Below are 69352 nucleotides of genomic sequence, written 5' to 3'. Positions count from 1 at the left end.
TTTTGTAATTGTGAGATGGATGGAGGAGGAGGACTGTGTTGCATGTTCATTTCACTGAGACTTGGTGTGTGGTTGTGAGGGTGCTACTGCTTCTAGGTGTTAAGGGAAATCCTCAAGACAACTTTTCCCTATATCACCTTTTTTATGTTTTGTTTTATTTTTTCTTATGGAGAGGGCTCTGTAATGGTGTCTTGATTTTCTGCACTTTGTTCCATACCAGGCCAAGTAGATATTAAGGAAAACTGAGTGGTGCTTGCAAAGGAATTTCTTAATAACAAGCAGAAGCTGATGACATCAGAAACGGCTGTCGTTGGCACACTTTGTATACTTGACCAGGAATTTGCAGGTTCTCCATACTGTAAAGAGTGAGCTTTGAGCAATGTATCTTTTTTTTTTTTTTTCCCGATAAGCTGAAGTTAAACAACATTTCAGGATTGGCGAGCATGAAGTAGAATTAGTGCTGTTTGTAATGCTACAGTAAATCGGCTAAAGTGCTTCCAATAAACTTAAGGCACTGTGGAATATTTGGCGTCAAGAAGCTTTCTGTAGTTCTGTTTGTTTTTTTTTTTTTTTCCCCTAAACCAGTAAAACCCCCTCGGAACTCGGTCGGGTGAGGCTGCTGTGGCGAAGGTCCCTCGTCACAGCCAGGGCCGAGGAACGAGCCGCCCCCAGAGCGGCATTTGGGGACTAAGGCCGGGCTCGGCGGCAGCGCGGGCAGCGGGCGGCGGCGGGCGCAGTCCCGCCTTGGGCCGCAGGGTGGCGCTCCCGGCCAAGGCGGCGCCGAGCGGCTGCGGGCGGGGAGGCGGCCGAGCCCAGCCCGGCCCTGCCCAGCCCAGCCGAGTCGGGCAGCCGCGGCGGCGGCGAGCGGCGGCGAGCGGGGCCCCGGGCCAGGCGCTGCCGGGCCGCCGGCCGCACTGGGCGAGAGGGACGGACGGAAGGAGGGAGAAACAGACGGACGCACGGGCGCAGGGACGGACGGACGGAGAGAAGGCGGCTGCCCGCCGCCCCTCCGCGCCGCACTGCTGCCGGGCGCCGCTTTCCGCGGAGGACTGCGCGGGCGATCGGCGGGACGGAGGCTGTCCGGCGGCCCGGGATGGCGATCGCAAGGCAAGTGCTTTGTCTCTCTGCTTTGCTCTGCCTGCCGCACGCTCGCTGCGAGCCCATCCGCTACTCCGTAGCCGAGGAGGGGCCGAGCGGCTCCGTGGTCGCCAACGTGGCGGAGGACTTGGGGCTGGCCCCGGCGCAGCTGTCGGCTCGCCGCGCCCGCCTGGCCTCGGAGGACGGCCGGCAGCACTTTCGCTTGGAGCGCGGCACCGGCCGCCTCGTCGTGGCCGAGAGGCTGGACCGGGAGGAGCTGTGCGGGCGGGCCGCGACGTGCACGCTCCCCTTCGAGCTGCTGCTGGCAAAACCCCTGCAGTTCTTCCGGCTCGAGGTGGCCCTGGAGGACATCAATGACCATTCGCCCCTTTTCCCGGAGGAACGAGTCACCTTTAGAATCCCGCAAACGAGTGGGCTGGGCTCGCGTTTCCCGCTGGAGGGGGCTCGGGACCTGGATGTCGGCAGCAACAGCATCCAGGCATACAGCATCGCTCCCGACAATGAGTACTTTAGTGTCTCCTTTGGGAGTCGGGTTAAGGGCAAGGAGTATGTGGAACTGGTGTTGGAAAAGCAATTAGACAGAGAGGAGCAGGCAGAGGTGGATTTCAGTCTCATTGCGGTGGACGGGGGCTCTCCACCCAGGAGTGGGACCACCCAAATCCACATTGTCATTCTTGATGCAAATGACAATGCTCCGATCTTTACACAGGAGCTGTATGTTGGACAGGTTTTGGAAAATGCCCCAGAGGGCTCTGTGGTTCTCAGCGTGGTGGCAACCGATCGAGATGCGGGAGTTAATGGGGACATCTCCTATCAGTTCATCCAAGCATTGGGCCAGAGCCACTCGACATTTGCAATTGACCCAATGAGCGGTGAAATTAAACTCACAAAGCCCCTGGACTTTGAGGAAGCAGATAAATACGAGCTCAGTGTGAGGACCACAGATGGTGGGGGCCTCTCAGCAATCTGCAAGGTGTTGGTGGAGGTGGTGGATGTGAATGACAATGCACCAGAGCTGGTGGTCAGTTCCTTCAGCAGCCCCCTCCCTGAGAACGCGTTACCCGGGACAGTGGTCGCCCTCTTTACTGTCAGGGACCGGGATGCAGGTACCAACGGGAGGATCTCCTGCTCCCTTGAGGACCAGCTGTCATTCTCCCTGCGACTGGCCTATAAAAATTACTATGAGCTGGTGACCGTGAGCACGCTGGACCGGGAGGAGATTGCTCAGTACCACTTGACTGTCATAGCATCAGACGCGGGGTCCCCTCCTCTAACCAGCACCCACACCTTCACAGTGGATATTTCCGATGTCAACGACAATGCTCCTGTCTTCAACCAGACATCGTACACCCTGTACGTGCGTGAGAACAATGTCCCTACGGTGCTCGTTGGAGCCGTAAGTGCCGCAGATGCTGACCTGGGTCCCAATGCCAAGGTGACGTATTCCCTGGCACCAGCCCAGCCTGCAGAGCAGCCTCCCTGCTCCTGCATCTCGGTGAACTCTGAGAACGGGCAGGTGTTTGTGCTGCGGCCTCTGGACTACGAGCAGGTGAGGCAGATCGAGGTCCTGGTGAGCGCCTCCGATGCGGGGTCACCTCCCCTCAGTGCCAATGTCACCGTCCGCCTTGTCGTGGTGGATGAAAATGACAATGCGCCGCTGGTGCTGCACCCAGCCCAGGACAGCAGCCCACCGTCCAGCGAGCTGGTGCCCATGTCGGCTGAGGCGGGGTACCTTGTCACCAAAGTGGTGGCCATTGACGCCGACTCAGGACAGAACTCGTGGCTCTCGTACCAGCTACTGAGGGCCACGGAGCCTGGGCTGTTTGCGGTGGGTGCCCAAAGTGGGGAGGTGCGGCTGAGGAGGCCGGTGACGGAGAGAGACGCCGTGAAGCAGAAGCTCGTCGTCCTGGTGCGAGACAACGGGCAGCCACCGCTGTCGGCCACCGCGGCCCTGACCGCACTCCTGCTCCATGACTTCTCAGACATGCACCTACCACACAGCAGCCTGGCCACGGAGGATGAGGATGGCTCCCTGACAACCTATTTAATCATTTCCTTGGTCTTCATCTCCCTTGTCTTCCTCATCTTCACAGCAGCCTTCGTGACTCGCAAGGTGTGCAAGAGGAAGGAGCTGAAGGGTGGACACGTGCTTTACAGCGCTGACAACTTGCAGAGCAGCCTGGCTGATGCAGCCACCGTGGGGACCCTGCCCCACGCCTATTGCTATGAGATCAGCCTCACGACGGGCTCGGGCAACAGCGAGTTCAAGTTCCTGAAGCCCATCCTCCCCAGCCTGCCCCCACAGCACTGTGCCATGGGTGGGGGCACTGAGGAGGAACAAGATTTCCCCCGTGGCCCCATTGTCATGGAGTGTCGGAGTGCAGATCCTTGAAGAGACTGCACGAAGAAAATCCTGTGTAAATAAGGACTGGAGCTCTAAAGTTAGGCCTCAAGGGCTGAATGCCCTTGAAGTTAAGGATAAGAAAACTATGCAGTATGATAAGGGAGTAGTGTTTGCTTAGAGCAGAGCTTCGCTAGGCGGGTACCTGTTTGAAATAAGCTGTTAAATATGACAAGCATATGTATCATCCAATAATGGTGTGGAAAAGGTGTGGTCTCAGGATTATTGGCAAATACTGTCTATATAAGCAATAAGAACTGCGCAATAAACGAGACTTCCTGCAGCTAACTCATATTGAGTCGTCTCAGTACTTCTCCAAATCCCTTCTCCGCATTATGGCGCCCGAACAGGGACGGGAAAAAAATGAGCTGGACTCATCGTTTCACTCGGGACATTTATTACTTGTTTTGAACGAGTGTTATTTTAGCGGAGAAGGGACGGCGACCTCAGGCGGCCCATCGGGGAAAGCCGGGCGGATCTACCCAGGCGGCCTATACAGGAAAGCCGACGATCCGCAGGATCCATTAAGGCGGCCCATCGGGGAAAGCCGTGCAGATCTACATACAGGCGGCCTATAGGGGAAAGCCGGAAGATCTGTAGGATCCACTGTCGCGGTAAGACGATGGAACGGGACGTTGCATTGTCGTTGTTGGGAAGCTTCTTAGAGAAGCGTGGATTAAAACTTGGAAAAAGATATTGGCCCTCCCTGATTGCAGGGGGGTATGCAAATGATATTATCGTGAAACACGAAGAATTAGGAACCAAAGGAAAGAAGAAGTAAGCGACTGAAGAAAAAAAAAATAAGCGACAACTGCCTCAACAGGAGGAGGTAAGCGACTGGGAACAATGGAAAGCATGGCTTTAACAGAACATAAGTCTGCAGTTAAAGTGTTGACAAAGTGCTAGAGAAACCAGCACTATTAACAGTTCTGACTTGATAAAACTCCCGGTACTCCTGGTTTGGGTATCAGCCCATGTACCGGAGGCAAGCTCTTCAAATATATACATGACAAGGACTTGGGACACTATAGACGTTAAACTTTGGCGTGCAGCCACCTGTGGGGATGCTGCTGGCCTGGAAAAGTCATCATCGAATCTTTTGATCCAGGGCCCCGAACGAAAGACAGACTTATTGCTTTCCCCCCTCTTCCAACGAAGTCGGTACACCGGCACCCCCGCGCCGCGCCGCCCACCGCGCCCGGCGGCGCCCCGGGAACGCCGCTGCTGCTGCCGGCCGGGGCCGCGGGCGGCGTTTGCCTCGGCGCTGCCGCCCGTGCGCGGAGCGAGCCGCGGCTGGACGGGACGGAGACGCGCTGCGGGCCCCGCTGCGCCGGTTCGTTCGCGGCTGATGGTCCCTCGGCGGGAGGGGGCGGCGGCGGTTACGGAGCGCGAGCGGCCGGAGCTGCGGCAACAACAACAACAGCAACAACAAGGGGGGGGCCGGCACAGGGCCGCTGGGTCGGCATCGCCACCCTGCCCCCCCGCCCGGCTGAGGCGAGGGAGGGCTGACCACCCCCCCCCCCCCCCCCCACCCCCCGCCGCTGCTGCCCCCCCCACCCGTCGGCCGCGCCTGGCGAGCGGCCGCTTGGCCCCGCCCCCCCGCCCGGCCGCTGCCTGTGGCCCAGGTTGTACCGCGAGACAGCACATCGTAATTTGGATCGTCTCGATCGGCATCGCGGGAAATAACTAATCCTTTTCTGTTCCAGCAATTTGAACAGTTAATATCAGTGTTGCAAAACCGTAAACATGCACATTCCATTGTACATCTGCGAGCGCACACCACGCTGCCAGGGCCTATAGCAGAAGGGAGCAGGTGAGCTGAGCCTCTCACGAGTGCAGCTCTGGTACCAAACTCGCTCATGCAGGCAAACATCTTGCATGACTGCTACCATCAGACTGCTAATGCTATTAGGTGACAATTTGGTATAACAACAGAGCAAGCCCGCTCAATCGTACAATTGTGTAGTACCTGTCAAAATATGATCATGCCACCAGTGAATGGTGTTGATCTTCGTGGTTTACGCTCGCAGGAACTTTGGCATACACTTCGTATCAGACATATGTATTTTTGTCATCATAAGATATTGAGCATGTTACTGGTATTCTTTACAATCCTACTGGGCAACTGATCATAGAATACGCACATGGTACTTTGGAGAATATGCTTTCAAAACAGGAATGATGGGGAAATCTCGCAATGAAACAATAGCTAAAGTGTTATAGGTGTTAAATCTCTTAAATCGAGAGCTAAATATTTTCGGATGAATAAAATGTCACACATGTCAAAATCAGGCACAGGCAGGGTTACAGCAAGTGGCTTTCCAACAACTGACTGAATTGGCTAAGAGAGCATTAAGACGTGTCCCTGATTTTGGGGACAGGGGAGGCTTCCTCTGCTTCCATTCGGCAGGGAGCACAGGAACCTTATGAGCATTTTTTTTTTTTTTTTTCTTCTTTGATCAGCTACAAATGGCAGTTCAGAGATAAACAGAAAATCCGGCTACTGCAGATGTGTTGATATTCCAGTTAGCCATTGAAAATGCTAACACAGACTGCCAACAAGCTCTTGATCTTATCAGAAAGCGGGCAAAAACGATTGCAGATTTAGTAAAGGCGTGTCACAATGTGGGCTCGGAACACTATAAAGCAGAGATATTGGCAGCTAAATGTTTTGGTGAACAGTAATCACCGACACGTTGGTGCATTTAATTCCTACTGGTGTCTTTGGTCTTATATCACAAGGATTATGTGCACTATTGCTGGGACGATCATCCACCACAAAATTAGGATTGTTTGTACTCCCAAGGGTAATTGATTCTGGAAAAAAAAAAAAAAAAAAAAAAAAAAAAAAAAAAAAAAAAAAAGGCAAACAAACAAACAAAACACCAAAATGCTAGTAACTGCTTCTGCAGGGCTATAATAGAGCTTAGCAAGGTATTCCTTTGCATATAAGGGGAGATCCATGTACTATAGGCACTTTAAGAATGTATTTCCCTAACACCACCATGAACCTAAGTCATAGACACACCCAGAATAGCTGCAGCACGCATGCTTATGATAGCTAGTGCAATTCCAGAGCAGAATTTTGGGAACCAGCTAAAATCATTGCAGCTTCAATATTTGCACCAGGAGTTGGAGTGGCACAGGTGTTAACTATACTGAATAAGTTGGGCTGTTGGCTTGCAAAACAAACTAATGCTACAGCTTCTGCTTTATCAATGCTCTTAATTGACAGGATGGTTAAAATCTTTAGTAAAGCAGGCATTATATTGCTAGTAGTTCTTCTATGCATAGAAATAATCACCCCCTGCCTATTGTCACGCTCCCAGCGAACGGTACAGAGTACGGTTCATCAAGTAATGGTCATAGAAAAACAAAAAAGGGGAATTGTGGCATCATACACACAGTTACAGTTGGGGTTTGACCTTGATGATTTAAGCCTGTGCTCTTTTCTGAAGTTGGGAAACACCGATAAAGAGGATGAGAAAGAAAAGGGAGTGTGAACAGCTGGTGCAGGGAGTGTGAGAAGTTGACATGGGGAGTTTGGGAAGTTGATATAGAGTGTGTGAGAAAATGATGTTTACTTTAGCAAGTAAAAAATAGCTCCTTTTTAGGCATAGCCAATAGAAAAATTAAAATAGGTGCGTGCACTATTGTTTGTACCCAATCACAGCTGGGTGAGGGCCGCGTGGACACATCGTGGCCAGAGTAATAATCTATAAAAGCTGCCTATATAACTATAAAGGTCACTCTGCTATCACAAAAGAATTTTGGACACAGTCAGTCACAGCTGCACAGCCTCCTTTAACAGTAATCATTAATGGGAAGGCTTTTCTGGCCTAGTTTACACAGGGGCTGATGTATCTATAGTGAAAAATCCTGACTGGCCGCCCTCTCGGCCTCTGATACAAGCCCTGGCAGCTGTGATCAGAGTAGGTGGAACACAGATCCCACAGCAGAGTGCACAGACCTTGTTAGCAGTAGGCCCAGGTAACAAACAAGCTATTTTGAAACCATATGTTTTTGATGTCCCATATACATTATGAGGTCGGGCTTTGTTGAATCACTGGAATGTGAGGCTAACCTGAAATTTTTAGCACGTCACTGATGTCCAGCCCTGACTCAAGCTGGCAAGCCGGTCTGGGTCAATCAGTGGCCATTAAAAAGCGAGCGGCTGGAGTGAGCTCAAAAATTAGTCGACGAACAGCTCAAATTAGGACATATAATTCCCTCCACTAGCCCATAGAATACTCCTATATTTGTTATTCCAAAGAAATCAGGAAAATGGAGATTTATGTTAAAAGATTTAAGAGCTATTATGCAATCATTTCACCAATGGATGCATTACAACCGGGTGTACCAAATCCTACTATGATTCCAGAATGTTAGCATTTGATGGTGATTGATTTAAAAGATTGGGTTATTGCACCTTTTTACTTTTTTATTTATTTGCACCCTAACAATTGTCCTAGATTTGCCTTTTCAGTTCCAGTGCTTAACAATGAACGACCCACGCAACAATATCATTGGATTGTACTGCTTCAAGGAATGATGAATAGTCCTACAGTTTGTCAATTGGTGGTAGATGATGCTCTCTGTCAGGTCAGACAGCAGATCAGGCTCAGCAGATTGCAGGTGCCTGCCCTGACCGTCAACATATTGTGCCTTCAAATACTCCAGCAGGAGTAAATCCAACAGGTTTATGTGCCAATGAATTATGGCAATCTGATATTACTTATATTCCATCGTTTAATCGATCTAAATATGTGCATGTAACTGTTGAGATGTTCTCTGCCTTTGTTGTTGCTACTGCTCACACTGAAGAAAACCATGGGAGTACCAAAGAAAATTGGGACAGACAGTGATCCAGTAGGGTGCCTTCTTACAGGATTGGGGAGTGACTCACACTACCAGTATCCCTCATTCACCTATGGGACAAGTGGTTATTGAATGAATTCATTTAACATTAAAACAAATACCTAAAAAAAAAAAAGAAAAAAAAAAAAAAAAAAAAAAAAAAAAAAAAAAAAAAAAAAAGAAAAAAAGAAAAAAAAGAAAAAAAAAAAAAAAAAAAAAAAAGGGGCAGTCTTCCGTATATTTCCCCACAAGAGTTAAATTTATTAGGATCAAAATTTGCAGGTAGTGCCAGCAACAACCACGTTACACAAACATGTTGTTTTAATCTAAGTGACCATGGTGAGTCCATCCACGAACAATTGCAATGGCTTGGAGAGCATTTGGGGAGAATTGTGGTAGAGGATTGTATATTGATATGTAAACTGTTTTCATGTTTTCTTATTGTTTGGTATATTACGTGTGTGAAAGTTGCTTGTATATATGCTTTGTGTCTTTTCTCCGATCGGAAGGTGTGTGAATTCCACCCGTAGCTACTGGAAGGAAAACAATTAACTGGTACCAAATTAATGACAAAGAATTACTAACTGGACTTAGTTGTGAGCACGTAACTTTGAAAAGAGAAGCTAGGAGGATTGTTATTGAACAACATGTTGCGATTTGCAAAATCCGCTGTTGGCCAGCAGAGCACATACTGGGCAGCCTTGTCGCACGCACTGGCCACGCGTGCGGCAACGCCGTGTCAGTACCTTTTTCATAGACTCTGCTGAGGGTGTAAAAGGGATGGCTCAGAGCGGAGCGGAAGGAGGCTGCAGAGCACACTGTGTGGATAAACAGGGGACGCCCTGAAGGTGCCGTGCCTGCCTCTCTTCTCTGCGATGACCCTGCCGACTGACACCCTCCTGCTCAGCGGAATCTTGGATATAGCGGAAATAGTAAAGCCCTCGGAAAGGGAAGTAGTATGCTAGAAACTGCTTTTGCAAGGCTGTACCAAAACAACATGCTAGTAACTGGGGTTGACAGTCTCGTGCACAGGATTTTCTTCGTGCAAGAAAAGAAAGGGGGATTTGTCGGAGTGCAGATCCTTGAAGAGACTGCACGAAGAAAATCCTGTGTAAATAAGGACTGGAGCTCTAAAGTTAGGCCTCAAGGGCTGAATGCCCTTGAAGTTAAGGATAAGAAAACTATGCAGTATGATAAGGGAGTAGTGTTTGCTTAGAGCAGAGCTTCGCTAGGCGGGTACCTGTTTGAAATAAGCTGTTAAATATGACAAGCATATGTATCATCCAATAATGGTGTGGAAAAGGTGTGGTCTCAGGATTATTGGCAAATACTGTCTATATAAGCAATAAGAACTGCGCAATAAACGAGACTTCCTGCAGCTAACTCATATTGAGTCGTCTCAGTACTTCTCCAAATCCCTTCTCCGCAATGGAGGACGTGGCACCAGACAACCCTGGGATGCTCTCTGCGGAGCAGTTCAATAGTCTCTCCTTTAACTAGTATGGAGTCACCTTCCTGCCTCGCATAGGAAGAGGTCTGGGCTACAACGGGGGCCAGTGAGTAAATCTGCATTTGCCATGGGTGTCACTGATTTCTCTCAAATTCCTAAGGATGGTGGTGTCCCCCTCCAAAAAACCAAAAGCAACCAAAAGAAAGTAAAGGCTCCCTCAGTCTGGTAACAGTATGTTTCATGTTTATTAAGTCTGTTTCTGAAATGCTTTGATGGTGGGGTTAGGTCCAGGGCCCCCAGCTGAGCTCTTATCTCAGTTGCTGTGAGGCCAGACCGTGGACCTCTTCTTCTGTGATGTAACACGATGGCACGGTCGGGCAGAGAAATCACATCCTGGCTGAAATGCACGTAGCCCTCGTCCTGGGTCAGAAAAGCACGGAAGTTGTGAGCACTGTGTTACAGTGTGGTGCACACGGGGCTCTTTCTTCTCTGAGTCCTGGATGTCTTTCTCCCAGGTGTGTGGGCTCTGTGTGTTTTGCTTTCTGGTCACTCTGTCTGTCTGTACAGCTGTCATGTGTTTCCATGTGCTGCTGTAGGGCTGCCCAGTGAAGCAGGGAGTTGTTCACATCTAATTATTGTGATGTGCAAAATTCCAGCTCAGCAGGCAAGAAGGGAATTTGGACCCTTTGGGTACAGCAGTCTCACCTTCTCTAGGAGAGAGAGGCAAAATGAATGACAAGGGTTTCCTTGGGCCCGTACTGGGCATGGGTGGGCTGTGTCCTTGGGATTGCCTCGGAAATAGAGCAGCACAGATGTTGTTTGGATTGAATGGAATGTCATGGAATGGAACAGAATGGAACGGAAGGGAATGGATGTCACGATTAGACACAATGTTAGGTCAATAGAGGATAGAGAGGGGGACTAGCTTGAGCCCTTTTCAATTTGACCAGTCTACCAGTTTCCCAAGAAAGACGAGGCCCTTGTGCCTGACCCACCTGCCACACACCATTTAAGGAGAAGGGAGGTTACCTTGAACCATTTACAATTTGGCCGGTCTGTCAGGCTTATGCTGACAGCGTCACTGGGACAAATCCCTCTGGAGATTCCGCTAAGTCAGAGGGTGTTCGTGTGACCTGTTCAGGGACCCTCACAGGCAGTGCACCCGGCAAATCCCTTATATCCCCTGTAGCAGTTGTTGAAGTTTCCGGAAACTTATATTTATACGTGACAAATTTTATTACATGTGCTTGTGACAGGATACAGATTCAGAGACAGCCGGTGACAGGTACTGACTGCGAAAACAAAACTGATCCGGCATAATTCTAAGTAGCTGCAAGATGTTAGTAACTGAGCGTGCGTCACACAGAGCTCTTACCCAATAGGTAAGGGAGGAGAAGAGAGGTCCAGCCTGTTGGCTTATCCCAGACGTTCCGATGGAGGTCTTCCCCCAACACTGCCTTCTCTTAAGCCATTTTTATAATTTCCGGTGCAGATTGAGTGACTCCGGTCATGCATATCTTTGTCAGGATTGGTGTACGTTTTCCTCACTTCGATTTAAAGGTGTAGACTAGAAGAAATTCAGGGCACATGCTCAGTGAGGGGTGGTTGCAGCCTGGAGGCGGGTAGCTTTTGGGATGGAGGTGTGTTTTGGTGTTATAATGATATTATAATGAGCAAAGTTTGCCTAAGGGACAAGAATTTGCCAACTTGTTAGACATTAACATGGACAAATTGCCCAGGTAAATTCCTGGCTAGGTCTTGGTGTCCTAACTCTTGATGTCAAGACTGAACCTGCCCTCACATAGATTTGAAGCATTCGCCCAGATCCCTTTCTGCAGGGCTCCTCTGGAGAGCAGCTGCTCTCCCAATCTGTAATTGTGCTCAGCATTACTCCATCCCAGGTGCAGAATCCAGCATTAGAACTTGCTACATTTCATATCCTTGATGATTCCTCAATGCTCCAATCTATCTAGATCCCTCTGCAAGGCCTCTTGTCCCCCAAGACAGTCAACAGCACCTCCCAGTTTGGTATTGTCAGCAAAGTTGCTAATGGTGCCTTCAACTCCTGCATCCAGACCATTGATAAATGTATTGAACAGAACAGGCCCTAGAATTAAACCCTGAGGAACACAGCTGGTGAGTGGTCCCCAGCCAGATGTTCCCCATTCACTACAACCCCTTGAGCCCTGCCCTTCAGCCAGTTCTTCACCCAGTTCACCATGAACCTGCTTATCTCACGGCTGGACAATGTTTCCATTAAGACACTGTGAGGGACAGTATCAAAAGCCTCACTAAAATCCAAATAAACTGCGTCCACCAACTTCCCTTCATCCACAAGGTGGGTGGTCTTATAAAAGAATATCAAATTAGTTAAACAGGAGTTTCCCTTGGTGAACTCCTGTGACTGTGCCTGATGCATTGCTGTTGAAATGCCTTTCAGAGGTACCCAGTATGATCTTCTCCATGATTTTTCCAGGAGCTGAGGTGAAACTAACAGGTCTGTAGTTCCCTGGGCCTCTCCTCACTCCCTTCTTGTAAACAGGAAGAACATTGGCTAGCTTGCAGTCAGTGAGGACCTCCCCAGACTCCCAAGACCTTTGGTAGCTGATGAAGAGGGGTCCTGCAATAACATCCACCAGCTCCTTTAGTACTCTGAGATTAATTCCACAGTTGTTTTGGTTTTCCTCTTGAGCTCCGCGCGGAGTTCCCTGTTTGGCCCAGCTGTTCCTCTGCCCCGCTTGCTTGACTTTTGACACAGTGGAATTGCCTGTGAATAGACTGTAACTGCACAGAGATGTGACAACATGTTCATTGTCTTTGGAGCGTTGTAAGGAAACTCCACAAGTTGCTTCTAAGGACTTTGTCTGAAGGTAGAATCGAGATGAACTTGGAAAAGGGTGGTTGAGGTTGGTTGCATCATTGTTCTTGAATTCAGATGCTTTGTGGTGGGAGTGGAAAGCTGTCCCAATAGGATTTTGTGGGTTTGTGTTAGAGCATTTGCCTTCTCCTTTTTGCCCTTTCTCGTTCTCCTCTGTGAACTGTGTTTGAGCATTGTCTTGCCTGTTCCTCTGAGGAAGGATGGTCACCCCGCATATAATAAAGGGTTGTTTGAATGAAGGCCGTGTAGCACGGGATATTTGGAAACCCTCACTGTGTGTTGTGCTGCAGTTATGAAGTTGTGAACTGGATACCCTTGTGTAAAAGTGAAATAAAGAGAACACCTGAACACCTTGTGTGGAGACAGTCATCTTTGTGGAGATGTTGTTTGTGGGAAAGCTCTGTCCCTTGGCTGAGGTGAGGTTGAGCAGGTACATTTCTGCAGTTTGGGGATGAGTTCAGGAATATTGTGGGGAGCAGGGACTTGCTGTCAGGTGTCTATGGGTGTTCTGAGCACTGAGCTTCTGGCTGCACCAGGGCCCAGATAGATGTAGGTGAGAGGAAAATGGCCTCTACCGTTAAGAGGGGCCCTGGGTGTGCAAAGGCCTCTGCAAAGCAGTGAGGGGGGGAGTGACCTTTCCAACTCTCCCAACAGCTTCAAATGCAGATGGTGACTATGAGGTGTTTAAGCACAAAGTGTTTGTGACACCAAAGGTGTTGGAGTTTCAGCAGATGCATGGCGCAAAGACAGCATCCATGCTACTTTGGGGAAGTATTTGGGGGAGTCCCAGGAACTGGGCAATTGGTGAGCAAAAACTGCTACTGGGGAGAGGCTTTGCTCTTGGGAAATGCAGAGGGCTACAGCCGTCCTTTCCACAAGGCGCCGATAAAAAGGTAAGTCCTGAGGACAAGCTGATGTAGCAAAGACGATTGTACATCGAGGAGTGAACGAGCCACTGTTCAGTTAACCTGAGAAGAATCATGGAACTATTTGGCTTGGAAAAGATCCTTGAGACCATCAGTCCAATTGTTGACCTAACACTGCCATGTTCACCAGTAAACCATGTCCCTAAGGAGCCTCTTGTAGATACCTCCAGGAGTGATGACTCAACCACTTGCCAGGGCAGACTGTGCCAATGCTTGAAAATGCTTTGGTGAAGAAATGTCTGCTAATATTCAATCTAAACCTCCCCTTGGCACAGCTTGAGGCCATTTCCTCATTGAGAAAGCCACCGGCTAGCAAGTCTGCATGTGACCGTCTCTTACTGTGAGAGTAGAAACGATGAATAGAATTGCTTTCTTGCAAAGAAGTCCTCAAATGGCTTGAATGACTGAAATGGGGGCACTCTTTAGGAAGGACAAATTCTTAGGCCACGTAATAGGCAGCCCTACCAGATGGACTGTGATACTGGACCGGTACTTGGTCAGCAAGGCAAGCTGCTGATCAGAGACATCAAGATCAGAGGCAGCCAGGGCTGCAGTGATCACGCCTGGTGGATTTCACAGTCCTGAGGGATAGGGGTAAGGCAAAGAGTAAAGGCAGGACCTTGAATTGTAGGACAGCCAACTTCCAGCTGTTGAAGGAATAGTCAATGGAAACCCCTGGGAAAGAGCCCTCAGGGAAAGGGGAGTAGAACGGAGCTGGCTGGTATTAGGGATGCTTTCCACAGAGGGCAAGAGCTCTCGATCTCCACATATAAGAAATCAGGCAAAGAGGGCAAGAGACAGGCGTGGTGGAATCAAGACCTGCTGATGCAGCTAAGGGGCAAGAAGGAAATGCACAGGCATGGAAGCATGGAGAGATATCCTGGGAAGAATATATGGACGTTGCCCGGTCGTGTAGGTAGGGGTCAGGAAGGCTAAGGCACAGCTGGAGTATAACTTGGCAATGGGCACAAAGAATAATAAGAAGAAGATCTTCTACACGTATGTCAGCCAGAAAAGGAGAGTCAAAGAAAACGTACACCTCTGCCATGAACATGACTGATAAACTGGTAACAAGAGACAAGCAGAAGGCTGAGGTATTCAACAACTTTTTTGCCTCAGTCTTCCCTGGCAATCTCTCTTCGCACACCTCTCGAGTGGATGGACCACAGGATGAGGACTGGGGGAGCAAAGTTCCTCCCACTGTAAGAGAAGATCAAGATCGAAAGCACCTGAGGAACCTGAATATATGTAAGTCTATGGAACATAGTGAGATCCATCCCATAGTCCTAAGGGAATTGGCTGATGTAGTCGCCAAACCACTCTCCATGACATTTGAAAATTCATGGCAGTCAGGTGAAGTCCCTGGTGACTGCAAAAAAAGAGAAACATTGTACCCATTTTTCAAAAGGGGAGAGGCGGATCCTGAGAACTACCAACCTGTGATCCTCACCTCTGTGCCTGGGAAGACCCTGGAACAGATCCTCCTGGAAGTCATGTTAACATGGAGGACAGGGAGATAATTTGAGACAGCCAGCATGGCTTCACCAGGGCCAAGTCTTGCCTCACCAACCTAGTGGCCTTCTATGATGGAGTGATTACATGAGTGGATGACAGAAGAATTACTGAGGTCATCTATCTGGAATTCTGCAAGGCCTTGGACAAGATCCCCAACAACATGCTTCTCCCTAAATTGGAGACAGATGGAATTGATGGATGGACTATTCAGTGGATGAGGACTTGGCTGGGTGGTCTCATCCACAGAGAGGTGGTCAACGGCTCAATGTGCGGATGGAGATCAGTGATAAACAGTGTCCCTCAAGGTTCTATATGCAGACTTCTGTAAGTGGCCCCTACCCTAAGAGGAGTCCTGGGTGTGCAAAGGCCTCTGCTAAGCAGTGAGGTGGGGGAGTGACCTTCCAACTCTCCCGACAGCTCCAGCTGCAGATGGCAACTGTGAGGTGTTCGGGCACAAAATTGGTTTGATTCTAAATGTTTTGAAGACGGATGGCACAACGACAGCATCCCTGTTCCTTTTGGGAAGTATTGAGGAAGCCCTGTTAAAGGAGCCGCCGCTGCCCGAGCATTCACACATCGTTCAAGGAGTCACACAGACCACCTGAGACTTTAGCTGCAAGGACTGGAGTCCCTTCACAGTGACTTCTTACTCACTCTTGGGTGCTTCCGATTCCTTCAGGCTCCACCCTACGTTTCCTGTAGCAGAGTCTCACACATCAAATCTTAAAAACAAAATAATTCATTCAAATGGTATAGATGAAAAAAACATCTCAAGCTGGGTGTGTCTGCACAGGGAGCCTGGACAAAAAATCCCTGGACAATTACACCCTCACAATCTATGCACCCGTCCTTCATGCATTCTTCAGGCGTTCATCACGTGCCTACACGACTCAGTGGTGATTTCTGGTCTAGACGTCTTCTAACACCTTTTTGGATTCTTTCTCTGTCTCCACGCAGGCCATTACCTGTTCTTATTCTGCCTCTGCTGATAATTGTAGCCTCCTTATCTTCTGGTTTGCATTTCTTGCGCACCTGCTCACTGGCAGAACATGGGAAACTGCAAAGTCCAAGACTTAGGACAAAAACTCCTTAGCAACAGGCAAAACATCAGTGTGTTATCAGCACTAGTCTCACACTAAATCCAAAACACAGCGCTGTACCAGCTGCTAAGAAGAAAATTAACTCTAACTCAGCTGAAAGCATGTCTGGGTGAAACTTCTCCGCTGGTGGCCTAAGGCTTCAGCAAGTCTTGCTGTTAATGCTGACCAACGGGTTCCATTAGAGCTAGAAAATGACTACTACAATAGGCCCCAGGAGGTGGGGAACTGGTGCAAAGTGCTACCAGGGAGAGAATTCGCTCTCAGGAAAGGCAGAGGACTACAGCCATCCCTTCCACAAAGGCCCCAATAACAAATAAGTCCTGAAGACAGGCTCGTGTAGTGATGCTGACCAGAAGACAGCTGTATGTTGAGGACTGAGTGATCCACAATCCAGTTAATCTGGGAAGGCACAAACCTGTGCTGTGCTGTGCTGGGCTGGGCTGTGCTGTGCTGCATTAATCCCTGGTCAGCAGGATAAACTCAGCTCGTTGTAACCGAGTATCCTGCAGACAGCACCTACTTGGTGCTGGTGAGAAAGCCACCGGTGATCAAGAAGTCCACAAGGGAACGTCTCTTACTGTGACAGTAGAAATGATGAATAGAATGGCTTTCTTCCAAGAAAGTCCTCAGATGTCTTGAATAACTGAAACCGGGGAGTGCTTTTTCTTTTGGATGACCAGGGTCTGCATGGCATGCTGTGCATGGCGGGAGTCCTGGGTGAAGCCACTCACTTAAGAATGTGCCCATTTTTCAAAAGGGGAGAAAGGAGGATGCTGGGAACTATCAACCTGTCAGCCTCACCTCTGTGCCTGGGGAGATCCTGGAAGAGATTCTCCTGGAAGCTTTGTTAACAGGGAGAGAGGGAGTGGTTCGAAACAGACAGCATGGCTTCACCAGGGCCAAGTCTTGCCTGACCAACCTAGTGGTCTTCCATGAGGCAAGCAACCCAGAAAGCCAACCGTGTGCCGGGCTGCCTCTGAGATCTGTCTGCAGAGCCGTACCTGCACTCTCTGCTTTAAGATACTCTTTGAACATCTGTTGCAGCTGAGCCAAGATGCGGTGGAGGTTCACCCTGTAATTAATACTGAATTGGTTCTTGGCTTCAAATCACTTTAGGAGAAGAAATACAACAACTGGAGATTTCCTTGTGAAACTAAAAATAGACAAAGCTCTGAGCCTCCTCTAACCAGCCTTTGCCAGAAAACGCCTCGATTGTCTCTCTGACTTCTGGAAGATGTCATACACAACTCATGAGCAATGTTTGCTACCTCTGCCCATAGCATGCCTCGTTGTTAAATGCGTCTAACAGAAGATTTGTACAGGATGCCTTGTAGTCATTCCACACTGGCTTTGATCATTAGTGCCAAAGCAAATGTCTCAAGAAGGACTTACGAATCACAGGATCACAAAACCTCAGGTTGGAAGGGAACTCAAGGATCACCTGGTCCCACCTTCCTTTGCAAAAGCACTCTCTAGACAAGATGGCCCAGCACTCTGTCCAGTCAAACCTTAAAAGTGCCTGATTCTGGGGAATTTACATTTATTTACCAAAGGCTTCAGATGGAAAATGTGTTTCATAATTTGTTCGAGTAATAATCAGAACCCAAGGGAGAAAACACGTGCTGAGGTTCAGGGCAGGGGCAGTGGTGGATGCAGGGATGTGAAAGAGGGAGACGGTCTCCTGGTCCATGCCGGGGAGATTTGGGAGGATGCCACTGCCGGTCTGGGGTGATTCAGGCAGAGCCCGTTGGTTGGTAGCCGCTGACTTTAATCACAAGAAATAAATGTTTCCGTTTAGCAGAGTGATGGAAAAAGCATTAACTGGACTGAACGCAGACAGAGAGAGGAGATCGGTTTACCTCTCAAAAAAAGAACCACAAACAGGACACGTACCAGTTGTATTTACAGTATAATGGACAGGCAGAAGGTTGGAAACGATTCTCCCAGCTTTCCTCACGTTTGCACCCAGCGCAGGGCTCAGGGCAGCAGTCCTGCAAGAGAGCTGGGAATTCAGGCGCTGGCTGAATGCGAGAGGTGATGGAAGAAATTCATCCTGGGAGGTGGCCGGGAATGAGAGGATGGGAACGCTGGTCCCTCTTTGCACTCAGGCACGGAAACCCCACTGACTTGGGGCAGCATCTGTGCCTTTGGTCTGCAGGAAACTGCTCCCCCTAAGCCACCCAGTCCTCCGGTGTGCTGGAGATGGATGGGCAGCAGCTCTGCAGATGGGGAAGAAGCCTTTATCCAGAGGGGAACCAAACCCGGGCTGAGGCGTCTGAGATTTCACTCAGTGGATCTGAATTCCCAGCTGGGAGACCAAGAAAGAGATTTTGGAAACTGAACTTGCTGAGGCTGCAGGTTTGTGGGCAGAACCCTCTTTAAGGAACACGGTGTTCTGAAATATGGAGACGTACCAGGAACTGAGCAGCATGTTGCTGTAGCTCTTTTCTGATGTTAAGATACAAATCTCAGAGTAAAGGGGAGAAGTGATTTTCAGTCAATTCAAGCTAATTTTTGGATAAAGACGTCATCACTTAATAAAAAAAAAAAAAAACACAGTGTGCCAACTTCTTTTTTCCACTCATACACATCCATTTTATCGTTGTGACCCAATGCAAAACACAAACATTATCTATCCAGTGGTGCATGGTGGGTGACCACCTTTATTTCATGCTTCTCTAAATTCTGAAAGAATATGAGCTTCACTCATCGGAAGCTTCTGATGTGCAAAGATACTGTCCTAGACAGGAGCTCCGTGAAGTATCACTAGTTTTTTTCCACCCTTCTACACCTGAAGCTGAAGGACACCATTTATCTTCTGAAATGAGCACAGTAACGATTGTCAGTTTCCTGCAGTAAGAGTGGAAAGTGTCTGTGGAAGCTCTTCTCAGCTTGTGTCTCTGCCCTGCTGTGTTGTGGTGCCAAGGATTGGGTTATGGAGAAGCAACTACACCTTCCGCTGCCAGAGGTGCTGAGAGCTGATCGGGAGCACTGGCAAGGGCACAAGGCACATGGATTCCAGGTGTTACTGTTATTCTTGCATGGCACAAATGAGGAGAAAAGCCACGTTCCCATCGCGTCTGCTCCCGTACTTGGCCCACGGTTGGTTTTACATCGAGTTTCTGGGTTGGTGACAATGATAGAAACTGGAGAGATGGACACATCCCTGGGAGGGAAGAAAGGAAAAAACAGCTGTCCTGGCTTTTGATGGAGATGAGCCTTTTAGATCCTACCACGCTTCTAAGTCAAGGGATGGTAAGAGGAAATCACCAAAAATGGCTGCATCCCTATAAAGACCTTTAGTAGCTGAAATTCATGGGAATCCTAAAGTCAACCCTGATAGTTACTTTCTCCTACTGATAGAGTCCCGAAGTTTTATTTTAAAACAAGTGAAGGCGTCAGTGAATTCCTAGGGCTTTGCGTGGTGAGTATTGTTTGACAGGGTCAGGGCGTTTTGCAAACGAAAATAATGAAGAAAACATCTAGAAAATTATATGAAAAGTGTTGAAACCAGGGAGGTTAGGGTAGTTTCTATATGAAAAAACAAAACAAAAACAAAACAAAAATAATAATAATAATGAAAAAAAAAACAACAACGTGATTCTTCCTCCCAGATCCACTCCTGTTCTCTCCCTTTTACCAAATTAGATCCTGCCTCTAATCACCCTCTAATAAGCTTTGCATATTCCTAGAACCCCCCCTCAAACCTCTCATCATCACTTTGCTCTTTCCTATGAGACGCTTTCAGATTACTGTGGGTTTTTTCTGCCCCTTATCTTTTGCTAGGTTTTTGCTCTTGTCTCCGTCAGCTCCTGCTCGTTGCCTTTGTGCAGCCGGGGCTTTAATTCAGGACCTGTTGGTTTCCTTGTCTTTTATCTGCAAGAGCCGTTGGCCCCATGTCCTTACCCAGGTACAGGAGTTGGGGTTTGCCCTCGGAGTACGGGGAGCTTTAAGGTATTTCGGAGCCTCTGTGGGGCCATCAGAGGAGAAGGGACTGTGTAGCTGCAAAGCACGCGAGCAGGTTGCAGCATTTCGGGGTTTGTGTGCGGCTGGGCACGTTTTTCACGAACGTGTTCTACAGAGAGACACCTTATCAAGGGTGCGAGGGTCAGCAGGCGGCGCGGTGTAGAAGGGATACTCCTGGTAATTAAAGCTCCTGGCACCAGCTCTCTCGTATTCCATAGCGGAGCTTCTGTGACCCGCCCCACTTGACAACTGTCCTGTGCTCACCAACAAGGGGAGAAGAGAAGGAAAACCCCGCAATGCAGCCTCTGGAAGTGGCGGATCTTGCAATGCCTGCACGACATAGAGGGAAGCCGGGGAAAAAGAGTTCGCGGTGACGGACTGGGAAGTGATCCCCAGAGCAGCGCTCTGCAACCGGGAGGGATACTGCTTGGAAGCGAGGAGAGCGTTTCCACAGCACCTTTCGGATTCGCTTTGGCACGAAGAAGGCAGATTGAAGGGGCCAAGTGCCAAGCAGCAGCTGTGCCCGGCAGGAGAGAGAAGGCAGAGGGAAATATTCCGCCTCGCGACGCTGGGTGGGGGTGTTGGCCACGGAGCGGCTCGTTCCTCTGCCCGCACCGCGTTCACAGGCACCGGGAGACAAAAGAAACAAAAAAGCGGTGTGAGCTGCTCGGGAAGGGCTGCAGGGGAACGGAGTCGGGGTGCTCGGGGGCTTTCATATCCCCTCAAGCCCCGGGGATTTCTGACAAACGTCTCTCTGCCACGGACGCTGCTTGAAACCGCCGGGAACCAGGGAGGACGGCGGGCGGCTTTTGCGGAGAGCAATGGCGTGGGGGAGCCGGAGCGGAGGCAGCGAGAGGCAAGTGATCTGGTTGATTGTGAGCGTGTGCGTGTGTCAGAGCGGGGCCGAAACGCTCCGCTATTCTCTGGCCGAGGAAATGCAGAGGGACTCCTTGGTGGCCGATCTCGCCAAGGACCTGGGGCTTTCTCCGAGCCAGCTCGCGGCTCGCAAGGCCCGCGTTGTGTCCGAGGGGAACGAGCGGCTTTTCCGCCTCAATCAAAACACCGGAGTCCTGACGGTAACGGAGTCATTGGACCGAGAGGAGATGTGCCCGCGGAGAGATACGTGCACGCTCTTCTTTAAGCTGTTCTTTGAAAATCCGTTGCAGCTGATCCGAGGGGAGGTGGTGGTTCGTGATGTGAACGACAACTCGCCCGTGTTCCCGGACAAGGAGATTGTTTTAGAGATTCCAGAAACGACACCTCCTGAGACTCGTTTTCCTCTGGAAAGCGCCCAGGACAAGGACGTGGGCAGTAACGGTTTGCAGAACTACAGCCTCGGGTCCAATTCGCATTTCTCCCTCACTCTCGGAACAGGAAAGGACGGAGTTAATTACCCGGACCTCGTCCTAGAGCGGCAGCTGGACCGCGAAGAGAAGCCGGAGATGAATTTAATCCTCACCGCTATCGACGGGGGCTCGCCACCCAGGTCGGGCACAGCTCAGATCCGGATCGTGGTGCTCGATGCCAACGACAACATCCCGGTGTTCAGCCGGGAGGTCTACGAGGTGCGCCTGGCCGAGAACAGCCCCTCGGAGCAGCTGGTGGTCAGAGTCGCGGCCGCCGATCCCGACGCAGGGTCCAACGGCAAAGTGCGGTACGCCTTCACCCAGACACCGGAGCGGTCCCGGCAGCTCTTCGAGCTGAACCCGGACACCGGGGAGATTCGGGTCTCGGGCAACCTGGACTTCGAGGAAGAGAAAAGCCACGAGATGGTAGTGAGAGCCACGGACGGCGGGGGGTTGTCTGCGCGTTGCAAAGTGCGGGTGGAGGTCCTGGACGTGAACGACAACGCCCCGGAGATAGCGCTCACCTCCCTGACAGCCTCCATTCCCGAGGACGCCCCGGCCGGCACCGTGGTGGCCCTGTTCAGTGTGCGGGACCGGGACTCCGGCGACAACGGCAGGACGGAGTGCTCGATCGAGGGCGACGTGCCCTTCAGTCTCACTCCCACTTCCGATGGTTACTACGAACTGCGAACAAGCGCGGCGCTGGACAGGGAGAGGACGGCCGAGTATAACATCACGGTGACCGCCAGGGACTGGGGCAGGAGGCGGCTGAGCTCTCGGGAAAGCATCTTGGTGCAGATCGGCGACGTGAACGACAACGCGCCGGCGTTCAGCCAGGAGCTGTACAGCATGTCGGTGGCGGAGAACAACGGCCCGATGCTGCGGATCGGCAGCGTGAAGGCGACGGACGCGGACGCGGGAGAGAACGCGCGCGTCAGGTACGCGCTGGTGCGGCAGGAGGGTGAGGAGCAGCCCGAGGTGGCGGTGAACGCCGAGACCGGGGACGTTTACGTGGTGCGGCCGCTGGACTACGAGCAGGTGCGCGCCTTCGAGGTGGCGGTGCGCGCCGCCGACGGCGGGGCGCCGGCGCTGAGCGGCCAGGCGGTGGTGCGCGTGCTGGTGCGGGACGAGAACGACAACGCGCCCGTGGTGCTGCACCCGCGGGCCGAGGGCAGCGCGGCGCCGGGCGAGCTGGTGCCGCGCTGGGCGCGCGCGGGCTACCTGGTGGCCAAGGTGGTGGCGGTGGACGCGGACGCGGGGCAGAACGCGTGGCTGTCGTACGAGCTGGCGAAGGCGACGGAGCCGGGGCTGTTCCGCGTGGGGCTGCACAGCGGCGAGGTGCGCACGGCGCGGGCCGTGGCCGAGAGGGACGCGCCCCGGCAGCGGCTCGTCGTGCTGGTGCGAGACCGCGGGCAGCCGCCGCGCTCCGCCACCGCCACCCTGGCCATCGCCCTGGCCGACGGCTTCTCCGAGGCGCACTTGCGCCTGAGCGACGAGGCGCCGGCCGCCGAGCCCGACGGGCCGCTCACCCTCTACCTCATCGCCTCCCTGGCCTGCGTCTCGGCGCTCTTCCTGGCCACCGCGCTGGCCGCCGTGGTGCTGAAGGTGCGGCGGGCCGGGCGGAGCGAGGCGGACACCTTGCCCACCTTCCCCAAGGCTGCCCCGGAGAGCGACGCCGGCTCCCTGCCCCGCAGCTACGTCTACGACGTCTGCTTCGCCGCCGGCACCGTCAACAGCGACTTCCGCTTCCTCAGGCCCCTCTTGCCCTGCTTCCCCGCCGGGCTGCCCGCCGGCCCGGCCCAAGCGCGGAGCTCGCTGTGCTCGCAAGAGGCGGCCAACCTCGGCGAAGAAGGCGACTGGGCTGCACAGGTGAGGGGCGTGTTCGGGCCGAGGCGAGGGGGGAGCGGGGAGGGAGCAGCGCGGGGGGTGCGGGGGTGGGGATCACTGCTGGGCGTAAGGACTATCGATGTTGCGGAGCTGGTGGAGGAGGAGGCGCTGGGGCGGGAGGAGGGGATTGTCGGCGTCCCCCGCACTCCTATTAGGAGCTGGTGCTTGCGGCTGCCAAGTGCGGTTCACCAGGGTGGTGGCAGTGCTGAACTTACAAGCTGTTGTAGGAGGTGGGGTTGTCTGCCATTAACTTCGCTTTTGTGTTTGTGGCTTGAATGGACTTTATGACTATTTTTGCCATAAAAATGTTGATACCGGGACATTGCAACCCGCCCTCCCAGTCCCTTCCTCACTCAATCGGGTGATCCCACACAGCACTAGCACTTCTCTTCCCAAATAGGTCATGTTTCTCACATAAAATGAGTGATGTTTGTGATGCTCTTTAAACTCTGGCTGTTCAAAGAGCATTGGGGGGACAGGAGGTGGCCACTGAAACAGCTCCTTCTCTCCTCATGGGGTTACTAGTTTCCAGGGATCCATCTAGCACTTCACAAGAGTCCAGACAAGGAACATAGATGAGGCTGAAGACCCACAAACTCCATCTGATGTTCACCTAATAACAGTTTGATATTTCATAACCAGTGATGACTTGAACTCGCTTCACTGCGGGTTCTCAGAACTGTAGTCGCAGTAGATTGACCCTAGTCCGGTCAGAGACCCACCGCCTGGTCCAACGTCCTCTTAACCTCCCCAACCTCTGGGTAGAGAACAGGGGTGTCACACACGCAGTGGTGTAAGACAGGCCCTGCTTACCTTCAGCGCCCAAATGACAACCTCCACCTCTCTGTTCTTTGCAGGGCAGAGCTCCCCTCTCCGAAGACACAGGTCCCAGACCTGGGGAAGCAGCTTGCCCTGCAAACAGGGCGATGGAGCTCAATGTCAACTCTGCTCAAAACCCTTGGCTCGCCCACCAGTAAGTGAGGAGAGAGACAAGCATGTCTGTCCTCACCGGCTAATGTCCCACAGGGCAAAGAGGATGAAGAGAGCAAACACCCACCAATAAAGGCCCAGGGAGGTCTAAGGCTTCTCTGCGAGAGAGCAAAACCGCTCTCCTCTTGAGCAGGACATGATTCGTGTAGGTGTTTTGTAATTGTGAGACGGATGGAGGAGGAGGACTGTGTTGCATGTTCATTACACTGAGACTTGGTGTGTGGTTGTGAGAGTGCTACTGCTTCTAGGTGTTAAGGGAAATCCTGAAACCTGGAAGCAGATCTTCAAGATGACTTTTCCTTATATCACCTTTTTTTATGTGTTTTTTTTTTTTCTTATGGAGAGGGCTCTGTAATGGTGTCTTGATTTTCTGCACTCTGTTCCATACCAGGCCAAGTAGATATTAAGCTAAACTAAGCAGTGCTTGCAAAGAAATTCCTTAATAACAAGCAGAAGCTGATGACATCAGAAACGGCTGACGTTGGCACACTTTGTATAGTTGACCAATAATTTACAGGTTCTCCATACTGTAAAGAGTGAGCTTTGAGCAATGTATCTTTTTTTTTTTCCCCGATAAGCTGAAGTTAAACAACATTTCAGGATTGGCGAGCATGAAGTAGAATTAGTGCTGTTTGTAACGCTACAGTAAATCGGCTAAAGTGCTTCCAATAAACGTAAGGCACTGTGGAATATGTGGCGTCAAGAAGCTTTCTGTAGTTCTGTTTGGTTTTTTTTTTTTTTTCCCCTAAACCAGTAAAACCCCCTCGGAACTCGGTCAGGTGAGGCTGCTGTGGCGAAGGTCCCTCGTCACAGCCAGGGCCGAGGAACGAGCCGCCCCCAGAGCGGCATTTGGGGACTAAGGCCGGGCTCGGCGGCAGCGCGGGCAGCGGGCGGCGGCGGGCGCAGTCCCGCCTTGGGCCGCAGGGTGGCGCTCCCGGCCAAGGCGGCGCCGAGCGGCTGCGGGCGGGGAGGCGGCCGAGCCCAGCCCGGCCCTGCCCAGCCCAGCCGAGCCGGGCAGCCGCGGCGGCGGCGAGCGGGGCCCCGGGCCAGGCGCTGCCGGACCGCCGGCCGCACTGGGCGAGAGGGACGGACGGACGGACGGAGAGAAGGACGGACGGACGCACGGACGGACGGACGGAGAGAAGGCGGCTGCCCGCCGCCCCTCCGCGCCGCGCTGCTGCCGGGCGCCGCTTTCCGCGGAGGACTGCGCGGGCGATCGGCGGGACGGAGGCTGTCCGGCGGCCCGGGATGGCGATCGCCAGGCAAGTGCTTTGTCTCTCTGCTTTGCTCTGCCTGCCGCACGCTCGCTGCGAGCCCATCCGCTACTCCGTAGCCGAGGAGGGGCCGAGCGGCTCCGTGGTCGCCAACGTGGCGGAGGACTTGGGGCTGGCCCCGGCGCAGCTGTCGGCTCGCCGCGCCCGCCTGGCCTCGGAGGACGGCCGGCAGCACTTTCGCTTGGAGCGCGGCACCGGCCGCCTCGTCGTGGCCGAGAGGCTGGACCGGGAGGAGCTGTGCGGGCGGGCCGCGACGTGCACGCTGCCCTTCGAGCTGCTGCTGGCAAACCCCCTGCAGTTCTTTCGGCTCGAGGTGGCCCTGGAGGACATCAATGACCATTCGCCCCTTTTCCCGGAGGAACGAGTCACCTTTAAGATCTTGGAGAAAAGTGACCCAGGCTCGCGTTTCCCGCTGGAGGGGGCTCGGGACCTGGATGTCGGCAGCAACAGCATCCAGGCTTACAGCATCGTTCCCGACAATGAGTACTTTAGTGTCTCCTTTGGGAGTCGGGATAAGGGCAAGGAGTATGTGGAACTGGTGTTGGAAAAGCCTCTCGACAGAGAAGAGCAGGCAGAGGTGGATTTCAGTCTCATTGCGGTGGACGGGGGCTCTCCACCCAGGAGTGGGACCACCCAAATCCACATTGTCATTGTAGATGTAAATGACAATGCTCCGATCTTTACACAGGAGCTGTATATTGGACAGGTTTTGGAAAATGCCCCAGAGGGCTCTGTGGTTCTCAGCGTGGTGGCAACCGATCGGGATGTGGGAGTTAATGGGGAAATCTCCTATCAGTTCAGCCAAGCGTTGGGCCAGAGCCACTCGATATTTGTGATTGACCCAATGAGTGGTGAAATTAAACGCACAAAGCCCCTGGACTTTGAGGATGCAGATAAATACGAGCTCAGTGTGAGGGCCACAGATGGTGGGGGCCTCTCAGCATTCTGCAAGGTGTTGGTGGAGGTGGTGGATGTGAATGACAATGCACCGGAACTGACGGTCAGTTCCTTCAGCAGCCCTCTCCCTGAGAATGCGCTACCCGGGACAGTGGTCGCCCTCTTTACTGTCAGGGACCAGGATGCAGGTACAAACGGGAAGATCTCCTGCACCCTTGAGAACCAGCTGTCATTCTCCCTACGACTGGCCTATAAAAATTACTATGAGCTGGTGACTGTGAGCACGCTGGACCGGGAGGAGATTGCTCAGTACCACCTGACTGTCATAGCATCAGACGCGGGGTCCCCTCCTCTAACCAGCACTCACACCTTCACAGTGGATATTTCCGATGTCAACGACAATGCTCCTGTCTTCAACCAGACATCGTACACCCTGTACGTGCGTGAGAACAATGTCCCTACGGTGCTCGTTGGAGCCGTAAGTGCCGCAGATGCTGACCTGGGTCCCAATGCCAAGGTGACGTATTCCCTGGCACCAGCCCAGCCTGCAGAGCAGCCTCCCTGCTCCTGCATCTCGGTGAACTCTGAGAACGGGCAGGTGTTTGTGCTGCGGCCTCTGGACTACGAGCAGGTGAGGCAGATCGAGGTCCTGGTGAGCGCCTCCGATGCGGGGTCACCTCCCCTCAGTGCCAATGTCACCGTCCGCCTTGTCGTGGTGGATGAAAATGACAATGCGCCGCTGGTGCTGCACCCAGCCCAGGACAGCAGCCCACCGTCCAGCGAGCTGGTGCCCATGTCGGCTGAGGCGGGGTACCTTGTCACCAAAGTGGTGGCCATTGACGCCGACTCAGGACAGAACTCGTGGCTCTCGTACCAGCTGCTGAGGGCCACGGAGCCTGGGCTGTTTGCGGTGGGTGCCCAAAGCGGGGAGGTGCGTCTGAGGAGGCCGGTGACGGAGAGAGACGCCGTGAAGCAGAAGCTCGTCGTCCTGGTGCGAGACAACGGGCAGCCACCGCTGTCGGCCACCGCGGCCCTGACCGCACTCCTGCTCCATGACTTCTCAGACATGCACCTACCACACAGCAGCCTGACCACGGAGGATGAGGATGGCTCCCTGACAACCTATTTAATCATTTCCTTGGTCTTCATCTCCCTTGTCTTCCTCATCTTCACAGCAACCTTTGTGACTCGCAAGGTGTGCAAGAGGAAGGAGCTGAAGGGTGGGCACGTGCTTTACAGCGCCGACAACTTGCAGAGTGGCCTGGCTGATGCAGCCACTGCGGGGACCCTGCCCCACACCTATTGCTATGAGATCAGCCTCACGACGGGCTCGGGCAACAGCGAGTTCAAGTTCCTGAAGCCCATCCTCCCCAGCCTGCCCCCACAGCACTGTGCCATGGGTGGGGGCACTGAGGAGGAACAAGATTTCCCCCGTGGCCCCCTCGTCATGGAGGACGTGGCACCAGACAACCCTGGGACGCTCTCTGCGGAGCAGTTCAATAGTCTTTCCTTTAACTAGTGTGAAGTCAGCTTCCTGCCTTGCGTAGGAAGAGGCCTGGGCTACTACGGGTGGCAATGGTTCCTCCAGAGTAAATCTGCATTTGCAATGGGTGTCACTGATTTCTCTCAAATTCCTAAGGATGGTGGTGTCCCCCTCCAAAAAACCGAAAGCAACCAAAAGAAAGTAAGGCTCCCTCAGTCTGGTAACAGTATGTTTCATGTCTGGAATGGCTGTTTCTGAAATGCTTTGAGGGTGGGGTTAGGTCCAGGGCCCCCAGCTGAGCTCTTGTCTCAGCTGCTGTAAGGCCAAACCATGGACCTCTTCTTCTGTGATGTAACGCGATGGCACGGTCGGGCAGAGAAATCACATCCTGGCTGAAATGCACGTAGCCCTCGTCCTGGGTCAGAAAAGCACGGAAGTTGTGAGCACTGTGTTACAGTGTGGTGCACACGGGGCTCTTTCTTCTCTGAGTCCTGGATGTCTTTCTCCCAGGTGTGTGGGCTCTGTGTGTTTTGCTTTCTGGTCACTCTGTCTGTCTGTACAGCTGTTGTGTGTCTGCATGTGCTGCTGTAGGGCTGCCCAGTGAAGCAGGGAGTTGTTCACATCTAATTATTGTGATGTGCACAATTCCAGCTCAGCAGGCAAGAAGGGAGTTTGGACACTCTGAGTACAGCAGTCTCACCTTCTCTAGGGGAGAGAGGCAAAATGAATGACAAGGTTTTCCTTGGGCCCGTACTGGGGCATGGGTGGGCTGTGTCCTTGGGATTGCCTTGGAAATAGAGCAGCACAGATGTTGTTTGGATTGAATGGAATGTCATGGAATGGAACAGAACCGAACGGAACGGAATGGATGTCACCATTAGACACAATGTTAGGTCAATAGAGGATAGAGAGGGGGACTAGTTCGAGCCCTTTTCAATTTGACCAGTCTACCAATTTCCCAAGAAAGACCAGACCCTTGTACCCGACCCGCCTGCCGCATCCCGTTTAAGGAGAAGGGAGGTTACCTTGAACCGTTTGCAATTTGGCCGGTCTGTCAGGCTTATGCTGACAGCGTCACTGGGACAAATCCCTCTGGAGATTCCAATAAGTCAGAGCATGTTCGTCTGACCTGTTCAGTGACCCTCACAGGCAGCGCACCCGGCAAATCCCTTATATCCCCTGTAGCAGTTGTTGAAGTTTCCGGAAACTTATATTTATACGTGACAGATTTTATTACATGTGCTTGTGACAGGATACAGATTCAGAGACAGCCGGTGACAGGTACTGACTGCGAAAACAAAACTGATCCGGGATAATTCTGAGTAGCTGCAAGATGTTAGTAACTGAGCGCGCGTCACACAGAGCTCTTACCCAATAGGTAAGGGAGGAGAAGAGAGGTCCAGCCTGTTGGCTTATCCCAGACGTTCCGATGGAGGTCTTCCCCCAACACTGCCTTGTCTTAAGCCATTTTTATAATTTAGGTGCAGATTGAGTGACTCCGGTCATGCATATCTTTGTCAGGATTGGTGTAGATTTTCCTCACTTTGATTTAAAGGTGTAGACTAGAAGAAATTCAAGGCTTATGCTCAGTGAGGGGTGGTCACAGCCTGGAGGCGGGTAGCTTTTGGGATGGAGGTGTGTTTTGATATTATAATGATATTATAATGAGCAAAGTTCACCTAAAGGACAAGAATTTTCCAACTTGTTACACATTAACATGGCCTAATTGCCCAGGTAAATTCCTGGCTAGGACTTGGTGTCCTAACTCTTGATGTCAAGACTTAACCTGCCCTCACATAGATTTCAAGCATTCGCCCAGATCCATTTCTGCAGGGCTCCTCTGGAGAGCAGCTGCTCTCACAATCTGTAGTTGTGCTCAGAGTTACTCCATCCCAGGTGCAGAATCCAGCATTAGAACTTGCTACATTTCGTGTCATTGATGATTCCTCAATGCTCCAATCTATCTAGATCCCTCTGCAAGGCCTCTTGTCCCCCAAGACAGTCAACAGCACCTCCCAGTTTGGTATCATCAGCAAAGTTGCTGATGGTGCCTTCAACTCCTGCGTCCAGATCATTGATAAATATATTGAACAGAACAGGCCCTAGAATTAAACCCGGAGGAACACCGCTGGTGAGTGGTCACCAGCCAGATGTTCCCCATTCACTACAACCCCTTGAGCCCTGCCCTTCAGCCAGTTCTTCACCCAGCTCAACATGAACCTGCTTATCTCACACTTGGACAATGTTTCCATTAAGACACTGTGAGGGACAGTATCAAAAGCCTCACTAAAATCCAGATAAACTGCGTCCACCAACTTCCCTTCATCCACAAGGTGGGTGGTCTTATAAAAGTATATCAAATTAGTTAAACAGGAGTTTCCTTTGGTGAACTCCTGTTGACTGTGCCTGATGCATTGCTGTTGAAATGCCTTTCAGAGGTACCCAGTATGATCTTCTCTATGATTTTTCCAGGAGCTGAGGTGAAACTAACAGGTCTGTAGTTCCCTGGGCCTCTCTTCACTCCCTTCTTGTAAACAGGAAGAACATTGGCTAGCTTGCAGTCAGTGAGGACCTCCCCTGACTCCCAAGACCTTTGGTAGCTGATGAAGAGGGGTCCTGCAATAACATCCAGCAGCTCCTTAAGAACTCTGAGATTAATTCCACAGTTGTTTTGGTTTTCCTCTTGAGCTCCACGTGGAGTTCCCTGTTTGGCCAAGCTGTTCCTCTGCCCCGCTTGCTTGACTTTTGACACAGTGGAATTGCCTGTGAATAGACTGTAACTGCACAGACATGTGACAACATGTTCATTGTCTTTGGAGCGTTGTAAGGAAACTCCACAAGTTGCTTCTAAGGACTTTGTTTGAAGGTAGAATCGAGATGAACTTGGAAAAGGGTGGTTGAGGTTGGTCACGTCATTGTTGTTCTTGAATTCCGATGCTTTGTGGTGGGAGTGGAAAGCTGTCTCGATAGGATTTTGTGGGTTTGTGTTAGAGTATTTGCCTTCTCCTTTTTGCCCTTTCTCCTTCCCCTCTGTGAACTGTGTTTGAGCATTGTCTTGCCTGTTCCTCTGAGGAAGGATGGTCACCCCTCATATAATAAAGAGTTGTTTGAGTGCAGGCAGTGTAGCACGGGATATTTGGAACTCACTTTGTGTTGTGCTGCAGTTGTGAAGTTGTGAACTTGATACCTTTGTGTGTAAAAGTGAAATAAAGAGAACACCTGAACGCCTTGTGTAGAGATAGTCATCTTTGTGGAGATGTTGTTTGTGGGGAAGCTCTGTCCCTTGGCTGAGGTGAGGTTGAGCAGGTATATTTCTGCAGTTTGGGGATGAGTTCAGGAATATGGTGGGGAGCAGGGACTTGCTGTCAGGCATCTATGGGTGTTCTGAGCACTGAGCTTCTGGCTGCACCAGGGCCCAGATAGATACAGGTGAGGGGAAGTGGCCCCTACCCTAAGAGGGGCCCTGGGTGTGCAAAGGCCTCTGCAAAGCAGTGAGGGGGGGAGTGACCTTTCCAACTCTCCCAACAGCTGCAACTGCAGATGGTGACTATGAGGTGTTTAAACACAAAGTGTTTGTGACACCAAAGGTGTTGGAGTTTCAGCAGATGCATGGCGCAAAGACAGCATCCATGCTACTGTGGGGAAGTATTTGGGGGAGCCCCAGGAGGTGGACAATTGGTGAGCAAAAACTGCTACTGGGGAGAGGCTTTGCCCTTGGGAAATGCAGAGGGCTACAGCCGTCCTTTCCACAAGGCGCAGATAAAAAGGTAAGTCCTGAGGACAAGCTGATGTAGCAAAGATGATTGTACATCGAGGAGTGAACGACCCACTGTTCAGTTAACCCGAGAAGAATCATGGAACTATTTGGCTTGGAAGAGATCCTTGAGACCATCAGTCCAAGTGTTGACCTAACAATGCCATGTCCACCAGTAAACCATGTCCTTAAGCACAAAGTCTACACATCTTGTAGGTACTTCCAGGGGTGATGACTCAACCACTTGCCAGGGCAGACTGTGCCAATGCTTGACAATACTTTGGTGAAATGTCTGCTAATATTCAATCTAAACCTCCCCTGGCACAATGTGAGGCCATTTCCTCCATGAGAAAGCCACCGGCTAGCAAGAAGTCTGCATGTGACCGTCTCTTACTGTGACAGTAGAAATGATGAATAGAATTGCTTTCTTGCAAAGAAGTCTGGTGGATTTCACAGTCCTGAGGGATAGGGGTAAGGCAAAGAGTAAAGGCAGGACCTTGAACTGTAGGAAAGCCAACTTCCAGCTGTTGAAGGAATAAGTCAATGGAAAACCCTGGGAAAGGGCCCTCAGGGAAAGGGAGCAGAACAGAGCTGGCTGGTATTTAAGGATGCTTTCCACAGAGGGCAAGAGCTCTTGATCTCCACCTGTAAGAAATCAGGCAAAGAAGGCAAGAGACAGGCATGGCGGAGTCAAGACCTGCTGATGCAGCTAAGGGGCAAGAAGGAAATGCACAGGCAGTGGAAGCAGGGAGAGGTAGCCTGGGAAGAGTACAGGGACGTTGCCCGGTTGCGTAGGGATGGGGTCAGGAAGGCTAAGGCACAGTTGGAGTATAACTTGGCAATGGACATAAAGAATAATAATAAGATCTTCTACACGTATGTCAGCCAGAAAAGGAGAGTCAAAGAAAATGTACCCCTCTGCCATGAACACGACTGACAAACTGGTAACAAGAGATAAGCAGAAGGCTGAGGTATTCAACAACTTTTTTGCCTCAGTCTTCCCTGGCAATCTCTCTACGCACACCTCTCGAGTGGATGGACCACAGGATGAGGACTGGGGGAGCAAAGTTCCTCCCACTGTAAGTGAAGATCAAGATCAAAAGCACCTGAGGAACCCGAATATATGTAAGACTATGGAACATAGTGAGATCCATCCCAAAGTCCTGAGGGAATTGGCTGATGTAGTTGCCAAACCACTCTCCATGACATTTGAAAAGTCATGGCAGTCAGGTGAAGTCCCTGGTACTGCAAAAAGGAGAAACATTGTACCCATTTTACAAAAGGGGAGAAAGGAGGATCTTGTAATCCTCACCTCTGTGCCTGGGAAGACCCTGGAACAGATCCTCCTGGAAGTCATGTTAACATGGAGGACAGGGAGATGATTCAAGACAGCCAGCATGGCTTCACCAGGGCCAAGTCTTGCCTGACCAACCTAGTGGCCTTCTATGATGGAGTGATTACATGAGTGGATGACGGAAGAATTACTGAGGTCATCTATCTGGAATTCTGTAAGACCTTGGACAAGATCCCCAACAACATGCTTCTCCCTATATTGGAGACAGATGGAATTGATGGATGGACTATTCAGTGGATGAGGACTTGGCTGGATGCTCTCATCCACAGAGAGGTGGTCAACGGCTCAATGTGCGGATGGAGATCAGTGACTAACAGTGTCCCTCAAGGTTCCGTATGGGGACTTCCATAAGTGGCCCTTACCCTAATGGGGGTCCTGGGTGTGCAAAGGCCTCTGCTAAGCAGTGAGTTGGGGGAGTGACCTTTCCAACTCTCCTGACAGCTCCAGCTGCAGATGGCAACTGTGAGGTGTTCGGGCACAAAGTGGTTTGATTCTAAATGCTTTGAAGACGGATGGCATAACAACAGCGTCCCTGTTCCTTTTGGGAAGTATTGAGGAAGCCCTGTTAAAGGAGCAGCCGCTGCCCGAGCATTCACACATCATTCAAAGGGTTCAAAGAGTCACACAGACCACCTGAGACTTTAGATGAATGGACCAGAGTCCCTTCACAGTGACAACTCCTTGCTCACTCTTGGGTGCTTCCAATTCCTTCAGGCTCCACCCTACATTTCCTGTAGCAGAGTCTCACACATCAAATCTTAAAATCAAAATAATTCTTTCAGATGTAACAGATGAAAAAAACATCTCAAGCTGGGTGTCTCTGCACAGGAAGCCTGGGCAAAGAAATCCCTGGACAATTATACACTCACAATCTACGCACCCGTCCTTCATGCATTCTTCAGGCGTTCTTCACATGCCTTCATGACTCAGTGGTGATTTCTGGTCTAGACGTCTTCTAACACCTTTTTAGATTCTTTCTCTGTCTCCACGCAGGCCATTACCTGTTCTTATTCTGCCTCTGCTGATAATTGTAGCCTCCTCATCCTCTGGTTTGCATTTCTTGCGCACCTGCTCACTGGCAGAACATGGGAAACTGCAAAGTCTGAGACTTAGGATAAAGGCTCCTTAGCAACAGGCAAAACATCAGTGTGTTATCAGCACCAGTCTCACACTAAATCCAAAACACAGCACTGTACCAGCTGCTAAGAAGAAAATTAACTCTATCCCAGCTGAAAGCATGTCTGGGTGAAACTTCTCCGCTGGTGGCCTAAGGCTTCAGCAAGTCTTGCTGTTAATGCTGACCAACGGGTTCCATCAGAGCTAGAAAATGACTACTACAATAGGCCCCAGGAGGTGGGGAACTGGTGAGTGAAAAGTGCTACCAGGGAGAGGATTCACTCACAGGAAAAGCAGAGGACTACAGCCATCCCTTCCACAAAGGCCACAATAAAAAATGAGTCCTGAGGACAGGCTCGTGTAGTGATGCTGACCAGAAGACCGCTGTATGTTGAGGAATGAGTGATCCACAGTCCAGTTAATCTGGGAAGGCACAAACCTGTGCTGTGCTGTGCTGTGCTGTGCTGTGCTGTGCTGCATTAAATCCTGGTCAGCAGGATAAACTCAGCTCGTTGTAACTGAGTATCCTGCAGACAGCACCTACTTGCTGCTGGTGAGAAAGCCACCGGTGAGCAAGAAGTCCACATGGGAACGGCTGTACTGTGACAGTAGAAATGATGAATAGAATTGCTTTCTTCCAAGAAAGTCCTCAGATGTGTTGAATAACTGAAACCAGGGGGAGCTTTTTCTTTTGGATGACCAGGATCTGCATGGCATGCTGTGCGTGGCGGGAGTCCTGGGTCAAGCTACTCATTAAAATGCACCCATTTTTCAAAAGGGGAGAAAGGAGGATGCTGGGAACTACCAACCTGTGATCCTAACCTCTGTGCCTGGGAAGATCCTGGAACAGATCCTCCTGGAAGCTTTGTTAACAGGGAAAGAGGGATGTGGTTCGAAACAGACAGCATGCTTGCACCAGGGCCAAGTCTTGCCTGACCAACCTAGTGGCCTTCTATGAGGCAAGCAACCCAGAAAGCCAACCGTATGCTGGGCTGCATCTGAGATCTGTTTGCAGAGCCGTACCTGCACTCTCTTCTTTAAGATACTCTTTGAGCATCTGTTGCAGCTGAGCCAAGATGTGGTGGAGGTTCGCCCTGTAATTAATACTGAATTGGTTCTTGGCTTCAAATCACTTTAGGAGAAGAAAAACAACAACTGGAGATTTCCTTATGAAACTAAAAATAGACAAAACTCTGAGCCTCCTATAATCGGGCCTGAAAACACCTCGATTGTCTCTCTGACTTCTGGAAGATGTCGTACACAACTCATGAGCAATGTTTGCTACCTCTGCCCATAGCACGCGTCTTTGTTAAATGCGTCTAACAGAAGATTTGTACAGGATGCCTTGTAGTCATTCCACACTGGCTTTGATCATTAGTGCCAAAGCAAATGTCTCAAGAAGGACTTACGAATCAAAGGATCACAAAACCTCAGGTTGGAAGGGAACTCAAGGATCATCTAGTCTCACTTTTCTTTGCAAAAGCACTCTCTAGACAAGATGGCCCAGCACTCTGTCCAGTCAAACCCTAAAAGTGCCCAATTCTGGGGAATTTACATTTATTTGCCAAAGACTTCAGGTGGGAAATGTGTTTCATAATTTGTCCGAGTAATAATCAGAACCCAAGGGAGAAAACACGTGCTGAGGTTCAGGGCAGGGGCAGTGGTGGATGCAGGGATGTGAAAGAGAGAGACGGTCTCCTGGTCCATCCCGGGGAGATTTGGGAGGATGTCACTGCCGGTCTGGGGTGACTCAGGCAGAGCCCGTTGGTTGGTATCCGCTGACTTAATCACAAGAAATAAATGTTTCCGTTTAGCCGAGTGATGGAAAAAGCATTAACTGGACTGAACGCAGACAGAGAGAGGAGGTCGGTTACCTCTCAAAAAAAGAACCACAAACAGGACACGTACCAGTGGTATTTACAGTATAATGGACAGGCAGAAGGTTGGAAACGATTCTCCCAGCTTTCCTCACGTTTGCACCCAGCGCAGGGCTCAGGGCAGCAGTCCTGCAGGAGACCCGGGAATTCAGGCGCTGGCTGAATGCGAGAGTTGATGGAAGAAATTCATCCTGGGAGGTGCCTGGGAATGAGAGGTGGGAACGTTGGTCCCTCTTTACTCTCAGGCAGGGATACCCCAGTGACTTGGGGAAGCATCTGTGCCTTTGGTCTGCAGGAAACTCCTCTCAAGCCACCCGGGCCTCCGGTGTGCTGGAGATGGATGGGCAGTAGCTCCGGGGATGGGGAAGAAGCCTTTATCCAGAGGGGAACAAAACCCAGCCTGAGGCATCTGAGATTTCACTCAGTGGATCTGAATTCCCAGCTGGGAGACCAAGAAAGAGATTTTGGAAACTGAACTTGCTGAGGCTGCAGGTTTGCGGGCAGAACCCTCTTTAAGGAACACTGTGTTCTGAAATATGGAGACGTACCAGGAACTGAGCAGCATGTTGCTGTAGCTCTTTTCTGATGTTAAGATACAAATCTCAGAGTAAAGGGGAGAAGTGATTTTCGGTCAATTCAAGCTAATTTTTGGATAAAGACATCATCACTTAATAAAAAAAAACAAAACAAGGAAGCCTGTCTATTCACTGTCTGTGGTTCCTTAGTCTGTCCTAAACCACAGTGTGCCACCTTCTTTTTTCCACTCATACATATCCATTTTATCGTTGTGACCCAATGGAAAACACAAACATTATCTATCCAGTGGTGCATGGTGGGTGACCTTCTTTATTTCATGCTTCTCTAAATTCTGAAAGAATATGAGCTTCACTCATCGGAAGCTTCTGATGTGCAAAGATACTGTCCTAGACAGGACCTCTGTGAATATCACTGGGTTTTTTCCACCCTTCTACACCTGAAGCTGAAGGACACCATTTCTCTTCTGAAATGAGCACAGTAACGATTATCAGGTTCCTGCAGTAAGAGTGGAAAGTGTCTGTGGAAGCTCTTCTCAGCTTGTGTCTCTACCCTGCTGTGTTGTGGTGCCAAGGATTGGGTTATGGAGAAGCAACTACACCTTCCATTGCCGGAGGTGCTGAGAGCTAATCAGGAGCACTGGCAAGGGCACAAAGCACATGGATTCCAGGTGTTACTGTTATTTTTGCATGTAACAAATGAGGAGAAAAGCCACGTTCCCATCGCGTCTACTCCCGTACTTGGCCTACGGTTGGTTTTACATCGAGTTTCTGGGGTGGTGATAATGATAGAAACTGGAGAGATGGACACGTCCCTGGGAAGGAGGAAAGGAAGAAAGAGCTGACCTGGCTTTTGATGGAGATGAGCCTTTTAGATCCTACCACGCTTCGAAGTCAAGGGACGGTAAAAGGAAATCACCAAAAATGGCTGCATCCCTATAAAGACCTTTAGTAGCTGAAGTTCAAGGGAATCCTAAAGTCAACTCTGATTGTTACTTTCTCCTACTGATAGAGTCCCGAAGCTTTATTTTAAAACAAGTAAAGGCATCAGCGAATTTCTAGGGCTTCACGTGGTGAGTATTGTTTGACAGGGTCAGGGCGTTTTGCAAACGAAATAATGGAGAAAACATCTAGAAAATTATATGAAAATTGTTGAAACCAGGGAGTTTGGGTAGTTTCTGTATTAAAAAAAAAAAAAAAAAAAGCCAACAAAAAAACCCCAACGTGATTCTTCCTCCCAGATCCACTCCTGTCCTCTGCCTTTTACCTAATTAGATCCTGCCTCTAATCACCCTCTAATAAGCTTTGCATATTCCTAGTACCCCCTCAAACCTCTCATCATCACTTTGCTCTTTCCTATGAGACGCTTTCAGATTAGGGTGGGTTTTTCCTGCCCCTTATCTTTTACAAGGTTTTGCTCTTGTCTCCGTCAGCTCCTGCTCGTTGGCCTTGTGCAGCCGGGGCTTTAATTCAGGACCTGTTGGTTCCTTGTCTTTTATCTGAAAGAGCCGTTGGCCCCATGTCCTTACCCAGGTACAGGAGTTGGGGTTTGCCCTCGGAGTACGGGGAGCTTTAAGGTATTTCGGAGCCTCTGTGGGGCCATCAGAGGAGAAGGGACTGTGTAGCTCCAAAGCACGCGAGCAGGTTGCAGCATTTCGGGGTTTGTGTGCGACTGGGGACGTTTTTCACGAACGTGTTCTACAGTGAGACACCTTATCAGGGGTGCGAGGGTCAGCAGGCGGCTGGGTGTAGAAGGGATACTCCTGGTAATTAAAGCTCCTGGCACCAGCTCTCGTATTCCATAGCGGAGCTTCTGTGACCCGCCCCACTTGACAACCGTCCTGTGCTCACCAACAAGGGTTGAAGAGAAGGAAAACCCCGCAATGCAGCCTCTGGAAGTGGCAGATAATACAATACCTGCACAACACAGAAGGAAACAGAGAAAAAAAGTTGGCAGTTGCGAGCTGGGAAGTGATACCCAGAGCAGCGCTCTGCAACCGGGGAGGGATTCTGCTTGCAAGCAAGGAGAGCGTTTCCACAGCACCTTTCGGCTTCGCTTTGGCACGGAGAGGGCAGATTGTAGGGGCCAAGTGCCAAGCAGCAGCTGTGCCCGGCAGGAGAGAGAAGGCAGAGGGAAATATTCCGCCTCGCGACGCTGGGTGGGGGTGTTGGCCACGGAGCGGCTCGTTCCTCTGCCCGCACCGGGTTTAACAGCACTGAGAGACAAAAGAAACAAAAAAAAGCGGTGTGAGCTGCTCGGGAAGGACTGCAGGGCACGGAGTCGGGGTGCTCGGGGGCTTTCAGACGCCCTCAAGCCCCGGGGATTTCTGACAAACGTCTCTCTGCCACGGACGCTGCTTGAAACCGCCGGGACCCAGGGAGGACGGCGGGCGGCTTTTGCGGAGAGCAATGGCGTGGGGGAGCCGGAGCGGAGGCAGCGAGAGGCAAGTGATCTGGTTGATTGTGAGCGTGTGCGTGTGTCAGAGCGGGGCCGAAACCCTCCGCTATTCTCTGGCCGAGGAAATGCAGAGGGACTCCTTGGTGGCCGATCTCGCCAAGGACCTGGGGCTTTCTCCGAGCCAGCTCGCGGCTCGCAAGGCCCGCGTTGTGTCCGAGGGGAACGAGCGGCTTTTCCGCCTCAATCAAAACACCGGAGTCCTGACGGTAACGGAGTCGCTCGACCGAGAGGAGATGTGTCCGCGGAGGGATAGCTGCACGCTCTTCTTTAAGCTATTCTTTGAAAATCCGTTGCAGCTGATCCGAGGGGAGGTGGAGGTTCGTGACGTGAACGACAACTCGCCCGTGTTCCCAGAGAAGGAGATCACTTTAGAGATTCTGGAAACGACATCTCCTGGGGCCCGTTTTCCTCTGGAAAGCGCCCAGGACAAGGACGTGGGCAGTAACGGTTTGCAGAACTACAGCCTCGGGTCTAATTCGCATTTCTCCCTCACTCTCGGCACAATGAAAGACGGAATTAATTATCCGGAGCTGGTCCTAGAGCGGCAGCTGGACCGCGAAGAGCGGCCGGAGATGAATTTACTCCTCACCGCTACCGATGGGGGCTCACCACCCAGGTCGGGCACGGCTCAGATCCGGATCGTGGTGCTCGATGCCAACGACAACACCCCTGTGTTCAGCCGGGAGGTCTACGAGGTGCGCCTGGCCGAGAACAGCCCCCCGGAGCAGCTGGTGGTCAGAGTCACGGCCTCAGATCCCGACGCAGGATCCAACGGGAAAGTGCGGTACGCCTTCACCCACATACCGGAGCGGTCCCGGCAGCTCTTCGAGCTGAACCCGGACACCGGGGAGATTCGGGTCTCGGGCAACCTGGACTTCGAGGAAGAGAAAAGCCACGAGATGGTAGTGAGAGTCACGGACGGCGGGGGCCTGTCTGCGCATTGCAAAGTGCGGGTGGAGGTCCTGGACGTGAATGACAACGCCCCGGAGATAGCGCTCACCTCCCTGACAGCCTCCATTCCCGAGGACGCCCCGGCCCGCACCGTGGTGGCCCTGTTCAGTGTGCGGGACCGGGACTCCGGCGACAACGGCAGGACGGAGTGCTCGATCGAGGGCGACGTGCCCTTCAGTCTCACTCCCACTTCCGACGGTTACTACGAACTGCGAACGAGCGCGGCGCTGGACAGGGAGAGGACGGCCGAGTATAACATCACGGTGACCGCCAGGGACTGGGGCAGGAGGCGGCTGAGCTCTCGGGAAAGCATCTTGGTGCAGATCGGCGACGTGAACGACAACGCGCCGGCGTTCAGCCAGGAGCTGTACAGCATGTCGGTGGCGGAGAACAACGGCCCCGATGCTGCGGATCGGCAGCGTGAAGGCGACGGACGCGGACGCGGGAGAGAACGCGCGCGTCAGGTACGCGCTGGTGTGGCAGGAGGGTGAGGAGCAGCCCGAGGTGGCGGTGAACGCCGAGACCGGGGACGTTTACGTGGTGCGGCCGCTGGACTACGAGCAGGTGCGCGCCTTCGAGGTGGCGGTGCGCGCCGCCGACGGCGGGGCGCCGGCGCTGAGCGGCCAGGCGGTGGTGCGCGTGCTGGTGCGGGACGAGAACGACAACGCGCCCGTGGTGCTGCACCCGCGGGCCGAGGGCAGCGCGGCGTCGGGCGAGCTGGTGCCGCGCTGGGCGCGCGCGGGCTACCTGGTGGCCAAGGTGGTGGCGGTGGACGCGGACGCGGGGCAGAACGCGTGGCTGTCGTACGAGCTGGCGAAGGCGACGGAGCCGGGGCTGTTCCGCGTGGGGCTGCACAGCGGCGAGGTGCGCACGGCGCGGGCCGTGGCCGAGAGGGACGCGCCCCGGCAGCGGCTCGTCGTGCTGGTGCGAGACCGCGGGCAGCCGCCGCGCTCCGCCACCGCCACCCTGGCCATCGCCCTGGCCGACGGCTTCTCCGAGGCGCACTTGCGCCTGAGCGACGAGGCGCCGGCCGCCGAGCCCGACGGGCCGCTCACCCTCTACCTCATCGCCTCCCTGGCCTGCGTCTCGGCGCTCTTCCTGGCCACCGCGCTGGCCGCCGTGGTGCTGAAGGTGCGGCGGGCCGGGCGGAGCGAGGCGGACACCTTGCCCACCTTCCCCAAGGCTGCCCCGGAGAGCGACGCCGGCTCCCTGCCCCGCAGCTACGTCTACGACGTCTGCTTCGCCGCCGGCACCGTCAACAGCGACTTCCGCTTCCTCAGGCCCCTCTTGCCCTGCTTCCCCGCCGGGCTGCCCGCCGGCCCGGCCCAAGCGCGGAGCTCGCTGTGCTCGCAAGAGGCGGCCAACCTCGGCGAAGAAGGCGACTGGGCTGCGCAGGTGAGGGGCGTGTTCGGGCCGAGGCGAGGGGGGAGCGGGGAGGGAGCAGCGCGCGAAGGGGGTGGGTGAGTTGGTGGGTGGGTGGGGATCACTGCTGGGAGTAAGGACTATCGATGTTGTGGAGCTGGTGGAGGAGGCGCTGGGGCGCGAGGAGGGGATGTTCGGCGTCCCCCGCACTGCTGTTATGAGCTGGTTAGATCGAGTCTTTGGCGTCACCCCGACGAGGGGCTGTTGGACCATGAGAAGCTGAGAAGTTGGGATATGGATGTATGAACCGCATGGAGGGTCCTGTCCACACACTGTGTAGAAATCGGAGGGACCAAAAGCAGGAACGACACCACTCCCGAGGACACGCCCTTCCTGAGGCGTCAGCACGGAGAATGTAGCGGTCCTGTCTAGTGTAAACTGGGACGTTGAGGGGTGTCATATCATTGTCGGTGTCCCCTGCACTGCTCTTAGGAGCTGGTCCTAGCGCTGCCAAGTGCGGTTCACCAGGGTGGTGGCAGTGCTGAACTCATGTTGTCTTGCAAGCTGCTGGACGCCACGGAGATGGTGACCTCTACCATTAACATCCCTTTTATTATTGTGGCGTGGTTGACCAGTATTTTCTAGAAAAATGTTGGTACTGGGACTTTACAATCCACCCTCCCATTCCCTTCCCCACCCAGCCGGGTGATCCCGCACAGCACCAGTACTTCTCTTCACAGTGGTGCTCTGAACCTAAAATGGGTCATGTTTGAGACGCCCTTTAAATTCTGGCTGTTCAAAGAGCGGGGGGGAGAAAAGAGATGGCCATTGAAACATTGAAACATTCTCTCCTCGTGGGGTTTCTAGTTTCCAGGGACACATCTAGCACTTCACAAGAGTCCAGACAATGAACATAGATGAGGCTGAAGACCCTCAAACACCATCTGATATTCGCCCAATAACAGTTTGGTGTTTCATAACCACTGATGACTTGAACTCGCTTCACTGCAGGTTCTCACAACTGGAGTCGCAGTAGCCTCAGGTGAGACAAGGATGTCCACAGTTGAGGGTGATTTCGAGCGGTAGATTGACCCTGTTCCAGTCAGAGACCCACTGCCTGGTCCAACCTCCTCTTAACCTCCCCAACCTCTGGGTAGAGAAGAGTGGTGTCACACACGCAGTGGTGTAAGACAGGCCCTGCTTACCTTCAGCGCCCAAATGACAACCTGCACCTCTCTGTTCTTTGCAGGGCAGAGCTCCCTTCTCCGAAGACACAGGTCCCAGACCTGGGGAAGCAGCTTGCCCTGCAAACAGGGCGATGGAGCTAAATGTCAACTCTGCTCAAAACCCTTGGCTCGCCCACCAGTAAGTGAGGAGAGAGACAAGCATGTCTGTCCTCACCGGCTAATGTCCCACAGGGCAAAGAGGATGAAGAGACCAAACACCCACCAAAAAAGGCCCAGGGAGGTCTAAGGCTTCTCTGCGAGAGAGCAAAACCGCTCTCCTCTTGAGCAGGACATGATTCGTGTAGGTGTTTTGTAATTGTGAGATGGATGGAGGAGGAGGACTGTGTTGCATGTTCATTACACTGAGACTTGGTGTGTGGTTGTGAGAGTGCTACTGCTTCTAGGTGTTAAGGGAAATACTCAAGATGACTTTTCCCTATATCACCTTTTTTATGTTTTTTGTTTTTTTTTTTTTTGTTATGGAGAGGGCTCTGTAATGGTGTCTTGATTTTCTGCACTTTGTTCCATACCAGGCCAAGTAGATATTAAGCAAAACTAAGTGGTGCTTGCAAAGAAATTCCTTAATAACAAGCAGAAGCTGATGACATCAGAAACGGCTGACATTGGCACACTTTGTATAGTTGACCAGGAATTTGCAGGTTCTCCATACTGTAAAGAGTGAGCTTTGAGCAATGTATCTTTTTTTTTTTTTCCCGATAAGCTGAAGTTAAACAACATTTCAGGATTGGCGAGCATGAAGTAGAATTAGTGCTGTTTGTAACGCTACAGTAAATCGGCTAAAGTGCTTCCAATAAACTTAAGGCACTGTGGAATATGTGGCGTCAAGAAGCTTTCTGTTGCTATGTTTGTGTGTTTTTTCCCATAAACCAGTAAAACCCCCTCGGAACTCGGTCGGGTGAGGCTGCTGTGGCGAAGGTCCCTTGTCACAGCCAGGGCCGAGGAACGAGCCGCCCCCAGAGCGGCATTTGGGGACTAAGGCCGGGCTCGGCGGCAGCGCGGGCAGCGGGCGGCGGCGGGCGCAGTCCCGCCTTGGGCCGCAGGGTGGCGCTCCCGGCCAAGGCGGCGCCGAGCGGCTGCGGGCGGGGAGGCGGCCGAGCCCAGCCCGGCCCTGCCCAGCCCAGCCGAGCCGGGCAGCCGCGGCGGCGGCGAGCGGCGGCGAGCGGGGCCCCGGGCCAGGCGCTGCCGGGCCGCCGGCCGCACTGGGCGAGAGGGACGGACGGACGGACGCACGGACAGAGGGACGGAGAGAAGGCGACCGCCCCCCGCCCCTCCGCGCCGCGCTGCTGCCGGGCGCCGCTTTCCGCGGAGGACTGCTCGGGCGATCGGCGAGACGGAGGCTGTCCGGCGGCCCGGGATGGCGATCGCAAGGCAAGTGCTTTGTCTCTCTGCTTTGCTCTGCCTGCCGCACGCTCGCTGCGAGCCCATCCGCTACTCCGTAGCCGAGGAGGGGGCGAGCGGCTCCGTGGTCGCCAACGTGGCGGAGGACTTGGGGCTGGCCCCGGCGCAGCTGTCGGCTCGCCGCGCCCGCCTGGCCTCGGAGGACGGCCGGCAGCACTTTCGCTTGGAGCGCGGCACCGGCCGCCTCGTCGTGGCCGAGAGGCTGGACCGGGAGGAGCTGTGCGGGCGGGCCGCGACGTGCACGCTGCCCTTCGAGCTGCTGCTGGCAAACCCCCTGCAGTTCTTTCGGCTCGAGGTGGCCCTGGAGGACATCAATGACCATTCGCCCCTTTTCCCGGAGGAACGAGTCACCTTTAAGATCCCGGAAACGAGCGGGCTGGGCTCGCGTTTCCCGCTGGAGGGGGCTCGGGACCTGGATGTCGGCAGCAACAGCATCCAGGCATACAGCATCGCTCCCGACAATGAGTACTTTAGTGTCTCCTTTGGGAGTCGGGTTAAGGGCAAGGAGTATGTGGAATTGGTGTTGGAAAAGCAATTAGACAGAGAGGAGCAGGCAGAGGTGGATTTCAGTCTCATTGCAGTGGACGGGGGCTCTCCGCCCAGGAGTGGCACCACCCAAATCCACATTGTAATTCTTGATGTAAATGACAATGCTCCAGTCCTTACACAGGAGCTGTATATTGGACAGGTTTTGGAAAATGCCACAGAGGGCTCTGCGGTTCTCAGCGTGGTGGCAACTGATCGGGATGTGGGAGTTAATGGGGAAATCTCCTATCAGTTCATCCAAGCATTGGGCCAGAGCCACTCGGCATTCGTGATTGACCCAACAAACGGTGAAATTAAACTCACAAAGCCCCTGGACTTTGAGGAAGCAGATAAATACGAGCTCAGTGTGAGGGCCACAGATGGTGGGGGCCTCTCAGCAATCTGCAAGGTGTTGGTGGAGGTGGTGGATGTGAATGACAATGCACCGGAACTGGTGGTCAGTTCCTTCAGCAGCCCCCTCCCTGAGAATGCGTTACCCGGGACAGTGGTCGCCCTCTTTACTGTCAGGGACCGGGATGCAGGTACCAACGGGAGAATTTCCTGCTCCCTTGAGGACCAGCTGTCATTCTCCCTGCGACTGGCCTATAAAAATTACTATGAGCTGGTGACCGTGAGCATGCTGGACCGGGAGGAGATTGCTCAGTACCACCTGACTGTCACAGCATCAGACGCAGGGTCCCCTCCTCTAACCAGCAGCCACACCTTCACAGTGGATATTTCCGATGTCAATGACAATGCTCCTGTCTTCAACCAGACATCGTACACCCTGTACGTGCGTGAGAACAATGTCCCTATGGTGCTTGTTGGAGCCGTAAGTGCCGCAGATGCTGACCTGGGTCCCAATGCCAAGGTGACATATTCCCTGGCACCAGCCCACCCCACAGAGCAGCCTCCCTGCTCCTGCATCTCAGTGAACTCTGAGAACGGGCAGGTGTTTGTGCTGCGGCCTCTGGACTACGAGCAGGTGAGGCAGATTGAGGTCCTGGTGAGCGCCTCCGATGCGGGGTCACCTCCCTTCAGTGCCAATGTCACCGTCCGCCTTGTCGTGGTGGATGAAAATGACAATGCGCCGCTGGTGCTGCACACAGCCCAGGACAGCAGCCCACCGTCCAGCGAGCTGGTGCCCATGTCGGCTGAGGCGGGGTACCTCGTCACCAAAGTGGTGGCCATTGACGGAGACTCAGGACAGAACTCGTGGCTCTCGTACCAGCTGCTGAGGGCCACGGAGCCTGGGCTGTTTGCGGTGGGTGCCCAAAGCGGGGAGGTGCGGCTGAGGAGGCCGATGACGGAGAGAGACGCCGTGAAGCAGAAGCTCGTCGTCCTGGTGCGAGACAACGGGCAGCCACCACTGTCGGCTACCGCAGCCCTGACCGTAGTCCTGCTCCATGACTTCTCGGACATGCACCTACCGCACAGCAGCCTGACCACGGAGGATGAGGATGGCTCCCTGACAACCTATTTAATCATTTCCTTAGTATTCATCTCCCTTGTCTTCCTCATCTTCACAGCAGCCTTCGTGACTCGCAAGGTGTGCAAGGGGAAGAAGCTGAAGAGTGGACACGTGCTTTACAGCGCCGACAACTTGCAGAGTCGCCTGGCTGATGCAGCCACTGCGGGGACCCTCCCCCACGCGTATTGCTATGAGATCAGCCTCACGACGGGCTCGGGCAACAGCGAGTTCAAGTTCCTGAAGCCCATCCTCCCCAGCCTGCCCCCACAGCACTGTGCCATGGGTGTGGGCACTGAGGAGGAACAAGATTTCCCCCGTGGCCCTCTCGTCATGGAGGACGTGGCACCAGACAACCCTGGGATGCTCTCTGCGGAGCAGTTCAATAGTCTTTCCTTTTACTAGCATGGAGTCAGCTTCCTGCCTCGCGTAGGAAGAGGCCCGGGCTACTACGGGTGGCAATGGTTCCTCCAGAGTAAATCTGCATTTTCCATGGGTGTCACTGATTTCTCTCAAATTCCTAAGGATGGTGGTGTCCCCCTCCAAAAAAACAAAAGCAACCAAAAGAAAGTAAAGGCTCCCTGGTAATCTTATGTTTCATGTTTAAGTCTGTTTCTGAAATGCTTTGAGGGTGGGGTTAGGTCCAGGGCCCCCAGCTGAGCTCTTGCCTCGCTGTAAGGCCAGACCATGGACCTCTTCTTCTGGGCTGTAATACGGTGGCACCATCAGGCAGAGAAATCACATCCTGGCTGAAATGCATGTAGCCCTCCTCTTGGATGTGCACAATTCCAGCTCAGCAGGCAAGAAGGGAATTTGGACCCTTTGAGTACAGCAGTCTCACCTTCTCTAGGAGAGAGAGGCAAAATGAATGACAAGGTTTTCCTTGGGCCTGTACTGGGCATGGGTGGGCTGTGTCCTTGGGATTGCCTTGGAAATAGAGCAGCACAGATGTTGTTTGGATTGAATGGAATGTCATGGAATGGAACAGAATGGAACGGAACGGAATGGATGTCACTATTAGACACAATGTTAGGTCAATAGAGGATAGAGAGGGGGACTAGCCCGAGCCCTTTTCAATTTGACCAGTCTACCAGTTTCCTAAGTAAGACGAGACCCTTGTACCCGACCCGCCTGCCACACACCATTTAAGGAGAAGGGAGGTTACCTTGAACCATTTACGATTTGGCCGGTCTGTCAGGCTTATGCTGACAGCGTCACTGGGACAAATCCCTCTGGAGATTCCGCTAAGTCAGAGGGTGTTCGTGTGACCTGTTCAGGGACCCTCACGGGCAGCGCATCCAGCAAATCCCTTATATCCCCTGTAGCTGTTGTTGAAGTTTCCGGAAACTTATATTTATACGTGACAAATTTTATTACATGTGCTTGTGACAGGATACAGATTCAGAGACAGCCGGTGACAGGTACTGACTGCGAAAACAAAACTGATCCAGGATAATTCTGAGTAGCTGCAAGATGTTAGTAACTGAGCGCGCGTCACACAGAGCTCTTACCCAATAGGTAAGGGAGGAGAAGAGAGATCCAGCCTGTCGGCTTATCCCAGACGTTCCGATGGAGGTCTTCCCCTAACACTCCCTTCTCCTAAGCCATTTTTATAATTTCAGGTGCATTTTTTCTAATTGAGTGATTCCAGTCATGCATATCTTTGTCAGGATTGGTGTAAATTTTCCTCACTTTGATTTAAAGGTGTAGACTAGAAGAAATTCAGGGCTTATGCTCAGTGAGGGGTGGTTGCAGCCTGGAGGCGGGTTGCTTTTGGGATGGAGGTGTGTTTTGGTATTATAATGACATTATTATGAGCAAAGTTCACCTAAAGGACAAGAATTTTCCAACTTGTCAAACATTAACATGGCCAAATTGGACACGTAAATGCCTGGCTAAGTCTTGATGTCCTAACTCCATTCACCAGCATTGTTGAGGCAACAGTTGTGATCCATCTTTCTTGACAGCTGTGCGGTTCCCTTTGCCAGCCATTATCCCTGGTAACAGGGACGAGCCGTGGTATCTGCGTACCACTCTGCTCCCCATTTCAAGGACATTGAACATTGTGTGTGGCCAGGGCAGGCCTTGTCCATGCCAACTGCATTCAGTTGATGGGACCAGCAACCGTGTCTTGCCTCAACGCCACTTACAACTTGTGAGCTGAACTTTGCAGTGTGGTGTTCTTCCATTCCCCCCATTTCGGTTATTTTCCGAGAAGAGAAGAGAAGAGAAGAGAAGAGAAGAGAAGAGAAGAGAAGAGAAGAGAAGAGAAGAGAAGAGAAGAGAAGAGAAGAGAAGAGAAGAGAAGAGAAGAGAAGAGAAGAGAAGAGAAGAGAAGAGAAGAGAAGAGAAGAGAAGAGAAGAGAAGAGAAGAGAAGAGAAGAGAAGAGAATATTATGGGATAGGATAGGCTAGCGTAGGATAGGGCAGGATAGAATAGAATAGAGCAGAATATTATGTTTCAGTTGGAAGGGTCCTACACAGATCATCTTGTCCAACTGCCTGACCATTTCGAGGCTGACCAAAAGTTCTAGCATGTTTCCAAGGGCATTGTTCAAGTGTCTCTTAAACACTGACAGGTTTGTGGCATTGACCACCACTGTAGGAACCCTGTTCCAGAGTTTGACCACCCTCTCTGTAAAGAAATGCTTCCTGATGTCAAGACTGCACGTACCCTCACATAGATTTGATGCATTCCCCCCAGATCCCTTTCTGCAGGGCTCCTCTTGAAAGCAGCTGCTCTCCCAATCTGTAATTGTGCTCAGTGTTACTCAATCCCAGGTGCAGAATCCAGCATTAGAACTTGCTACATTTCATGTCATTGATGATTCCTCAATGCTCCAATCTATCTAGATCCCTCTGCGATGCCTCTTGTCCGCCAAGACAGTCAACAGCACCTCCCAGTTTGGTATTGTCAACAAAGTTGCTAATGATGCCTTCAACTCCTGCATCCAGATCATTGATAAATACATTGAACAGAACAGGCCCTAGAATTCAACCCTGAGGAACACCGCTGGTGAGTGGTCCCCAGCCAGATGTTCCCCGTTCACTACAACCCCTTGAGCCCTGCCCTTCAGCCAGTTCTTCACCCAGCTCACCATGAACCTGCTTATCTCACACTTGGACAATGTTTCCATTAAGACACTGTGAGGGACAGTATCAAAAGCCTCACAAAAATCCAGATAAACTGCGTCCACCAACTTCCCTTCATCCACAAGGTGGGTGGTCTTATAAAAGAATATCAAATTAGTTAAACAGGAGTTTCCCTTGGTGAACTCCTGCTGACTGTGCCTGGTGCATTGCTGTTGAAATGCCTTTCAGAGGTACCCAGTATGATCTTCTCCATGATTTTTCCAGGAGCTGAGGTGAAACTAACAGGTCTGTAGTTCCCTGGGCCTCTCCTCACTCCCTTCTTGTAAACAGGAAGAACATTGGCTAGCTTGCAGTCAGTGAGGACCTCCCCAGACTCCCAAGACCTTTGGTAGCTGATGAAGAGGGGTCCTCCAATAAGATCCACCAGCTCCTTTAGTACTCTGAGATTAATTCCACAGTTGTTTTGGTTTTCCTCTTGAGCTCCACGCAGAGTTCCCTGTTTGGCCAAGCTGTTCCTCTGCCCCGCTTGCTTGACTTTTGACACAGTGGAATTGCCTGTGAGTAGACTGTAATATCACAGAGATGTGACAACATGTTCATTGTCTTTGGAGCGTTCAAAGGAAACTCCACAAGTTGCTTCTAAGGACTTTGTCTGAAGGTAGAATCGAGATGAACTTGGAAAAGGGTGGTTGAGGTTGGTCGCATCATTGTTCTTGAATTCAGATGCTTTGTGGTGGGAGTGGAAAGCTGTCCCAATAGGATTTTGTGGGTTTGTGTTAGAGCATTTGCCTTCTCCTTTTGCCCTTTCTCCTTCTCTGTGAACTGTGTTTGAGCATTGTCTTGCCTGTTCCTCTGAGGAAGGATGGTCACCCCGCATATAATAAAGGGTTGTTTGAATGAAGGCAGTGTAGCACGGGATATTTGGAAACCCTCACTTTGTGTTGTGCTGCAGTTATGAAGTTGTGAACTGGATACCCTTGTGTGTAAAAGTGAAATAAAAAAAACCACCTGAACACCTTGTGTGGAGTCAGTCATCTTTGTGGAGATGTTGTTTGTGGGAAAGCTCTGTCCCTTGGCTGAGGTGAGGTTGAGCAGGTATATTTCTGCAGTTTGGGGATGAGTTCAGGAGAATGGTGGGGAGCAGGGACTTGCTGTCAGGTGTCTACGGGTGTTCTGAGCACTGAGCTTCTGGCTGCTCCAGGGCCCAGATAGATGTAGGTGAGGGGAAAGTGGCCTCTACCTTAAGAGGGGCCCTGGGTGTGCAAAGGCCTCTGAAAAGCAGTGAGGGGGGGAGTGACCTTTCCAATTCTCCCAACAGCTTCAACTGCAGATGGTGACTGTGAGGTGTTTAAGCACAAAGTGTTTGTGACACCAAAGGTGTTGGAGTTTCAGCAGATGCATGGCGCAAAGACAGCATCCATGCTACTTTGGGGAAGTATTTGGGGGAGTCCCAGGAGGTGGACAATTGGTGAGCAAAAATTCTTACTGGGGAGAGGCTTTGCTCTTGGGAAATGCAGAGGGCTACAGCCGTCCTTTCCACAAGGCGCCGATAAAAAGGTAAGTCCTGAGGACAAGCTGATGTAGCAAAGACGATTGTACATCGAGGAGTGAACAACCCACTGTTCAGTTAACCTGAGAAGAATCATGGAACTATTTGGCTTGGAAGAGATCCTTGAGACCATCAGTCCAAGTGTTGACCTAACACTGCCATGTTCACCAGTAAACCATGTCCCTAAGGAGCCTCTTGTAGCTACTTCCAGGAGTGATGACTCAACCACTTGCCAGGGCAGACTGTGCCAATGCTTGACAATGCTTTGGTGAAGAAATGTCTGCTAATATTCAATCTAAATCTCCCCTTGGCACAGCTTGAGGCCATTTCCTCCATGAGAAAGCCACCGGCTAGCAAGAAGTCTGCATGTGACCGTCTCTTACTGTGACAGTAGAAATGATGAATAGAATCGCTTTCTTGCAAAGAAGTGCTCAAATGGCTTGAATGACTGAAATGGGGGCACTCTTTAGGAAGGACAAATTCTTAGGCCAGGTAATAGGCAGCCCTACCAGAGGGAGAGTGATACTGGACCAGTACTTGGTCACCAAGGCAAGCGAGCTGATCAGAGACATCAAGATCAGAGGCAGCCAGGGCTGCAGTGATCACGCCCTGGTCGATTTCACAGTCCTGAGTGATAGGGGTAAGGCAAAGAGTAAAGGCAGGACCTTGAACTGTAGGAAAGCAAACTGCCAGCTGCTGAAGGAATAAGTCAATGGAAACCCCTGGGAAAGGGCCCTCAGGGACAAGGGAGCAGAACAGAGCTGGCTGGTATTTAAGGATGCTTTCCACAGAGGGCAAGAGCTCTCGATCTCCACCTGTAAGAAATCAGGCAAAGAAGGCAAGAGACAGGCATGGCGGAATCAAGACCAGCTGATGCAGCTAAGGGGCAAGAAGGAAATGCACAGGCAGTGGAAGCATGGAGAGGTATCCTGGGAAGAGTACAGGGACGTTGCCCAGTTGTGTAGGTAGGGGTCAGGAAGGCTAAGGCACAGCTGGAGTATAACTTGGCAATGGACACAAAGAATAATAATAAGAAGATCTTCTACACGTATGTCAGCCAGAAAAGGAGAGTCAAAGAAAATGTACCCCTCCGCCATGAACACGACTGACAAACTGGTAACAAGAGACAAGGAGAAGGCTGAGGTATTCAACAACTTTTTTTGCCTCAGTCTTCCCGGGCAACCTCTCTTCGCACACCTCTCGAGTGGATGGACCACAGGATGAGGACTGGGGGAGCCAAGTTCCTCCCACTGTAAGAGATCCATCTCAAAGTCCTGAGGGAATTGGCTGATGTAGTTGCCAAACCACTCTCCATGACATCTGAAAAGTCATGGCAATCAGGTGAAGTCCCTGGTGACTGCAAAAAAAAGAGAAACATTGTACCCATTTTTCAAAAGGGGAGAAAGAAGAATCCGGGGAACTACTGACCAGTGATCCTCACCTCTGTGCCTGGGAAGATCCTGGAACAGATCCTCCTGGAAGTCATGTTAACATGGAGGACAGGGAGTTAATTTGAAACAGCCAGCATGGCTTCAGCTGGGCCAAGTCTTGCCTGACCAACCTAGTGGCTTCTATGATGGAGTGATTACATGAGTGGATGACGGAAGAATTACTGAGGTCATCTATCTGGAATTCTGCAAGGCCTTGGACAAGATCCCCAACAACATTCTTCTCCCTAAATTGGAGACAGATGGAATTGATGGATGGACTATTCAGTGGATGAGGACTTGGCTGGATGGTCTCATCCACAGAGAGGTAGTCAACGGCTCAATGTGCGGATGGAGATCAGTGACGAACAGTGTCCCTAAAGGTTCCGTATGGGGACTTCCATAAGTGGCCCTTACCCTAATAGCGGTCCTGGGTGTGCAAAGGCCTCTGCTAAGCAGTGAGGTGGGGGAGTGACCTTTCCAACTCTCCCAACAGCTCCAGCTGCAGATGGCAACTGTGAGGTGTTCGGGCACAAAATGGTTTGATTCTAAATGTTTTGAAGACAGATGGCACAACGACAACATCCCTGTTCCTTTTGGGAAGTATTGGGGGAGCCCTGTTAAAGGAGAAGCTGCTGCCCCAGCATTCACACACTGTTCAATGAGTTCAAGGAGTCACACAGACCACCTGAGACTTTAGCTGAATGGACCAGAGTCCCTTCACAGTGACAACTCCTTGCTTACTCTTGGGTGCTTCCAATTCCTTCAGGCTCCACCCTACATTTCCTGTAGCAGAGTCTCACACATCAAATCTTAAAAAAATAAAATAATTCATTCAGATGGTACTGATGAAAAAAACATCTCAAGCTGTGTGTCTCTGCACAGGGAGCCTGGACAAAGAAATCCCTGGACAATTATACCCTCACAATCTACGCACCCGTCCTTCATGCATTCTTCAGGCGTTCTTCACATGCCTTCACGACTCAGTGGTGATTTCTGGTCTAGACGTCTTCTAACACCTTTTCAGTTAACCTGAGAAGAATCATGGAACTATTTGGCTTGGAAAAGATCCTTGAGACCATCAGTCCAATTGTTGACCTAACACTGCCATGTTCACCAGTAAACCATGTCCCTAAGAAGCCTCTTGTAGGTACCTCCAGGAGTGATGACTCAACCACTTGCCTTCACATGCCTTCACGACTCAGTGGTGATTTCTGGTCTAGACGTCTTCTAACACCTTTTTAGATTCTTTCTCTGTCTCCACGCAGGCCATTACCTGTTCTTATTCTGCCTCTGCTGATAATTGTAGCCTCCTTATCTTCTGGTTTGCATTTCTTGCGCATCTGCTCACTGGCAGAACATGGCAAACTGCAAAGTCCAAGACTTCGGATAAACACTCCTTAGCAACAGGCAAAACAGGCTGCAGCAGGGCCAAGTCTTGCCTGACCAACTTAGTGGTCTTCCATAAGGCAAGCAACCCAGAAAGACAACCATCTGCCGGGCTGCATCTGAGATCTGTCTGCAGAGCCATACCTGCACTCTCTGCTTTAAGATACTCTTTGAACATCTGTTGCAGCTGAGCCAAGGTGTGGTGGAGGTTCACCCTGTAATTAATACTGAATTGGTTCTTGGCTTCAAATTACTTTGGGAGAGGACATACAAGAGCTGGAGATCTCCTTGTGTAACTGAAAATAGACAAAACTCTGAGCTTCCCGCAACCAGCCTGTGCTTGAAAACACCTCGATTGTCTCTCTGACTTCTGGAAGATGTCGTACACAACACATGAGCGATGTTTGCTACCTCTGCCCATAGCACACCTCTTTGTTAAATGTGTCTAACAGAAGGTTTGTACAGGATGCCTTGTAGACATTCCACACTGGCTTTGATCATTAGTGCCAAACCAAATGTCTCAAGAAGGACGTAAGAAAGTGAATCACAGGATCACAAAACACCAGAAGGGACCTGAAGGATCATGTGGTCCAACCTTTCTTTCCAAAGCACTCTCTCTATAGAGATGACCCAGTGCCCTGTCCAGCTGAACCTTAAAAGTGCCCAATGCCAGGGAATTTGCGTTTATTTGCCAAAGACTTCTGGTGGGAAATGTGTTTCATAATTTGCCCGAGCAAGAGCCAGAACTCTGTGTAAATCTCAGAGTAAAGAGGAGAACTGATTTTTCAGTCATTTTAAGCTCCCTTCCTAGGATAAACACGTCATTACTAAACCAAAAAACGAGGAAGCCTGCAGCACCCCTGTGTGCTCAAGCAGATAACTGAATTCTCTGACACAGTTATGTAAATTACATTCTTCCTACGGCTGTGGTTCCTTAGTCTGTCCTAAACCACAGTGTGCCGCCTTCTTTTTTCCACTCTTACGCATCCATTTTATTGTTGTGACCCAACAGAAAACTCAAACATTAGCCATCCAGTGGTGCACGGAGAGTGACTCACTTTATTTAGTGCATCTCTAAAATCTGAAAGAATATGAGCTTCACTCTTAGAGCAGCATCTTCTGATGCTCAAAATTACTGCCCTAGCCAAGAGCTCCATTAAGGATTCCCATTCCTCTTCCACCCTTCTATACTTGAAGCTGAAGGACACCATTTATCATTTGAAATGAGGAGAGTAACAATTACAGGATCCTGCAGTCAGCATGGGAAGTGTCTGTGGAAGCTCTCGTGTCTCTTCCCTGCTGCGTAGTGGTGCCAAGGATTGGGTTATGGAGAAACAACTACACCATCCGCTGCCGGAGGTGCTGAGAGCTGATCAGGAGCACTGGCAAGGGCACAAAGCACATGGATTCTAGGTGGTACTGTTATTTTTGCATGGCACAAATGAGGAGAGAAGCCACGTTCCCATCGCGTCTGCTGACCTACTTGGCCTATGTTTTACATCAAGTTTCTGGGTTGGTGATAATGATAGAAACTGGAGAGATGGACACGTCCTTGGAAGGGAAGAAAGGAAGAAAGAGCTGACCTGGCCTTTGATGGAACTGAGCCTTTTAGATCCCACCATGCTTCCAAGTAAAGGGGCAGTAACAAAAAATCACCAAAAATCCCTGCAAAGTCCTCTAGTAGCTGAAATTCAAGGGAATCCTGAAGTCAACCCTGGTTGTTACTTTCTCCTACTGATACGGTCCGAAGCTTTTCTTTCAAAACAAGTGAATGCGAATTTCTAAGACTTCACCTGGTAAGTATTGTTTGACAGGGTCAGGGATTTTTGCACACAAAAATAATGAAGAAAACATCTAGATAATTACAGAAGAAGTGTTAAAACGAAGGAGGTTGGCATACATTCTATATTAAAACCAAAAAAAACAAACAAACAAACACCCCTTCCCCCCCCCCAAAAAAAAAAATATCCCCACACAAACAGCGTGGTTCCTTTTCCGGTTCTTCCTCCCAGGTCCACTCCTTCCCTCTACCTTTTACCTAATTAGATCCTGCCTCTAATCACCCTCTAATAAGCTTTGCATAATCCTAGAACCCCCCTCAAACATCTCGTCATCACTTTCTCTTTCCTACGAGACCCTTTCAAATAAGTGGTTTGTGGGGTTTTTTTCCTCCCCGTTACAACGTTTCGGGTCGAACCTCTCGGCGTTTACACTTGAATGGTTCCTGTAATGGACCGTCGACCGGCGGCCTTAGACGGCCGCGAGCAGGTTGCAGCATTTTGGGGTTTGTGTGCGGCTGGGGACATTTTTAAGGAATGCGTTGTACAGGGACAGCCCTTATCAGGGGTGCGAGGATCAGCAGGAGGCGGGGAGGGGGGAGGATACTCCTGGTAATTAAAGGGAAAAAAAGTTACGTGTCCTTTAGGCGAGGTGTGATACACAATGTGAAGAAAACAGCAGAAGGATGATGTGCTCATTCCAGTGTGCCGGTGAGCTGGGGGCAGCGGCGATGGGAAAGCATTTGCTTTCGGGATCTTTCCCTGGCACCGGCTCTCGTATTCCATAGCGGAGCTTCTGTGACCCGCCCCACTTGACAACTGTCCTGTGCTCACCAACAAGAGGAGAAGAGAAGGAAAACCCCGCAATGCAGCCTCTGGAAGTGGCAGATAATACAATACCTGCACAACACAGAAGGAAACAGAGGAAAAATGTTGGCAGTTGCGAGCTGGGAAGTGATCCCCAGAGCAGCGCTCTGCAACCGGGAGGGATTGTGCTTGGAAGCGAGGAGAGCGTTTCCACAGCACCTTTCGGGTTCGGTTCGGCACGGAGAAGGCAGATTGAAGCAGCCAAGTGCCAAGCAGCAGCTGTGCCCGGCAGGAGAGAGAAGGCAGAGGGAAATATTCCGCCTCGCGACGCTGGGTGGGGGTGTTGGCCACGGAGCGGCTCGTTCCTCTGCCCGCACCGTGTTTAACGGCACGGAGAGACAAAAGAAACAAAAAAAGCGGTGTGAGCTGCTCGGGAAGGGCTGCAGGGGCACGGAGTCGGGGTGCTCGGGGGCTTTCAGACGCCCTCAAGCCCCGGGGATTTCTGACAAACGTCTCTCTGCCACGGACGCTGCTTGAAACCGCCGGGAACCAGGGAGGACGGTGGGCGGCTTTTGCGGAGAGCAATGGCGTGGGGGAGCCGGAGCGGAGGCAGCGAGAGGCAAGTGATCTGGTTGATTGTGAGCGTGTGCGTGTGTCAGAGCGGGGCCGAAACCCTCCGCTATTCTCTGGCCGAGGAAATGCAGAGGGACTCCTTGGTGGCCGATCTCGCCAAGGACCTGGGGCTTTCTCCGAGCCAGCTCGCGGCTCGCAAGGCCCGCGTTGTGTCCGAGGGGAACGAGCGGCTTTTCCGCCTCAATCAAAACACCGGAGTCCTGACGGTAACGGAGTCGCTGGACCGAGAGGAGATGTGCCCGCGGAGCGATAGCTGCACGCTCTTCTTTCAGCTATTCTTTGAAAATCCGTTGCAGCTGATCCGAGGGGAGGTGGAGGTTCGTGATGTGAACGACAACTCGCCCGTGTTTCCAGAGAAGGAGATGGTTTTAGAGATTCTGGAAACGACACCTCCTGGGACTCGTTTTCCTCTGGAAAGCGCCCAGGACAAGGACGTGGGCAGTAACGGTTTGCAGAACTACAGCCTCGGGTCCAATTCGTGCTTCTCCCTCGCTCTCGGCACAAGGAAAGACGGAGTCAAATACCCGCAGCTCGTCCTAGAGCGGCAGCTGGACCGCGAAGAGCAGCCGGAGATGAATTTAATCCTCACCGCTACCGACGGGGGCTCGCCACCCAGGTCGGGCACGGCTCAGATCCGGATCGTGGTGCTCGATGCCAACGACAACATCCCGGTGTTCAGCCGGGAGGTCTACGAGGTGCGCCTGGCCGAGAACAGCCCCCCGGAGCAGCTGGTGGTCAGAGTCGCGGCCGCCGATCCCGACGCAGGGTCCAACGGGAAAGTGCGGTACGCCTTCACCCAGACACCGGAGCGGTCCCGGCAGCTCTTCGAGCTGAACCCGGACACCGGAGAGATTCGGGTCTCGGGCAACCTGGACTTCGAGGAAGAGAAAGGCCACGAGATGATGGTGAGAGCCACGGACGGCGGGGGGCTGTCTGCGCATTGCAAAGTGCATGTGGAGATCTTGGACGTGAATGACAACGCCCCGGAGATAGCGCTCACCTCCCTGACAGCCTCCATTCCCGAGGACGCCCCGGCCCGCACCGTGGTGGCCCTGTTCAGTGTGCGGGACCGGGACTCCGGCGACAACGGCAGGACGGAGTGCTCGATCGAGGGCGACGTGCCCTTCAGTCTCACTCCCACTTCCGACGGTTACTACGAACTGCGAACGAGCGCGGCGCTGGACAGGGAGAGGACGGCCGAGTATAACATCACGGTGACCGCCAGGGACTGGGGCAGGAGGCGGCTGAGCTCTCGGGAAAGCATCTTGGTGCAGATCGGCGACGTGAACGACAACGCGCCGGCGTTCAGCCAGGAGCTGTACAGCATGTCGGTGGCGGAGAACAACGGCCCGATGCTGCGGATCGGCAGCGTGAAGGCGACGGACGCGGACGCGGGAGAGAACGCGCGCGTCAGGTACGCGCTGGTGTGGCAGGAGGGTGAGGAGCAGCCCGAGGTGGCGGTGAACGCCGAGACCGGGGACGTTTACGTGGTGCGGCCGCTGGACTACGAGCAGGTGCGCGCCTTCGAGGTGGCGGTGCGCGCCGCCGACGGCGGGGCGCCGGCGCTGAGCGGCCAGGCGGTGGTGCGCGTGCTGGTGCGGGACGAGAACGACAACGCGCCCGTGGTGCTGCACCCGCGGGCCGAGGGCAGCGCGGCGTCGGGCGAGCTGGTGCCGCGCTGGGCGCGCGCGGGCTACCTGGTGGCCAAGGTGGTGGCGGTGGACGCGGACGCGGGGCAGAACGCGTGGCTGTCGTACGAGCTGGCGAAGGCGACGGAGCCGGGGCTGTTCCGCGTGGGGCTGCACAGCGGCGAGGTGCGCACGGCGCGGGCCGTGGCCGAGAGGGACCCGCCCCGGCAGCGGCTCGTCGTGCTGGTGCGAGACCGCGGGCAGCCGCCGCGCTCCGCCACCGCCACCCTGGCCATCGCCCTGGCCGACGGCTTCTCCGAGGCGCACTTGCGCCTGAGCGACGAGGCGCCGGCCGCCGAGCCCGACGGGCCGCTCACCCTCTACCTCATCGCCTCCCTGGCCTGCGTCTCGGCGCTCTTCCTGGCCACCGCGCTGGCCGCCGTGGTGCTGAAGGTGCGGCGGGCCGGGCGGAGCGAGGCGGACACCTTGCCCACCTTCCCCAAGGCTGCCCCGGAGAGCGACGCCGGCTCCCTGCCCCGCAGCTACGTCTACGACGTCTGCTTCGCCGCCGGCACCGTCAACAGCGACTTCCGCTTCCTCAGGCCCCTCTTGCCCTGCTTCCCCGCCGGGCTGCCCGCCGGCCCGGCCCAAGCGCGGAGCTCGCTGTGCTCGCAAGAGGCGGCCAACCTCGGCGAAGAAGGCGACTGGGCTGCACAGGTGAGGGGCGTGTTCGGGCCGAGGCGAGGGGGGAGCGGGGAGGGAGCAGCGCGGGAAGGGGGTGGGTGGGTGGATTGGTGGGGATCACTGCTGGGAGTAAGGACTATCGATGTTGCGGAGCTGGTGGAGGAGGAGGCGCTGGGGCGGGAGGAGAGGATTGTCGCTGTCTCCCGCACTCCTATTAGGAGCTGGTGCTCGCGCTGCCAAGTACGGTTCACCAGGGTGGTGGCAGTGCTGAACTTACAAGCTGTTGTAGGAGGTGAGGTTCTCTGCCATTAACTTCGCTTTTGTGTTTGTGGCTTGAATGGACTTTATGGCTTTTTTTGCCATAAAAATGTTGATACCGGGGCATTACAACCCGCCCTCCCAGTCCCTTCCTCACTCAATCGGGTGATCCCACACAGCACCAGCACTTCTCTTCCCAGATAAGTCATGTTTCTCACATAAAATGAGTCATGTTTGTGATGCTCTTTAAACTCTGGCTGTTCAAAGAGCATTGGGGAGACAGGAGGTGGCCACTGATACAGCTCCTCCTCTCCTCATAGGATTACTAGTTTCCAGGGATCCATCTAGCACTTCTCAAGAGTCCAGACAAAGAACATAGATGAGGCTGAAGACCCACAAACTCCATCTAATGTTCACGTAAAAACAGTTGGATATTTCATAACCAGTGATGACTTGAACTCGCTTCACTGCGGGTTCTCAGAACTGTAGTCGCAGTAGCCTCAGGTGAGACAAGGATGTCCACAGTGGCGTATGATTTCGAGCTTTAGATTGACGCCGTTCCGGTCACAGACCCACCGCCTGGTCCAAACTCCTCTTTAGTCCTGGGTAGAGAAGAGTGGTGTCACACACGCAGTGGTGTAAGGCAGGCCCTGCTTACCTTCAGCGCCCAAATCACAACCTCCACCTCTCTGTTCTTTGCAGGGCAGAGCTCCCCTCTCCGAAGACACAGGTCCCAGACCTGGGGAAGCAGCTTGCCCTGCAAACAGGGCGATGGAGCTAAATGTCAACTCTGCTCAAAACCCTTGGCTCGCCCACCAGTAAGTGAGGAGAGAGACAAGCATGTCTGTCCTCCCACAGGGCAAAGAGGCTGAAGAGAGCAAACACCCACCAAAAAAGGCCCAGGGAGGTCTAAGGCTTCTCTTTGAGAGAGCAAAACTGCTCTCCTCTTGCGCAGGACATGATTCGTGTAGGTGTGTTGTAATCGTGAGATGGATGGAGGAGGAGGACTGTGTTGCATGTTCATTACACTGAGACTTGGTGTGTGGTTGTGAGAGTGCTACTGCTTCTAGAGGTTAAATGAAATCCTGAAACCTGAAAGCAGATAATCAAGAAAACTTTTCCCTATATAAATTTTTTTTCTGTGTTATTTTACCTTATGGAGAGGGCTCTGTAATGGTGTCCTGATTTTCTGCACTCTGTTCCATACCAGGCCAAGTAGATATTAAGCAAAACTAAGTGGTGCTTGCAAAGGAATTCCTTAATAACAAGCAGAAGTTGATGACATCAGAAATGACTGATGTTGGCACACACTGTATAGTTGACTAGGAATTTGCAGGTTGTCCATACTGTAAAGAGTGAGCTTTGACCAATGTATCTTTTCTTTTTTCCCGATAAGCTGGGAATTGGCGAGCATGAAGTAGAATTAGTACTGTTTGTGATGTTCCAGTAAATCTGCTAAACTGCTTCCAATAAACTTAAGGCACTGTGGAATATGTGGCGTCAAGAAGCTTTCTGTTGCTATGTTTGTTTGTGTGTTTTTTCCCATAAACCAGTAAAACCCCCTCGGAACTCGGTCGGGTGAGGCTGCTGTGGCGAAGGTCCCTTGTCACAGCCAGGGCCGAGGAACGAGCCGCCCCCAGAGCGGCATTTGGGGACTAAGGCCGGGCTCGGCGGCAGCGCGGGCAGCGGGCGGCGGCGGGCGCAGTCCCGCCTTGGGCCGCAGGGTGGCGCTCCCGGCCAAGGCGGCGCCGAGCGGCTGCGGGCGGGGAGGCGGCCGAGCCCAGCCCGGCCCTGCCCAGCCCAGCCCAGCCGGGCAGCCGCGGCGGCGGCGAGCGGCGGCGAGCGGAGCCCCGGGCCAGGCGCTGCCGGGCCGCCGGCCGCACTGGGCGAGAGGGACGGACGGACGGACGCACGGACAGAGGGACGGAGAGAAGGCGACCGCCCCCCGCCCCTCCGCGCCGCGCTGCTGCCGGGCGCCGCTTTCCGCGGAGGACTGCGCGGGCGATCGGCGAGACGGAGGCTGTCCGGCGGCCCGGGATGGCGATCGCAAGGCAAGTGCTTTGTCTCTCTGCTTTGCTCTGCCTGCCGCACGCTCGCTGCGAGCCCATCCGCTACTCCGTAGCCGAGGAGGGGGCGAGCGGCTCCGTGGTCGCCAACGTGGCGGAGGACTTGGGGCTGGCCCCGGCGCAGCTGTCGGCTCGCCGCGCCCGCCTGGCCTCGGAGGACGGCCGGCAGCACTTTCTCTTGGAGCGCGGCACCGGCCGCCTCGTCGTGGCCGAGAGGCTGGACCGGGAGGAGCTGTGCGGGCGGGCCGCGATGTGCACGCTGCCCTTCGAGCTGCTGCTGGCAAACCCCCTGCAGTTCTTCCGGCTCGAGGTGGCCCTGGAGGACATCAATGACCATTCGCCCCTTTTCCCGGAGGAACGAGTCACCTTTAAGATCTCGGAGAAGACTGACCCAGGCTCGAGTTTCCCTCTGGATGGGGCTCGGGACCTGGATGTTGGCAGCAACAGCATCCAGGCTTACAGCATCGCTCCCGACAATGAGTACTTTAGTGTCTCCTTTGGGAGTCGGGTTAAGGGCAAGGAGTATGTGGAACTGGTGTTGGAAAAGCCTCTCGACAGAGAGGAGCAGGCAGAGGTGGATTTCAGTCTCATTGCAGTGGACGGGGGTTCTCCACCCAGGAGTGGGACCACCCAAATCCACATTGTCATTCTTGATGCAAATGACAATGCTCCGATCTTTACACAGGAGCTGTATATTGGACAGGTTTTGGAAAATGCCCCAGAGGGCTCTGTGGTTCTCAGCGTGGTGGCAACCGATCAAGATGAGGGAGTTAATGGGGATATCTCCTATCAGTTCAGCCAAGCATTGGGCCAGAGCCACTCGACATTTGCGATTGACCCAATGAGCGGTGAAATTAAACTCACAAAGCCCCTGGACTTTGAGGAAGCAGATAAATACGAGCTCAGTGTGAGGGCCACAGATGGTGGGGGCCTCTCAGCAATCTGCAAGGTGTTGGTGGAGGTGGTGGATGTGAATGACAATGCACCAGAGGTAGTGGTCAGTTCCTTCAGCAGCCCCCTCCCTGAGAATGCACTACCTGGGACAGTGGTCGCCCTCTTTACTGTCAGGGACCGGGATGCAGGTACCAACGGGAGGATCTCCTGCTCCCTTGAGGACCAGCTGTCATTCTCCCTGCGGCTGGCCTATAAAAATTACTACGAGCTGGTGACCGTGAGCACACTGGACCGGGAGGAGATTGCTCAGTACCACCTGACTGTCATAGCATCAGACGCGGGGTCCCCTCCCCTAACCAGCACCCACACCTTCACAGTGGACATTTCCGATGTGAATGACAACGCTCCTGTCTTCAACCAGACATTGTACACCATGTACGTGCGTGAGAACAATGTCCCTACGGTGCTCGTTGGAGCCGTAAGTGCCGCAGATGCTGACCTGGGTCCCAATGCCAAGGTGACGTATTCCCTGGCACCAGCCCAGCCTGCAGAGCAGCCTCCCTGCTCCTGCATCTCGGTGAACTCTGAGAACGGGCAGGTGTTTGTGCTGCGGCCTCTGGACTACGAGCAGGTGAGGCAGATCGAGGTCCTGGTGAGCGCCTGCGATGCGGGGTCACCTCCCCTCAGTGCCAATGTCACCGTCCGTCTTGTCGTGGTGGATGAAAATGACAATGCGCCGCTGGTGCTGCACCCAGCCCAGGACAGCAGCCCACTGTCCAGCGAGCTGGTGCCCATGTCGGCTGAGGCGGGGTACCTTGTCACCAAAGTGGTGGCCATTGACGCCGACTCAGGACAGAACTCGTGGCTCTCATACCAGCTGCTGAGGGCCACCGAGCCTGGGCTGTTTGCAGTGGGTGCCCAAAGCGGGGAGGTGCGGCTGAGGAGGCCGATGACGGAGAGAGACACCGTGAAGCAGAAGCTCGTCGTCCTGGTGCGAGACAATGGGCGGCCACCGCTGTCGGCCACCGCAGCCCTGACTGTACTCCTGCTCCATGACTTCTCGGACATGCACCTACCGCACAGCGGCCTGACCACGGAGGATGAGGATGGCTCCCTGACAGCCTATTTAATCATTTCCTTGGTCTTCATCTCCCTCGTCTTCCTCATCTTCACAGCAGCCTTTGTGACTCGCAAGGTGTGCAAGAGGAAGGAGCTGAAGGGTGGACACGTGCTTTACAGCGCTGACAACTTGCAGAGTGGCCTGGCTGATGCAGCCACCGTGGGGACCCTGCCCCACGCGTATTGCTATGAGATCAGCCTCACGACGGGCTTGGGCAACAGCGAGTTCAAATTCCTGAAGCCCATCCTCCCCAGCCTGCCCCCACAGCACTGTGCCATGGGTGGGGGCACTGAGGAGGAACAAGATTTCCCCCGTGGCCCCCTCGTCATGGAGGACGTGGCACCAGACAACCCTGGGATGCTCTCCGCGGAGCAGTTCAATAGTCTTTCCTTTAACTAGTGTGGAGTCAGCTTCCTGCCTTGCATAGGAAGAGGTCTGGGCTACAACGAGGGCCAGTGAGTAAATCTGCATTTGCCATGGGTGTCACTGATTTCTCTCAAATTCCTAAGGATGGTGGTGTCCCCCTCCAAAAAAACAAAAGCAACCAAAAGAAAGTAAAGGCTCCCTCAGTCTGGTAATAGTATGTTTCATGTTTGTTAAGTCTGTTTCTGAAATGCTTTGAGGGTGGGGTTAGGTCCAGGGCCCCCAGCTGAGCTCGTCTCAGTTGCTGTGAGGCCAGACCATGGACCTCTTCTTCTGTGATGTAACACGACGGCACGGTCGGGCAGAGAAATCACATCCTGGCTGAAATGCATGTAGCCCTCGTTCTGGGTCAGAAAAGCACGAAAGTTGTGAGCACTGTGTTACAGTGTGGTGCACACGGGGCTCTTTCTTCTCTGGGTCCTGGATGTCTTTTTCCCAGGTGTGTGGGCTCTGTGTGTTTTGCTTTCTGGTCACTCTGTCTGTCTGTACAGCTGTTGTGTGTTTCCATGTGCTGCTGTAGGGCTGCCCAGTGAAGCAGGGAGTTGTTCACATCTAATTATTGTGATGTGCACAATTCCAGCTCAGCAGGCAAGAAGGGAATTTGGACCTTCTGAGTACAGCAGTCTCACCTTCTCTAGGAGAGAGAGGCAAAATGAATGACAAGGGTTTCCTTTGGCCCGTACTGGGGCATGGGTGGCCTTGCCCTTGGGATTGCCTTGGATATAGAGCAGCACAGATGTTGTTTGGATTGAATGGAATGTCATGGAATGGAACAGAATGGAACGGAACAGAATGGATGTCACTATTAGACACAATGTTAGGTCAATAGAGGATAGAGAGGGGGACTAGCTCGAGCCCTTTTCAATTTGAACAGTCTACCAGTTTCCCAAGAAAGACAAGGCCCTTGTACCTGACCCACCTGCCACACACCATTTAAGGAGAAGGGAGGTTACCTTGAACCATTTACAATTTGGCCGGTCTGTCAGGCTTATGCTGACAGCGTCACTGGGACAAATCCCTCTGGAGATTCCGCTAAGTCAGAAGGTGTTCGTGTGACCTGTTCAGGGACCCTCATGGGCAGCGCACCTGGCAAATACCTTATATCTCCTGTAGCAGTTGTTGAAGTTTCCGGAAACTTATATTTATACGTGACAAATTTTATTACATGTGCTTGTGACAGGATACAGATTCAGAGACAGCCGGTGACAGGTACTGACTGCGAAAACAAAACTGATCCGGGATAATTCTAAGTAGCTGCAAGATGTTAGTAACTGAGCGCGCGTCACACAGAGCTCTTACCCAATAGGTAAGGGAGAAGAAGAGAGGTCCAGCCTGTCGGCTTATCCCAGACGTTCCAATGGAGGTCTTCCCCCAACACTGCCAACAACTTAAGAGAACTTAAGCCATTTTTATAATTTCCGGTGCAGATTGAGTGACTCCGGTCATGCATATCTTTGTCAGGATTGGTGTAAATTTTCCTCACTTTGATTTAAAGGTGTAGACTAGAAGAAATTCAGGGCACATGCTCAGTGAGGGGTGGTCACAGCCTGGAGGCAGGTAGCTTTTGGATGGAGGTGTGTTTTGGTGTTATAATGAGCAAAGTTCACCTAAAGGACAAGAATTTTGCAACTTGTTAGACATTAACATGGACAAATTGCCCAGGTAAATGCCTGGCTGGGTCTTGGTGTCCTAACTCCATTCACCACCATTGTTGAGGCAACAGTTGTGATCCATCTTTCTTTACAGCTGTGCGGTTCCCTTTGCCAGCCATTATCCCTGGTGACAGGGACGAGCCGTGGTATCTTCATACCACTCTGCTCCCCATTTCAAGGACATTGTAAGTTCTGTTTGGCCAGGGCGGGCCTTGTCCATGCCAACCGCGTTCTGTTCCAGGGAGCAGCAACCGTGTCTCACCTCAAAGCCACTTTAATATTACAACTCGTGAGCTGAACTTTGCAGAATGGAATGGAATGGAATGGAATGGAATGGAATGGAATGGGATAGAATATTATAGCATAGGATAGGATAGGATAGGATAGGATAGGATAGGATAGGATAGGATAGGATAGGATAGGATAGGATAGGATAGGATAGGGCAGGATAGAATAGAATAGAGCAGAATATTATATTTCAGTTGGAAGGGTCCTACAAAGATCATCTAGTCCAACTGCCTGACCGTTTCAGGGCTGACCAAAAGTTCTAGCATGTTTCCAAGGGCATTGTTCAAGTGTCTCTTAAACACTGACAGGTTTGTGGCATTGACCACCACTGTAGGAACCCTGTTCCAGAGTTTGACCACCCTCTCTGTAAAGAAATGCTTCCTGATGTCAAGACTGCACCTCACATAGATTTGAAGCATTCTCCCCAGATCCCTTTCTGCAGAGCTCCTCTGTAGAGCAGCAGCTCTCCCAATCTATACTTGTGCTCAGTGTTACTCCATCCCAGGTGCAGAATCCAGCATTAGAACTTGCTACATTTCATGTCATTGATGATTCCTCAATACTCCAGTCTATCTAGATCCCTCTGCGAGGCCTCTTGTCCCCCAAGACAGTCAACAGCACCTCCCAGTTTGGTATCATCAGCGAAGTTGCTAATGATGCCTTCAACTCCTGCATCCAGATCATTGATAAATACATTGAACAGAACAGGCCCTAGAATTAAACCTGGAGGAACACCGCTGGTGAGTTGTCACCAGTCAGATGTTCCCCATTCACTACAACCCTTTGAGACCTGCCCTTCAGCCAGTTCTTCACCCAGCTCACCATGAACCTGCTTATCTCACAGTTGGACAATGTTTCCCTTAAGACACTGTGAGGGACAGTATCAAAAGCCTCACAAAAATCCAGATAAACTGCGTCCACCAACTTCCCTTCATCCACAAGGTGGGTGGTCTTATAAAAGAATATCAAATTAGTTAAACAGGAGTTTCCCTTGGTGAACTCCTGCTGACTGTGCCTGGTGCATTGCTGTTGAAATGCCTTTCAGAGGTACCCAGTATGATCTTCTCTATGATTTTTCCAGGAGCTGAGGTGAAACTAACAGGTCTGTAGTTCCCTGGGCCTCTCCTCACTCCCTTCTTGTAAACAGGAAGAACATTGGCTAGCTTGCAGTCAGTGAGGACCTCCCCAGACTCCCAAGACCTTTGGTAGCTGATGAAGAGGGGTCCTGCAATAACATCCACCAGCTCCTTTAGTACTCTGAGATTAATTCCACAGTTGTTTTGGTTTTCCTCTTGAGCTCCGCGCGGAGTTCCCTGTTTGGCCCAGCTGTTCCTCTGCCCCGCTTGCTTGACTTTTGACACAGTGGAATTGCCTGTGAATAGACTGTAACTGCACAGAGATGTGACAACATGTTCATTGTCAGTGGAGCGTTGGAAGGAAACTCCACAAGTTGCTTCTAAGGACTTTGTCTGAAGGTAGAATCGAGATGAACTTGGAAAAGGGTGGTTGAGGTTGGTCACGTCATTGTTGTTCTTGAATTAAGATGCTTTGTGGTGGGAGTGGAAAGCTGTCCCGATAGGATTTTGTGGGTTTGTGTTAGAGCATTTGCCTTCTCCTTTTGCCCTTTCTCCTTCTCCTCTGTGAACTGTGTTTGAGCATTGTCTTGCCTGTTCCTCTGAAGAAGGATGGTCACCCCGCATATAAAAAAGGGTTGCTTGAATGAAGGCAGTGTAGCCTTCATTCAGAGGGATATTTGGAAACCCTCACTGTGTGTTGTGCTGCAGTTATGAAGTTGTGAACTGGATACCCTTGTGTGTAAAAGTGAAATAAAGACAATACATGAACACCTTGTGTGGAGACAGTCATCTTTGTGGAGATGTTGTTTGTGGGAAAGCTCTGTCCCTTGGCTGAGGTGAGGTTGAGCAGGTATATTTCTGCAGTTTGAGGATGAGTTCAGGAATATGGTGGGAGCAGGGACTTGCTGTGAGGCATCTGTGGGGGTTCTGAGCACTGAGCTTCTGGCTGCACCAGGGCCCAGATAGATGCAGGGGAGGGGAAAGTGGCCCCTACCCTAAGAGGGGCCCTGGGTGTGCAAAGGCCTCTGCAAAGCAGTGAGGGGGGGTGTGACCTTTCCAACTCTCCCAACAGCTTCAACTGCAGATGGTGACTATGAGGTGTTTAAGCACAAAGTGTTTGTGACACCAAAGGTGTTGGAGTTTCAGCAGATGCATGGTGCAAATACAGCGTCCCTGTTCCTTTGGGGAAGTATTTGAGGGAGCCCCAGGAACTGGGCAACTGGTGAACAAAAATTCTTGCTGGGGAGAGGCTTTGCTCTTGGGAAATGCAGAGGGCTACAGCCGTCCTTTCCACAAGGCCCCGATAAAAAGGTAAGTCCTGAGGACAAGCTGATGTAGCAAAGACAATTGTACATCGAGGAGTGAACAACCCACTGTTCAGTTAACCTGAGAAGAATCATGGAACTATTTGGCTTGGAAAAGATCCTTTGGACCATCAGTCCAAGTGTTGACCTAACACTGCCATGTTCACCAGTAAACCATGTCCCTAAGGAGCCTCTTGTAGCTACTTCCAGGAGTGATGACTCAACCACTTGCCAGGGCAGACTGTGCCAATGCTTGACAATGCTTTGGTGAAGAAATGTCTGCTAATATTCAATCTAAATCTCCCCTTGGCACAGCTTGAGGCCATTTCCTCCATGAGAAAGCCTCCAGCTAGCAAGAAGTCTGCATGTGACCGTCTCTTACTGTGACAGTAGAAATGATGAATAGAATTGCTTTCTTGCAAATAAGTCTTCAAATGGCTTGAATGACTGAAATGGGAGCACTCTTTAGGTGGGACAAATTCTTAGGCCAGGTAATAGGCAGCCCTACCACAGGGAGTGCAATACAGGACCCATACTTGGTCACCAAGCAGGCGAGCTGATCAGAGACATCAAGATCAGAGGCAGCCAGGGCTGCAGTGATCATCCCCTGGTGGATTTCACAGTCCAGAGGGATAGGGGTAAGGCAAAGAGTAAAGGCAGGACCTTGAACTGTAGGAAAGCCAACTTCCAGCTGTTGAAGGAATAAGTCAATGGAAACCCCTGGGAAAGGGCCCTCAGGGAAAGGGAGCAGAACAGAGCTGGCTGGTATTTAAGGATGCTTTCCACAGAGTGTAAGAGCTCTTGATCTCCACCTGTAAGAAATCAGGCAAAGAAGGCAAGAGACAGGCGTGGTGGAATCAAGACCTGCTGATGCAGCTAAGGGGCAAGAAGGAAATGCACAGGCATGGAAGCACGGAGAGGTATCCTGGGAAGAATATATGGACGTTGCCCGGTCGTGCAGGTATGGGTCAGGAAGGCTAAGGCACAGCTGGAGTATAACTTGGCAATGGACACAAAGAATAATAAGAAGAAGATCTTCTACACATATGTCAGCCAGAAAAGGAGAGTCAAAGAAAATGTACCCCTCCGCCATGAACACGACTGACAAACTGGTAACAAGAGACAAGGAGAAGGCTGAGGTATTCGACAACTTTTTTGCCTCAGTCTTCCCG

General features: G+C 52.3%; 6 protein-coding genes and 1 pseudogene across 6 annotated transcripts; all 7 read left to right on the top strand.

The window, feature by feature from the left end:
• The first annotated feature begins 1093 nt into the window (after positions 1-1093).
• Positions 1094-3490, top strand: LOC147527680 (protocadherin beta-15-like). The gene has a single exon (XM_086621857.1). The coding sequence runs from the start codon at positions 1094-1096 to the stop codon at positions 3488-3490; it is 2397 nt and encodes a 798-aa protein (XP_086477983.1).
• Positions 3491-21012: 17522 nt separating this feature from the next.
• On the top strand, positions 21013-24221 carry LOC147527679 (protocadherin beta-15-like). Its single transcript, XM_086621856.1, has 2 exons — positions 21013-23299; positions 24172-24221. Exons 1-2 carry the CDS (start codon positions 21013-21015, stop codon positions 24219-24221), a joined length of 2337 nt encoding a protein of 778 aa, XP_086477982.1.
• A 1441-nt stretch (positions 24222-25662) lies between these two features.
• Positions 25663-28104, top strand: LOC147527678 (protocadherin beta-15-like). The gene has a single exon (XM_086621855.1). The coding sequence runs from the start codon at positions 25663-25665 to the stop codon at positions 28102-28104; it is 2442 nt and encodes an 813-aa protein (XP_086477981.1).
• An 11007-nt stretch (positions 28105-39111) lies between these two features.
• LOC147527677 (protocadherin beta-15-like) lies at positions 39112-42118 on the top strand (annotated as a pseudogene).
• A 1956-nt stretch (positions 42119-44074) lies between these two features.
• On the top strand, positions 44075-46516 carry LOC147527676 (protocadherin beta-15-like). Its single transcript, XM_086621854.1, has one exon. The coding sequence runs from the start codon at positions 44075-44077 to the stop codon at positions 46514-46516; it is 2442 nt and encodes an 813-aa protein (XP_086477980.1).
• A 10222-nt stretch (positions 46517-56738) lies between these two features.
• LOC104376528 (protocadherin beta-16-like) lies at positions 56739-59411 on the top strand. Its single transcript, XM_009983120.2, has one exon. It carries the CDS (start codon positions 56739-56741, stop codon positions 59409-59411), a length of 2673 nt encoding a protein of 890 aa, XP_009981422.2.
• A 1983-nt stretch (positions 59412-61394) lies between these two features.
• Positions 61395-63836, top strand: LOC147527675 (protocadherin beta-15-like). Its single transcript, XM_086621853.1, has one exon. It carries the CDS (start codon positions 61395-61397, stop codon positions 63834-63836), a length of 2442 nt encoding a protein of 813 aa, XP_086477979.1.
• Positions 63837-69352: the final 5516 nt, after the last annotated feature.

The sequence above is a fragment of the Tauraco erythrolophus genome, chromosome 16, assembly GCF_009769465.1.
Source record: "Tauraco erythrolophus isolate bTauEry1 chromosome 16, bTauEry1.pri, whole genome shotgun sequence".
Classification (NCBI taxonomy): Eukaryota; Metazoa; Chordata; class Aves; order Musophagiformes; family Musophagidae; genus Tauraco; species Tauraco erythrolophus.
Note: the sequence above shows the minus strand (reverse complement) of the source record. Positions and strands in the feature narration are given on the sequence as shown.

Excerpts from the sequence above, each read along its gene's own strand:
- LOC104376528 (XM_009983120.2), top strand. The coding sequence starts at position 56,739 with ATGGCGTGGGGGAGCCGGAGCGGAGGCAGCGAGAGGCAAGTGATCTGG.
- LOC147527676 (XM_086621854.1), top strand. The coding sequence starts at position 44,075 with ATGGCGATCGCAAGGCAAGTGCTTTGTCTCTCTGCTTTGCTCTGCCTG.
- LOC147527679 (XM_086621856.1), top strand. The coding sequence starts at position 21,013 with ATGGCGTGGGGGAGCCGGAGCGGAGGCAGCGAGAGGCAAGTGATCTGG. Across the intron at positions 23,300-24,171 it reads CCGCTTCCTCAGGCCCCTCT|TCCCCAACCTCTGGGTAGAG; the intron begins TGCCCTGCTTCC and ends GTCCTCTTAACC.
- LOC147527680 (XM_086621857.1), top strand. The coding sequence starts at position 1,094 with ATGGCGATCGCAAGGCAAGTGCTTTGTCTCTCTGCTTTGCTCTGCCTG.
- LOC147527678 (XM_086621855.1), top strand. The coding sequence starts at position 25,663 with ATGGCGATCGCCAGGCAAGTGCTTTGTCTCTCTGCTTTGCTCTGCCTG.
- LOC147527675 (XM_086621853.1), top strand. The coding sequence starts at position 61,395 with ATGGCGATCGCAAGGCAAGTGCTTTGTCTCTCTGCTTTGCTCTGCCTG.